Consider the following 69,980-nt stretch of genomic DNA (forward strand, 5'->3'; position numbering starts at 1 on the left):
TTAGCAGGGGGTTGTTGAGGGTTAAAGGGAACGTCCCACACTTTATTGGTTAGAGCAACATCAGTGTGCAGCCTCACATTACAACTCGCACACTGACGCTGCCTGTGGGCGGAGAGCACAGAGGTCTTGCAGTGCATCTGCAGTTCAGTTGAGGTTTTCGTTCGACTTGCAGCTTGAACCGGGGCCTGTGCTGTGCCACACTGTGCTGTGCCGCGCTCTGACAGGAAAACACTCTGATCTGCACGAGAGAAAGACAGGAAGCAGAGAAAGCACTGATGCTTTAACTAGATTGGAGAGTTTAAATTTTCAAAATCTGTTTTCTTTTTTCTACTGTGTTTATGAACTTTGGGTATAACCGGCAGGTGTGAAGAATATGTTGGCGACAGTCAGGTCTCCAGAGCATGTAGCTGGGTTTGACTCTCTCACTTCAGTTTATATTCTTAAGGTAGTTGGATGCAATCACAGTTTGTGAAACTGACTACAGAGATTTTGCAAATACTATTACTAGACCGTAATAATGAATAGTTCCACTTTTTGAAGAAGCGATTGCTTCCATAAGTGAAATTTCACTTTATCATGCATGGTTTCTTCAGTAGAAGTATAACTTAGTAATGTTTAGTTTCTCTTCTACCATTCATGGAGAACATTTTGAATGTCTGTTTCACTGCTTGGTACATGTATAATAATATGTCTAGTAAGATGATATGACAGTATACAACCCTGTTTTTTAAAAATCACATTCCCTGCAAACAGGGAATTATCATCACTGATGTGAAATGAGCACTTAGTGTGTTTTTGCTTTTCTTTCTCTATAAATGATTAGACTACATCTGGACTGTTACTTGAAGAACATTTGAAGAGAGGACTTTTACAGAAATACTGTGGTTATGATACTTTTACCTTTTGACGTGAACACACTAAATTGGCCTTGGCTTTTATCCAGGGCTAAATTAAATTTATTATATAGCCCATTATACACAGTCAAATGTCCAAAAAACGGTTTATCATTTATTTGTTATTATATAATAATCTATTAGTTAATTATTATTTCTTTTATTCCGTTAAGTGGATTTATATTTTACTATTTTGTTTTATTTTGAGCACTAATGTCCATGATAGCTGTGATGTTACACACGTTATTAAAGGATGGGAATCCCAAATAAAAGTGTCTCTGTGTTAAAGATGATCTGATGATCTGATGATCTGACATATGTCGTCGCCCTTCTTCCATTTTGAACTGTAATTTGACACCAGTAAACAAAGTGTTCGTGACTCCATCCAAACCAATCCCAGCGCAGTTAAAATCCAGCGATAACCAATCAGACTACAGAACCGTTTGAAATTCACGCCGAGCTAGCCAATCAGCGGGCTTCGCGCCTTCCTGGGCACTGGTGGGTTTTGCCCAGAGAGGGAGGGAGAACGAGCTCTACGTCAAACGTTAGTAAAGTCTGTTTTTAATATTAGGAGAATTTTATTAATTGCTAGGCTTGCGAAGGATTATTTTATCAGTTTTACTCATTGGAATAATTCGCGTAATATTAAGGTAAGTACTACTGTGTAATGCATGTGCATATGGTTTAAAATAGCAAATGGTTTTACGTTTCTCTTTGTTTGGAACTATGGGCTTAACGTTAGCTGAAGCTAACTCAAGCTGGCGGCTATGTCGGCTCCGACTACTTCTTGGAATCTTAAGTCGTTTCCCTTGGTCCGTGTATCGGCGCACGGAGAACATGTAGTTGATACGTTTTAGCAGCACTGAGGCTTTAACTCCGCCGTTAATGTCATGCTATACGCCAACATCTTGTTTAATGATATTCAGCCGTGCGACCTTCTGAAATTAGACGGTGCCGGGCTTAGTCTAAGACACTCTTTATTAGATTGTAACACTAACATTAGTCCACTCGGCTTCTCGATTCTGCGCACTTTAGCTTTTAAACTATTTTACTGCTCCCCCTGATCACTTTATCGTTCACTTCAGTTTAGTTCAACTTATTCACGAGTGTTTCTGGGTTCATTCGTTGGTGGATGCGCTGGGTTCTTCCTCTACACCAAAGTTATTTGAATGCATGACGTTTTCCCTCCCTTGCTCTCTGCCTCTTGTAGCTCTATCATGGCTAACGTTAACGTTATCTCGGAGCTAACGCTAACAGCGCTAACGTTGGGCGCTTTTGGTAAAAGATGCAGCCCCTACACTTTGTACTTGAGCTTTGATATGAAGACTGCTTGCATCCAAGAAGACGAGCCTCAAGCCTCACTTTGTCTGTCGAGCAGTAAAATATCTAAACTTTTTAGGCATAAAGGGGAAGCAGGTGCTCGATATGCTTTAATGGAGATGGGAAAGTTAGCCAGACATGCATTTGCCAAACCACCTAGCCAGCGTTGCTCTATATTTATTGTATAAACAAACATCGCAGTTAAAGAGCAGATGTAATAAAGCACACTTTCCACCTCTGTGTCACTTACAGACGTTTATTTTTGTAGAATCAGCTTTTTGTTGCCCCTTGTGGCCGTCAGGGTAAAAACAGCAAAAGACCGAAACAGCGGTTCTTACCAACCGGTAAGTAAGTTACCAGTGTGCCTCCAGACTCATGACACAGGATCGAGCCCGCTACATCTTACTTCACCACAGTTGAATTTATACTTTGTTAGTAGAAACTTGAAACACAAGGAGTAACTGGATGGTTTCGAAAATTTAACACCACCTCATCTGTTTTCCATGGGAGCTTCCAGGTCTAGTTCTCAGTGTATGAGGCAGTGTCCAATGTAAATAACGTATATGTAAAGTTAAAGAATATGTAAACTGGAGCTCTTGTGACTTTTAGAGATGTCATGAAGCTGTGCTGATTGTCCTGCCACTAAGGATGTTTATTAGTACGACACTAATATATGAATGCATGTTTTGATGGGAAATAAAGTTTAACCTCCACGTTACATTGGAAGGGGGTTGCATACCATGTGGAGCTTAACCACTGTTTTTTTAGCACAGATGGGTGTGCCTGTCTCACTTGTGTTTAAATCTCCACCCACGTTAGCTCCGGATCCTTTCATCAGCTCTGCCTGAGATCTGGTGGAAATCACGCTTCCACATCCCACATGGAACTCAGCAGGCAAGCCAGGAGAGCAGAGCAGGGCAGGGACTTACTTGTGGTGTGTTTAAATGAGATGGTTTTCACTCAGATGCTTTGGATTTTTGTGTTGTGCTAGATTTTGCCTTTGCTGTTAATCAGTGAAGTTATTTTGTGCTCGGCTTACAAGAAATTGATGAGGTAATCACTGGGTTTGATTGTACACTGGTGGGTTTAGTTGATAAAGTCCCAATGTCAAGTTCAATGTTATTGTCAAAGCTCTTCTAATTAAGCAATACCTTATTGCTGCAATACTTCCTCTGTGTTTAGATTTTGACAGTGGCGAGGTGACATGGCAAGTGATCTAAAATAACGGGAACATACATTTTCTTGCATTTATTTTAGGATTTTTTTTATTTATTTATTTTCCAGAGTGAACTGTGAGTCTGCACTTATTTGACTTGACGTTGAACTTAATGACAGCAGTAAAACTGACCCTGATTACGAGTCCTGTTATTTTATGGCTGTCTTCAAACTGGCTGACAGACGCAACGGCCACAGCCACTGTAAATTTTACTGTGGTGTGCAAGTAGCTGGTCTGGATTTTTCTCCCTGTGACTTCAATGTTGCAGCTCTTTCACACTGGCAGTCTTTAGTAAATCTAGCAGGGACAGGCCTGTCAGCAGTAGTGTGGTGGTTTTCTAGACATTGGGCCTCCCTGGCCACTAATGTAACATAATGCTGACTTGCTTTACCCAATTCATTGTGTCCAGTGGTGCACAGTACTGTTGGATTATTTTGCCATTCTCGCGTGCTATGCTATTTGTCTTATTAAAGTGTGTTGATGTGTGTGTTGTAAGCCAAAATATTAATCCATGGTCATTGTTCATTTATTGTTCAAGCTACCTTGACCAGCCACATGGCAGTGGACAGACATACAACTGTATGTCAGCTACTTAAATGTCAAAGGAGTGTATCACAATGACCCTGTTGAGATTTTGAGATGCTACTCATTATTCAATCAAAGGGAAGTTGGAGCTCATGCTGTTTTCCAGTAAAGGCACAAGGGGCGGGTTGAATTACAGGCATTATCATCAGCCCCCTGGTGTCATGGGTGTGAACTGCATTGATTTTGTTTTTTTGTAAATTATTCCATAAACATTTAAAATGTATGTGAATTGTCTATGTAATAGTTTACAATTGATTGAAACTTGGTTTGGAAGGTTTTTAGAAATACTATTAGTTTCCTCCCACTTGTCTTATGGCATCTTTTCCCTTGTCACTACACTTTCTTGCTCTCATTGTCTCTCAGGTCAATGACAATGCCTCCTGTGAAGTATCAAAGAGGGGACATGGTGATGGGCCGCTGGCCTGGCAGCAGCCTGTACTATGAGGTGAAAGTGCTGGCATTTGATAGCAAAAGTCAGCTCTACACTGTAATCTACAAAGATGGTACTGAGCTGGAGCTCAAAGAGCAAGACATCAAGGTAGGCCCATCTGCTCACAGTGTAATTTAAAGCGGTTTCATGTGCAGTACCCCTGTATCATTTTTCAGTGTTCGTGTCAAATCAGTACTGCCCACAAACATTGGGGATGTTAATCAAACTTAATTTAAAAGAGGTTTAGATTGAACTAAAGCCTAAACAAGTGGATGTTAGGGAAATGTGTCAATTGTTTTGATCACTTAATAATGCTGAAGCATTGTGACCTTTCTCGATCCAGCTTTTCCTTATCATGTGAGCTTTTTAATTTCTACATATTTTTAATATCTCATCTAGTCATCTCTGGGACTAGTTCAGCTGTACAACAAGCTGTTTTTAACTGTTAGCACAGAGTTTGTTTTGCCTTATCATGCCAATGTTTTATGTTTTTCTTCAGAGTACTGCTGGTTTCCAGCCCCGTTCCCGCTCTCGTTCTCGATCACCCGGCCGTCGCCGCAGCCGCTCACGCTCTCCAGCGAGGACCACACGGCGCTCGTCCTCTCGCACGGCTGCAGCTGTTGCTGCTGCAGCAATAACAGACAGTGCGGTGTCCTCTCGCAGGGATACAAGGCTGAAGGATGTGGAAGTTATGCTCAGCCCCGTGGTAAGTTTTATTATGTTCTGCCATAGAACTGATGATGCTAGAAAAGCAGATTAGTGAGAAAAGAATGTCATCAGAAAGTATGTATGCATTTGCATGTTAGCAGAAATTACGACCAATATCAAATGGCACCATTTTTTTAAAGGGTGTAAAATTTTCTGTCAAGCTGCAGATCATTGTCAAATGTCCTAATTCATCAGTAGTTTGTCTTTCTGACCAAATGTGATCATAACACTGACTTGTTCCCTGTGTCTGGCCCTCACATTGCCTTTTCCTTTTTGTCTCCATCAATCTCCCTCCATTGTTTAACGGGCAGCAGCAGACAAAGGAAGCTGAGAACAATAGCAACAATAGGCATGAAAAGAAAGAGGAGAAACAAAAAGAGGAGAATAACACAGCTAACAAAGTAAACGAGGTGAGTTTTATTTTGAAATTTAAAGAACCTGCTCATGTGTAGGGGAAAGTTTAGAGAGCTTGACAGTTCTCACATTTTGGAGAAAAATGTATTTACGCAAATGAATGGTTCAACTGTGAACTGCTAGCTGACAGTGTCCGTGTATTCTTAGCACAAACATTAGTGTGTTTGGAGAGAGAAAAAAAAAAGTGGAAAATGTTTAAATGAGCACTTAGACATTTCTGCCATTCACTGTATTTATCTATAAGTATGTACCTGGAATTATCTTGGGTTTAAAAAAATGTTTTAGCAAAGAAAAAAACAAATCTGTGTGGGGCCTGTTAACAAAAACCAAAAACAACTACTGTTCCAGGCGCCACTAGCTTTCTAATAGTGAATGGGCTTTGAGGTAGGTTGGAGCTAATGGAATGTCATGATGTATGCATGTTGAGAGAGAGAGAGAGAGAGAGGCTCCCTCACAAGATTTTGCTTCATTTGGCCAGTCACATGTCAGAACAACATGTGCTGCCTCTTTACTCTCACTGCTTTCAAAGCAGGTTTGCAGGCTTCTTTGTGTAGACTAAGTGTTACAGATATGCACTTGTGTGTTGGGTCAGATCAGCCAATTTCTGAAGTTCAAGTCTGAGGTTCAAGTTGCCTCAAGTCATATGATTGTATACTTATGTAATAATTTATCTTGACTGACTCATATTAAAAAACTGCTCCTCTTACAGACATTCATCGATTCTTATCATAAGAAAAAAGATGAAGAGTTTGTAGAAAGAAAGAAAAACTCAGCTGCTGCTTACATTCATGTCATTTTGGACTAAACAATAAATTGTCACTTCTTTGGTCTGGATCACTAATATAGATAAATTGTTACAAATAAAACGCCCAGTTCTGATGTCTTTGTGACATTTACACGATAAACTGAACCAGAAAGTGATATAGAGTGTTTGACATTACTAAGACTTAGAGATGTGCACAAACTTTGTTGACATTGTTACCCTGCACCTTGTGCAGCATTTGAGTTTGAGATTGTACATATGCACATTTTTAATTTACACAGTTAAATAATTAAAAAATCCAAACAAGCCTAAATGTTTCTGTTTGTTTGTTTGTTTTGGGGTTGTTCCTTTTTTTTCTTCAGACAACCGAGGCGGAGCCTGAAAAGAATCAGGGCCGTTACAATCTGCGGCGCAGGAAGGACGATGGAGATGCCAAACCAGCTGAAACTAGACCGGAGCAGCTGGAGGAGAAGGAAGCCAAGAGAGTTGGAGCCCTTGCTTCCACCCTCTCCACCCCTCTTGACTTTGGAGGGAAGATAGGTAGGTTAAAGGCTAGTAGCCTGATTACCCTGCTGTAGTCCAGCGCTCTCACAAATGTAGTTGCTCACACTTGGTGACAGATAATTTATGCGTTTTCTTTTTTGATTATTGGAAGAAATATACAGACAGGCTTTTAGCATAATCACATCTGTGTGGATTTCTTGCTAGTCTGTGCTATTAGAAACTGCTCAGGTTACAATTTCCTTAAAAAATAAAACGCTGCTTGTCAAAATATGACACAAGGCTGTAATGTGGCTCACCACATGAATTTCCCTGATGTATTTTCTCCCATCCAGGAGCTTACTTCTGGTTGCTCTTTCTGCCAGCCTGGGTTTTCTTCTTGGTTCTCCAAGTCAACCGGGAGGACCCCAGCTTGACCAACTTCCCTCCTCCTCTACCCCCCCTTGAAGCCTTCTGGGATGCCCAGGCTCTTGGCTTTGTCATCCTGTGGATCTTATTCCAGGCCCTGCTCTACGTTACACCCGTTGGAAAGGTGAGAAGAGCAGGACACACAAAAAGCTTCTTGCATTATCAGCACAGTATTCCACTGAAGCCAGTACAAACAGTCAGATAAGGTGGTGGCTGTTCTTTCTGTACAGGAAAGACATATGAGCCGGCACATTTTCTATGTAGCTCTAGCAGGAGGCAGAAGGTGGATTAATGCAACAGCTAATAACATGCTCAACAAGAAGAAGAAGACCTGATTGAAAATATACTGTTAGTCGCCTTTTAATCCCTCGTTTTCTGCTTGTTGTTTCCCCTGTAGTTGAGTGAGGGCATGCCACTGAGGTCTGGGGAGAGGCTGAAGTACAGAACCAATGGTGAGTCTGTATGAAGCGCACAGTTCAGTTCCCACTGAGGAGAAACCGAGCCAGGGGTTGCCTGTAACTTTAAAAATTGCCTCAGTTAAATTATTTCATTTTAATTTGGGACGGTTAGTGAAATAGGACACAGTGATTCCATGTTTCCACTACTGTTCCCTTAAGCCTGACAGCTAGTTTAGAAGTAGTACATGTACATGTTGAGATGTATTCTGTTCTTTCTCTGTATTTGTCTCTAAACACTTGTCTCCCTCCAGGTTTCTTTGCCATTGTAGTGAGCGCCATAACAGTGGCAGCAGCAGTGCACCAGGGTGTTGACCTCACCTACATCCACAGCCACTTCCTGCAGCTGGCCACGGCCTCCTTACTCATCTCCATCTTGCTCAGCGTCTACCTATACATCCGCTCTCGCTACGCTGCCCCAGAGCAGCTGGCACTGGGAGGAAACTCTGGTAAGGGAAGACATGCAGAGTTAATGACTGAGCATTGAGAAAACATTCTGATGTGTCTCTTGTTATTTCATCTAATTTGACGGTAGTTTGTTTTACATTGAAAAATGTGCTCCTTTCTTCCTTTTTCCCCTCCATGTTTCTTCAGGCAATGTGGTTTATGACTTTTTCAAAGGACATGAGCTCAATCCCCGCATCAAAAACTTTGATCTGAAATTCTTCTGTGAGATGCGCCCTGGACTGATTGGCTGGGTGAGTTGTTGTTGTTGGCCAGAGTAAAAAGATATTACTATGGTCAAAACTGCATGTACAGCTAGATACCCAGCTGTAAGTGTCGTTTCAGCCTCTGATTTGTGGCATTTACTCTGCGAAAGTGCATCAAAGTAAAATTAAAAACACTGTTGTTACTTGTTGATGTCGACTTTAGTGATGAGGTTGCAGACAATTTGATGATAATGATGTTTTTGACTCAAAAATGTTTTATCTGTCTGGTTTTGTTTAGTGTCTGATCAACTTTGCGATGGCCCTGGCTGAGATGAAGCAACACGGTCTGGATGCTCCATCAAATTCCATGATCCTTGTCAACCTCTTCCAGCTGCTGTACGTGGTGGACGGTCTCTGGAATGAGGTAATGCTCGGCGCAGCACAAGACAAATGAGAAATAACATATAAACCACATCACTGACTGTGGGTTTCGTCTTCAGGAGGCCATTCTAACCACCATGGACTTAATGCATGATGGTTTTGGCTTCATGTTGGCCTTTGGTGATCTGGTGTGGGTTCCCTTTACCTACACCATGCAGGCATATTACCTGGTCAGTCACCCCAACCCGCTGAGCCTCCCAGCACTCGCAGCCATCGTCATCCTCAAACGTGAGTAGAAGAACGTCAAACTGAATTGAATAACAAACAGTGTCCAGGCTCTGTCTCTGTCTCGATTGAAAGGAACCATTCCAGTTGTTGATGCCGACACGTTCTCTTGGTCCTTGTCTTTCAGTCGTTGGATTCTACATCTTCAGAAAATCCAACTCCGAGAAGAACGCCTTCAGGAGAAACCCGGCAGACCCCAGACTGTCTCGTAAGTCCTGCTGCAGCTTTAGGGCCCAATATGAATCAGTAATGTGAGGGGAGGGCTTGACTAATATCTTCAGTGAGGATTGGATTAATGTTTATTCATTCTGTCCACTGTACGTGCACCGAAATCCTCTGACTTAGCTCACATAAACTAAAGTTCTGGTTCTCGTCACTAAAAAACTGTACACACACCAGAATGTGTCGCTGTGTTAAGTGTGATCAACAAGACGTGTTGACAATATATTCAGGATAAACGGAAGCTGCAGTTAACCTCTGCTGACTTTTGACTTTCTGATCTCTCCAGACCTGAAGACGATCCCCACAGCTACAGGGAAGAGTCTTCTGGTCTCTGGCTGGTGGGGTGTGGTCCGCCACCCTAACTACCTGGGAGACCTCCTCATGGCTCTGGCCTGGTCCCTACCCTGCGGTGAGTTCACTTCACATTTACACCACAAGCAGCCAAACGCTAAGAGCAGTGAATCGAGCAGCAGGAAAACAGTGGTGGAGTACAGACAAGCACAGTGTGCTTCCTGCAAGGACACACACAGTTGTCTTTTATCTCTTTACTGAACTCAGTCTTTGCTTGAAGAAGTTGTAAAAGCTGCAGTCAGAGCAGTGACCTAAATTATCCTGGAAGGTGTCCTGATATATTTGGAAATTGGGTGGGGTTAGTGATCTAGCTGTCTGATCGTGATTTCTTTAGTAGCAGGCAGCAACAGAAAGCAACAAGAAATCATTTCTGGACATGCATGTCCTGCTTATAACAAGCGCGCTGAAGGCTTCACAGATTTACTCCACCCTGTGACCTTGTTTTCACTATGGACAGAAACAGTACAGTGATTAGAGTCATTAGTGTGTCTGTTGTTGGAGATCTGACCACATTTTACAATAAATTCATAGCCTGATGCAGATTGTTCCAGTGTGTCATCTGTACTCTGTAACCTTTGCTGTGTTGTTACTTGAGCACTGTTCAAAACAGAATAGTCAACATGAAGCACAGGGCTTTTGTTTTGACGGGATCCATGACAAAACATGTTCAACGGAATAAAACGGCTGCTAACAACCCAGAGTAAAACATTTTTCCATGTGCGTGCAGGCTTCAGCCACCTCCTGCCGTGGTACTACATGATCTACTTCATCATCCTGCTCGTGCACCGGGACTCCCGCGACATGAGCGATTGCAGGAGGAAGTACGGCTCGGCGTGGGACGAGTACTGCCGAACTGTTCGCTACCGGATCATTCCCCGTGTCTACTGAGGAAGCAGCCACCGGACACTCCTGAGCTCAGGCCTTTTTTCACGTTGTTGTTTTTTTTCCACCCAGCATCACGGCCACAAAGGCTCTCAAATCCCAAATATGAATGAACTGACTGATTTGAGTTTTTAGAAGTTTTGTTTTAAGAATTTTGAAATGTTGATTCCGGACTGAAGAACCTGCAGTACATTGAATTTTTGGATGAAAAAGACTCATTAGTATTATAAACTGTTCGAAGATTTGCCTTTTTTTAAAAATAGAAAATATTTTAAAAGCTAAAAAAAAATGTGGGGAGATAAGCGCCTCTGCTAGGAATGTCTTATTAGGATGTATATTTTTGTACATACACAATTGTTTTTATACTTATAACACACCACTTGCATCATTTTGGGTAAGTTTTACTCTTTGCTCCTGTTTCAGAATGTTACAATATCAGCTTAGCTGCAGTGAATTATTGTAAGTCCGCTTCCTGCGTTCATTATACAGCTCGTGTATATCGTGAAGGACGGAATCTTTCTTTCTTTTTAAATCAGCTGTACAGTTAAACTAGTACTCATGTTCCTACTCAGGACCCAGATGTTTGATAGAAAGTTGAATTGGAAACATTTACAAATATTTTTTAAATAATTTTGTTGTGTATAATTTTATATAGATATCTAGTTTTGATGAGTGTAAAATGATTTTTTTTTTCTTTTCAGAGGTTAAAACAAACGTGCACTAAAGCATAAAGGAATTTTAGTTGTACCAGTTTCAAAGTGTGTTTGATGGGCTTTGCTACCTCACGTTCACTCACTGTCCCTCGTCTGTCCTCTGGGAGGCAGTGTGTGTGTAACTGTGACACGTCACTGCTCGTTCCTCAGTTCAACAGTAATGTCAACACCCGTTACAAACTACACAACACAGATGTTTCTTTCTTGTAGAATTTTAGCCTCAACTCTTTTATTTTCTTTTTTTCTCCTGGATAATTTCCTGGATTTGATCATTTGTCTTTCTAGTCACTGGAGCATATTGTTAATTTCCCATAAACTGCCATGAATTTGGTTTTGTACCTACATAAGCTTTAATTTGCCAGGCTGTGTAACGATTACCATTAATGAAGTTTAGACCGTGACTGCAGCTGTGGACTGTGTTAGCATTTTTTTTTAACCTGTGCATTTGCAAAACCAAAAAAGTATTTTAATGCCTGTGCAGCTGTAGAGAATTACATAAGTAGCAATACCTGAACTAGATCCAAGTAGCATTTTTCTGATGTGCTGTGACCCTGTAAATATCTTGTTTTTTTCTTTTTGAAAAAATAATTTTACTGAGAAAAAGAAATGAGCGTAGGAATAGAAATATTTCTCAGTAAATAGGCTATTTAATGTTGCTTTTTATCTGGGTTATGTCATTTTTTTAAGTTATATTCATTTTGATGGTCGTAGTGATGTTTACACCTAGATCTGACATGTTTCTGGGCAATTCTTCAAACATGGAATCAAAGCGATGTAGAATAGTTTGCTACAATCATTTCCCGACCACAGAAAGAAATGTCTGATACTTGAGCCGCCATCTTTGTTTGTCCCGGGGACACACGGTGATGTTGTTTCCTTATGTCACGGTGGTAAACTGAGTCAAAAGCTATTGGATGTATTCTGATATGTGACAAATAATGAAAAATACTTTTTCTTTTTTTTTATGTCAATCAGGTTGCAGGTGAGGATGATTCCAATCTGACAATGACTGGGAAAGCTTGTGTACAAATAATGCAGCATAAAATAAAGATTTATAGTACTTCCTCTTTCTGCTTTCTGTGTACTTTCATTTATGGCCTTGTTGAATGAAGGTTCTTTTTTTAGATAATGTCATATTCAGTAGAGGCCACACTGAAGATACACTGACTGGTGCCAGTCAACAGCATGAAAAAGCTACTGAAATACCAGAATGAAAATGAAAAGCATGGAGGCTCACAGGTGCACTGGAGGGCATTTGAAAAAACAAAGTAACATAAGATAATCAGTGGAGCAAATAAAGATTATTTATTGCTTTATTATATTTATATTTAATTTATATTTGTATACACACTGGCAGCAGGTTTCCACAGGGATTACAACAGCTGAATTAAATGAATGAGTGCCAATTAAAACAGCCCCCACCCTTTGAATATTAGAGGAATAAATAATAGATGTCCCTCCATGGTTCTTTTGTAGATTATTGACGCTAAAGAAAAATGCAGAATTTCACTTTAGAACTCTCCCAATTCAGTTAATTATTTATTGAATTATTTTACCCTTTTTCATTAACCTTTAAATACAATTTACTCTACACGTTTCTCTGTGTTTCTCTTTTAAATTAAATTTAAAGTTATCTGATAAATCAAATCTTCCAGAACCAGTTTTATTTATGCATTTATTTGAAAATAAATGCATTGTTGTTTTTGTTTAGTTTTTTTTTAGTTAGTTTGCTTTTTTGTTTTAGTTAATCTATTTATTTAGTCATTTCATCTTTTTTTTAAGTACACTACTTGATTTATTATTTTATTTTCAGTCGGTCTGTTTAAGATGGAGGACACCAACTACTTCCGGATCAAGACTCGTTCAAAATAAGGCAATTGGGTCATGCACCCCAGGTCTACCTTAAAAAAAGAAGTTGCTAACCTCAATGGGATTTTATCTCACTACATAACATTTAAATTAAAATGTTACAACGTATTTGTGTTGTGTGTTTTGCCACTAATAAATACCACTTCATTTTACAGACCATTTATGTTTTGTGTGACGCGCCTTTGTTTGAAATGATAACCCGGAAGTACTTTTGCGCATCCGGTAATCTTAGTTCTGATTGGCTCTGGCGTCGTTGCTGATGTGTTGCTCCGAAGATAGCAAACCTGGTCGGCTGATTCAAACATTTAGTTTGGTGCAGTAGGAGCATTTTCTTTCTTCAAACTATGCCTTACTATCAGACTTGGGAGGAGTTCGCCCGTGCCGCAGAAAAACTATACCTGACAGATCCAATGAAGGTGAAAACGCTTAATTGTACAAGTTGGTTAGCGTGCTAGCTGAGTAGCATGCTGCCGGGCAGCTCGGGTTCTCGTGACGGTCTCAGCTGATTTAGTTCGATTCTTTCTCTGTTGGGAAATTCTCATTTTGACACGCTGCTGTTCTCTGTGCAGGTCAGGGTGGTTCTCAAGTACAGACACTGCGACGGCAACCTTTGTATCAAAGTGACCGACAATGCCGTGGTAAGTGATCAGAGGAAACACCGTTTGAATCACACGGTGCTAAGCTAATTCTTTCTCTCTCTCTGTGGACGTAACTTCTTCATCCGCAAATGTTGACAAGTGTGGGTCGAGGAACAATTAAACTGTACCTGATGTATTCAGTAGGAGTCAGTAGGTTGATTCCTGCACTGTGAATGTCTGAAGATAAGATATTCTTTATTGATCCCACATTGGGGAAATTAAATTGATACAGCAGGTCAGTGCAAAAAGAATGAAAGGGTGTTTAAAGTGTGCAAAAATACAAAAACTTCAACTTGAACTTCAACAATTTATCTTTTTGATGGTTCTTGGATACAACATATACACTATAAAGACCCAAGACGTTTTTATAGATGCTTCTTTCCACAGCAGACATGTTATTATCCATCAGGAGAAAACACAGATGTGACATTAAAAGTACTGGTTTTGCTCCATTTGTTGATGGCAGTGTGATAAGATTTCAATTAAATCACCCAAATAGCTTTTTTCCTCATTCACAAATGTTGATGTTAGTTAATTGGTGTAATGCTAGTTTTCACTTCACTTCACTTTCGCATTTCACCCGTCCCCACAGTGTTTACAGTACAAGACAGACCAGGCCCAGGATGTGAAGAAGATCGAGAAGCTCCACGGAAAACTGATGAGGCTCATGGTGTCCAAGGAGACGCACAGTGGAGCCATGGAGACGGATTAGGATGCTGTAGAACCACTGGCCTTCTGGAGCACTTGGACTGAGTTCAGTAGACACAGTGGTTTGTGAGAGTGCAGTACCATCAGAGTACGATGCGGAGTCTGAGAACTGGGCGGTGGTAAAGAGGGAATGTGATGAGATTGATCTGGCCACTTACGCTGATTTAATACAGTCAGAGATGTGATACATATAAACTGTGTGTGTACGATTCTATCAGGATTTTCTCTTGATAGTTTCTTAATAATTAAAAATCTTATCATGCAGTTTTTCAGGCATTTCGATCACATTACTGATGGTATTAAGATAAAGTAAAGTGGACTACTGGGAAATTTTAGGAAATGTAAAAACGGGAGATTGAGCGGGGTTTGGAACAGTTTGGGACACAATGTACAAAACGTACAAACCCTGTGCTGCTGTATGGGGACCATCAGCACCTTGGTTTCTTTAGAGGTTTGCCTTTATGTCAGTTGTAAAGTGGGTGAAGAGGACGGACACTGAAGCCATTGCATGTCCTATTTGTATCTCTGTTGGATTTGATTTCAGCCCAGTTGTTGGTCTCATTTAATTTTTTTTTTTCCTCATGGACTTGTTCCACGTGAATGAAGCAGGACCTCCTTATCGGTGGGAAGAAGCTCCCGCACCTTCAAATGCCATTTCATATACAGAGAATATTTGCAATGCATTTTCAATAAATGTTTATTTACCCCATCACAGCTGCTTCCTGTCCTGTATTGATCCTGTGAAGTCTGTTGTGTTTTGTTGACATCCAGCAATGACTACATGGTTACACTTAACAGGATGTGATGTGTGAGAGAGAGAGAGAGAGGCTGGAATTACAGCACAAAGTTGAGCTTCGTTTCTACTAAAGAAAAAAGTGTTTGGTTCAGTTTGTTTTTAAAATGTTGTGTTTTAAACACTGTAATCATTGTTTGTATATATTTGTCTATTTTTTTTTCCCGATGAATGTGGTTGTAATAATTAGGCTGATCTTTTTTTATTCAGCAGACAGTGAACAATCAGTAGTTTTACGTATAAAGAGAGTGAGCTAGGACATTGGGGAGGAAACACCGATTAGTAATCGAACGGGTCCAGGAGCGCTGCCCAAAATCCAGCGTCCAGCATCGCTCAGCGGTGACGTCGACGCTACGTCATCAGGTCAAACTTCATAACCCTGCTGTGTTGCGTTTATGACCTGCGAAAACCAAGTTCGCAGTTGAATTGATAAACTATCATTATTGTGGGCGAGTGAAGTAGCGTCGGCGAAAAGTAGAAACTAGACACCGGAGTCCAGGAAAAAGGTTCAGGGAGCTGCGTTTATTGAGTTTCTCTGTGCCAGGTGAGAGGAGACGGAGCGCTAGCTTAAAGTGGATGGAAGCTGTAATTAGCTCCACGCAGTTATATAACTTCTCAAGACGCAACTCTAAACAAGTCGAGCTGACAAACTAAATGCAACGGGAATTAAATCATTTTAATCTTATATTAAAGCCAGCGTCGTGTTGTTGTTGCACACTGTATGTAAGAAATCTCTTTATCGTGTGTTTGTGTGTGTGTGTGTGTGTGTGTGACTCACTAAAATTATTATCACTTATCAAATAATTGTGTCCAACAGTCACAGTCCATCACTGAAAGTGAACGTTTTTTAACTCAGTGACATCTGGACTGAAGATCTCCTCAACACTGTTCTGATGCTGAAACAACGATGTATAATCTAATAGTGAAGTGTAGTAGCACTCATGTCAATGTACTCTCTAAACTAGGATCATACTGGAAACAAGCAGAAGCTTAATGTCTTGTAATAATTTACTGCTTTTGGAAGTTTGGTCATTCTTTATTCTCATGTTTTGGTCAGATTCAATAAAGCGAGTGCTGATGCTTTCATAACCTAGTGGTAGATTTGAGATACATTTAATAACAAACCTGGGGAGTTCAAAATTGCAAAGTTTGAACAAAGATATTTGTAATTTGAAGTATTCCTTTCAAATGTCTGTTGACAGATTTATATTTAGTGACATATTTTCTTGGGGTTCTGTCTGTTGTGCATCTTTTCCATCTCTATTCCCCACAGCACTGATACTAGGCACCATGTTCATAGAGGTGTTGGTTGGGCTGCTTATTGGAGGACTGATCTTCTTCCTGATCCAGAAGAGAAAGACCCAGCATCTGGAGACAGAGGATGGCTGGTGGGGGGTCGGAGCACCTCCTGATGGCGAGGAGGACGTCACCATTCGCCCATTTAAAGTCTCCACCAGTGATGAAGAGTTGGAGGTTAGAGTCCGTCACAGTTTATCACACACTGTATTTATTTCAGCATGCACTCATGAGACAGACAGGAAGACTCTGAGACATGTTCTCCTCTTTTCAGGACCTGTACAGGAGGATAGACCAGACACGTCCCACTCCCTCGTTGGAAGACAGCCAGTTTAATTATGGCTTCAACTCCCACTACTTGGAGAAGGTGGTCTCCTACTGGAGAAATGAATTTAACTGGAGGAAACAAGTCGACAAACTCAACCACTATCCCCATTTTAAAACCAAAATCGAAGGTGAGGCTTCACTGCTGACTCATTCACGGCGTCAATATCCTCCTGTCTTGAACCTTTTCTTATTTAGTGCACTTCCATCTAAGGCATTGATGTCCATTACCTGCATGTGAAGCCCAAGAAGTTGAATGAGGGAACTACTGCTATCCCTCTGATAATGGTTCATGGCTGGCCCGGCTCCTTCTATGAGTTCTATGGAGTGATCCCACTGCTAACAGAACCATCAGACCCTGGGGACCTTGTATTTGAGGTGGTGTGTCCCTCTATACCAGGCTACGGCTTCTCTGAGGCACCACACAAGAAAGGTAAGTCCGGTAATCATTTTTCAGACATGCCGAGGAAAAGAAAAGCTACTTTTATACTCTTCATCGTTTGAGCTATAAAAGACAACTGACTGAAGTATCATTTCTCTTATAGCAGGGTATAAGCCCATGTAGAGATCACGTGCAGGTACAAGGCTATATGAAAATAGCATTGCTGAAGAGAGTAACTGTTGCACTCTGACTCTAAACCAGACCTGACCAGGCCTCAGGTCACTCACATCCTGTAGCTGTGAAAATATTACACTTTGTTTCTGTAGAATCTTCAGTTTTGATGCTGCATTTTCCCGTGTATGTGTGTGTGTGTGTGCACCGGCAGGCTTTGATTCAGTTTGTGCGGCACGCATTTTCCACAAACTGATGAAACGTTTAGGCTTCCAGCAGTTCTACGCTCAAGGAGGAGACTGGGGCTGGATGGTCACCACTAACATGGCTCAGCTGGATCCTAAGTAATACACACAATCTTTCTCAGTACCTGAAAAGAATAAGTCCTATCAATAAAGTATCTTTACAGTGTCTCATGTTTTCCACTTGGTTTATTTTGATTCCATGCTCCAGGTCAGTCAGAGGCTTACATGTGAACATTGCTACTCCCTTCAAATTCAGTCTGCCCATAGCTTTATCCATCATGCTGGGGCGTCAGTTCCCTAAACTGTTCGGCTTCACAGACATGGATGTTCAGCATCTCTTCCCGTGCACGGAGAAACTAGTGGTGGAGTCCATAAAGGAGTCTGGCTACATGCACATCCAGTGCACCAAGCCTGACACTGCTGGTAAGGACTCAAGGCCTCTTTAATAGGCGAGAGGTGATGAGTTTTCTGTTGCAGCGCTGGCCCGTGCCATAACAGTAGCTGCCCTGGAGCAATGCACTTCACTTAATTTGTAACTCTGAATGCTCGCTCAGGTCGAGGACTAAATGATTCTCCAGTGGGTCTGGCTGCCTACATTCTGGAGAAGTTCTCCACATGGACCAACCGCGACTTTAGGAACCTGGAAGACGGAGGACTTACAAGGTAAAGAGAATGGAGAACACGAGAGAGTCAGGGCTGATGTTTGCTGTCACTGGCCGCTAGGTTGCTTTGTAAAAGGGGACTCTTTGGTTTTGTTTGAGCCAGATTTTCACAGTACTAATGCTGAAAGGTTCCTTTCTGTGGCTGCCGCTCAAAGCAGAGTCATCACTGTCACTACTATGACACTAAATGTTGTTTGTGATTTAGGAAATTCTCTCTGGACGACCTGTTGACCAATGTGATGATCTATTGGACGTCTGGATGCATCACTTCCTCTATGAGGTTCTACAAGGAAAACTTTGGCAAAGGCTTAAACCAGCTCCACTTCAAGTGAGTGACAGTAGCTCTCTCAGGTTTACAGAGGAGCGTAGCCAAATACCCCACACATGTCCCACTTATGTGAACATGGGGGACCAGTGCTTTTGAAACTGTACACTATGCTAGAGAGTGATTTCCTGTGAGCTACATGTTGAGGTGATGAGATGATGGAGGAGAAACAGGAAGACTTTTAAGGACCATTACAGCATGCAGCTGAGGGAATAGGCAGGGGTAAACAGTTAAGAGTTGGAGGAACAAAGTAGTTGCATTAAGCACCAGAAAACATGATTAGTTGGCCTACCAACCAGTAGCTTTGCCCAAAAGCTTTTGCATTGTAATGGTCATTTTTCCATTTGATCACTCAGACACATTGCTCATAAGATGTTTTCTAACCTAGTTTGTTTTGATAACTAAGTAAACTTTTCTTTAAAGAGGAAACATCTTGAGTCTTGTTCTCCACAATACCCTGTCTTCCCAGGTTACCTGCTTACGTGCCCACTGGCTTTGCCTGCTTCCCCAATGAGCTGATATACACACCCAAACTGTGGGCCAAACAGAAGTACTGGCAACTTGAGACCTTCACTCACATGGCCCGTGGCGGCCATTTTGCTGCCATGGAAGAGCCCCAGCTGATGGCTGAGGACATCCAGAAGTTTGTCAAGACGGTGGAGAAGAAGAAGTAGATGGAGAAGAAGAAGAAGTAGGAGCAGAAGTGAGATGAGGAGGTGAAGAAAGTAAAATGTGAAAGTGATGATGAGTTGATAAACAAATGAAGACAAACACAGTGGTGAGCAGTGTGTAGCTACTATAATACTGAAGTAGCCTGATCTTTGCAGTGTTTCTGACTTCCTCAGGAGAAGCCTTGTAGTCCTGAGAACTGTTCACTGAGCAGCTGCAGAGGTCAGAGGTCACATGTTGTTATAGTGTTGACAGCATAGACAAGGTGCCAGGCATTCCATCTAACTGATAACACAAATCTTCTTTACTTTACAAAGCTACAGCCGTGATACCACATCATACTCCATGATACTGCCTAATACTGCATGATGCTACATGATACTACAGGATATTACATCATACTTCATAATACTGCATGATACCACATCATACTCCATGATACTGCCTAATACTGCATGATGCTACATGATACTATATGATATTACATCATACTTCATAATACTGCATGATACTGCATTATACTACATGATACTACCTAGTACCGCATGATGCTACATGATACTACAGGATATTACATGATACTGCACAATATAATACTACATGATGACTCTATACTTTGAGGTGAAGTTTAATGTAGTAGTTTAGCTGTGATGAGCTACCAGCAGGTAACATTGACTTCAAAGAGCAGAAGCTCTGGTCAGTTCATGTTGATGTAGAAGCTTCTGTTAAAGCTGTGAAGTGAAAATATTCAGTTCTTTGGTGTGTACAGTATTACTACTCAAACTGTAGGGGCGTGATGACCTAACACGAGAGTGAAGAGAGTCTATTCTTAGTCAGTATGCTGCTCACAGTATTGAACTTAAAGTAGCTGTTGGAATAATTTGACATGATGATTTACTTTATTGATAAAATGTATTTGAGCATTTGTTTAGTATTTAGTTTTACTTACTCTGTTCAGTCCCTCTGTTCGTACAGGCCTTTAAGAGATTTCTCCAAGATATGTGTTTATGTAAGTGACTGGGCCAAAATCCACAGTCCTCAACCTGTGCCAATATTCAAAGGCTTCAGCCTTTCCAAATGAGAGATATTAAACGTGTCTTCCAGATTTGCAGCTCTTTATTGCAAGGATTGTGACATTAATTTGACTTTGGGTTGATAGCTTTAGGAGGTGATGCCTTCATGTCAAGTATAAACAGGAGGAATGGAAAGTAAAAGCGCTTTTACTGTTCACATGGAACAGACGAATCAAACTTTTTTTTTTTTATTTTAAGACTGCCATGAAAAATTGTAAAATGAAACAACATCAATTATAAACACTTACAGAGCGGATTATATACAATGACTTCTGTTCTTAATAAAATATGAATTGCATTGTTTCATTTCTTTTAAGTTAACCACTGGAAATGACAGTGACACTTGTGTGTGACTGCAGCCTTGGTCCAAATTATCTTTACTAGCTTTGTTGTAATCACTTCTTTAAATACTGTTATGGTAAATTCAAACAGGCTTGTCTAACTTATGTGATGAACCTTGATGCTAATGTGACACTTCAGTCATCAGTATAATGAAGTGTAGCACTGGCATTGCAGAACTTTAGAGAAAATGTATTTCATATGAGCACCTCAGTTGAAAGTTCGAGCCTGACAGCTGGAAGCATGAGCAAAGACTGAATTTACGGACCTCAGAGATTCAAGATTTTTATTTGCCATTTATGCATAAGGAGTCAGTCCAGGCATATAGGAATTCTTGTGCAGGGTTCTCTTGGAGGCAAGTAAAGAGTGAAGAGCCAAAACACTAAACCTAGTCGAACAATAAAAAGAAAGTATTTCGACTCTGTGTAACGACGAATAGGGTTAAAATGATAAACATGAAAAGAAACGTATTGTATATATATATGTATTTCACATGGTGAGGGGTTATTGCACATTATTCACATCTAGTCTTTCTGAGGGAAAGTTACCTTCATGCCTTTAAACTTGATTTGTAGAACAGAGGGAAGCTGAGCGTTGTTGTTGGGATGGGAAATCAACTACTGATATAAATATCAATTCCACAGATGTTGTTTGCTTGCTAATTCTCTCTGGAATTGCCCCTTGAAGAAACACTGCATGTGACCAAAATGATTCTTGTGCCGTGTAGTCTGTCACAAAGTCATGTTCACAGCGTGATGTGCTTTTCTATAAAGACCACAGAATGAGTCCAAGAGTGTGAAGTGTTTTCTACCAAATCTGAATGCATTTCCGCCTCTCTTTGGCAGTGTTCAGTGTCGCACTGCCCCGAGCCTTCAATCCCACCCCTGGCCAGCTGTTAGCAGAGCTTTGAGTTTCCCAAGCCCCCCAGTGCCCTGGCTCGGGACACCCTCCCAGAGTTGCACTCCCCCAGGCCTGACTGCCTGCCTGCATGCTCTTCTTGGCAGTCGAACAGCCAGGGGAGGATGAGGACAACCGGGCAGCTGAGATAAGGACCACATGAAGTTCCCCACATTACCTCACCCGATAAGGAAACGAGCAGAGGAGAGAGAGAGAGAGTCGACTGGGAGGGATTCTCTGGATGGACAGTAATGCGTAGAAAAGCAGCCGGTGACTGGGGGGTTTCCACCACTAGTTTTGGGGTCTGGGTGGAACTGGGGAGCCACAGAGGCCTGGTAACCTTTAGAAAGGCTTGATGTTGCTTGAATAGAACTGAGCTTTCAGAAAATTATCACAGAGCAGAAAGTTGTGTAGCTGTGAGCCTGGCTGAGTAATGTCAGCTGTCCATGAGCCAGTATCTTGATCTCCATAAGACTAGATGGAAAGATTACTTCACACTGTGTGTTCTGGAGTGGATTCACCAAAGAACTTAGCTGATAACACCTTGAGAAAGCAAACTTTCATCCAGCCGATGAAAGTAGACTGAACAAAGGGGATTTGCGGCTCTCAAGTCTTTAGGGGAGTCTCCACCACCTCGGCAGCACCCATGGCTGTCAATCCTCTGGAAGGTCTCATGTCTGTTGCAGTGAACCACCAGCTGGTCTCCAGCTCCACGGTGGAGCCCCACAGCCAGCAGCCCTGCGCAGCCATCAACTCAGCATCAATCCACGGACACAAGCAGAGCACACACAGCAGCCGGGAACCCAGGAAGTGGGTGAGTGTTGTTAAGTGCACAACCTTAATTCAAACTTGAGCTTACAGTTCCAGCATGTAACAGAAAAGGACCCAGAGACCAGTTGCTTTGTTCAAAGACAGTCTCATATGTGTTAAGCTCTCTGGGGCATCATGCCTGTGTATCAGGGAACATCTTGCAGAGGATGAGTGGAGTTATTGCCCACAGAGAGATGTGACGCTATGAGTTTGTGTGAGGCCGAAACGATGGAGGATCCAGCTGTCCTTCATGCTTCGTGGTATAGATTTAATGTTTTCTCGTAATCGGATGGTCCAAGACTCCTGCAGCTACTACTTTTGATGTGTGTTAGTGGGAGGTGAAAAGCTGAAGATGCTATCAGGAAGATTTGTAAAATCAAAGCGGAAAAACGTGGATGTATAACTATACTATACAATAGCTGACTGGAGCAGCTTGGGGGAACAACTCCACAGTAGCGAGGGCAGCTGGCCCCTCTTCCACCCTGCAGATCAGCCCCTGACACAGTGGTGTCAGAACACACTAATACATTTAAATTTTCATTAATATCTTGTGTTATTCTCATGTCCACATGTCCTCCGCTGCAGGTAAAGTCTGCGTGCGGGTCCAGACTAACGTCTGGCTCCGATTTTGGGTCTGTGGTCCAGTCCAGGGCGCTAAGGAGTCAACACTCACCAGAAAATGCAGCACGCGAGAGGAGCCGCGTACGCAACCTGCGTCAGGCCTTCCACAGTCTGCAGGTACCGCACACGTTTCTGTGTCCCACACTGTCATTAACTCGTCACACTAGAAAAATAAAAGCATCCCCTCTGCTGGTATTTGTTATTTAACAATATAAATGACACTCAGTGTAGAGAGTAGAAGTAGAGCTCACCTAGCCTTCCTCCACAGGCTGCTCTCCCCTCAGTCCCACCTAACACCAAGTTATCCAAGCTGGATGTTCTGGTTCTGGCCACCAACTACATAGCGTACCTGACAGAGACCCTGGACCAGGGGGGTCCGCTGGCTGCTCACACGGTGGCCGGATCCAGGCCAGGTGGATACCTGCATCCTGTTAAGGTAGGACACCGACCATCACCACACACTATCACTACACAAATGTGTTTGCTACCTGACCCACTTCTCTGTTTAGTAAAACATTTCACAATACACAGATTAAAACAAGTCAGGTACCTCTGGATGAAACAGATTTGAAAAGCTCTCTCTCTCTTAAAAGAGCTCTCACATGGAAAGAAGGACACAACTTTTTTGTTAGCTAGTTAGCACTACTGTGACCTTTTTAGCCGTTTTAGCTAATTAAAAATTTGGAAGCTAGTTATTTTTGTACCTAGTTATAAGGAACACTTTCACCAATATCACCTACCTTTTAGGTAGTTATAAGTGCACAATATTAGCTTGAGATACCTTTTTAACTAATTAGAAACATAATTCACTTCTAGGCCTTTAAATAATTAGCAGCTCTGGGCTTCATTGAGCTAGCTGCTTGTAGCTAATAAGCTAAGGCTAGATAACTACACATGAAATGCCTTCTACGGATAAAACGTTAAAAGTAAACACGGTCAGATAAATAAAATGTTGATTAATGACATGGCTCATCATATTAACCACCATGTATTATGTAACAACTGTGAATTTCTATAACAAAATGTTCAATGCAGTGTTCAATATATTATTCTCTGTATGATTGAACGAGAAAAGCTTTGAATGTGAAATAACGTTCACGTTGTTTTATCTGGATGGGTTTTTGTGTTTGTGGTGCCCACCGATGAGCACGGCGAGCTGTCCCAGTGTGTTGTGTCTCCACAGAAGTGGCCCATGCGTTCCCTGCTCTACTGCGGCGGTGTGGGAGAGCGACTGTCAGGCGCCTCGGCCAATCAGACGCTCCCAGTCATTCAGGAAGGAACACGCCCTCTGACCCCGACCTCAGGAGCAGACAGAGAGTGATAAGAGGACATGTGACGGAACTCTCACCCACTTTCATATCTTTAATCTGAACCAGCTGATGGCCGATTGTCGGTTTCAAACCCTCTGGAGTTGGCAGAGTGAGAACCAAACGTTAGGTTTTCCAAATGAGATTGTTCACATACATTCCTGCAGTCTGGCTACGTTTCCTGTTCCAAGTGTTTTGTCTCTTCCTGTGACCTGTCATTTGTACAGGCACTAAAAAAGCTTGTAAAAGAAAAATCGTTTTTTCCCTGTGGACCTGATAAATGAGGAAGACACAGATTTACCTCTGTTGAAAATATTCCATCATTATCCAAGCATTAGACAGCAGGTTGTCAGGAACAGATTTAATACAGGGAAATGAAAAGGCTGCTTCACTTGACTAATTGTGCCACAAATCACTACATGGAGGAACATCGTGTAACCTATTAACGTGATTTAAGGGTTGTACAGCAGTTAGATATTTTCAGATGTTACTTACACTGCAGGGAGGAATTCAGTCACCTATGTGCTTTCTCTGTGAATGTGTGTGTGTGTGTGTGTGTGTGTGAGGACAGACGGACGAGCAGTGAGGGAGGGATTGTTGTCGGGAACACAGCAGCTGTCGGCTTCTTCATATCTCCTCAGTAATGACCACTTAGTTCTCATTAGAACACTTGAGCAGAATGTAATCTTTCACTTTGAGTAAACACCATGTAAAAGTGAAGCTTGTGTGTGCTGCTGTTTGATTACAGCCACTTAAACATTTAGAGGCAGCGATAATCCCATCAGTTAATTCACACTTCACTGTTTTTTTAGCAGCCTTCCTATAGCTCTACATTCATAAAAATACTGTGGAGGGTGTAGTTTTGGTCAACCAGCTCTCTTCTCCTCTCCTCCAAATGATGTCACTTGGAGGATATTCTCATATAAATATACTCCCCCAAACATGGAGCAAAGGAAGCAAGTAAAAAAAAAAAAGTTAAGTTGTGAGTGTTCACTGATTTTAAAGTGGATCGTTTTGCAGCTGGTTTGAACCACTGTGTCTCTTTATTTGTGACAATGAGAAAAACGAATGCATAACAAAAGTGAGATAATCACTTTAACGAGCAGGGCACAGAGCTGGATGGAGCATACAGTAGCACTGTTATGGACTAAACTGTGTGGACTGATAAAGAATGAACAGCCTTATGTAGAAACTGAAGTCTGCACGTTTACTATATTCTGTTTTTCAATTGTCACGAAACCCTGAATGTATAAATGCGTTCTTTTTTCTCTCCTGAGGTAGTTTATTCATCAGCTTGCATACATTTTTTCCCCCTGTGATAAGGAGCTGTTTACTTTGGCTACATCCACCTGACACCACTTTGTGAAAAACGTGGATTCAGATTGTTCACCTTTGCCTGTAATGCGCTGAAACACGTGAAACCAACTGAAAACCAACACATCTTGTTACTCCATGTGTTTTTGTGAGCAGGTAAAAGGACAGACTGAATGACTTGGATTTGCCAAATTGTCCATCTGAGCATGAACTGACTCTCTCCTGATGTCCTTTCAATGGAAGTGATGGGGACAAAAGTCCACAGTCCTTGTTGCAAACATGTATTTAGATGTAACTACAGCTAATATTAATTAATCAGATCAGATGGTTCTCATCCACACTAAATATGTTGAGTTACAGTGGAAAGCATAACGAATTTTGTACTCCACACTCCACCCAGTGTGAACAGTTTGGAAGTTCAAACTTTATTTTATCTTCAGTTGCTTTTAATGGTTAGACTAAAAAAAGTGAAATACTAGTGTACTGGATGTTTGTGGGGTGGACAGGACAAGCTTACAGCAGATTAGAGACCAGATGAACTGGCGTTGTCTCCACTTTGAACAAAATGGGCTCAGCTCCACGAGCAGCAGCCTAGTGTTCAAGGCTACCTCCATAAATCAGTCCAGCGGAGGAGTGGGGAGGGGGACAATGGGGGTAAATGTGTAGTGATGACTAATTTGGAGCTGCTGTAGTCTGACTACCAGAGGTTACAGAAGGACATGAGAAGCCAGACTCTTACTTAAGGCAAAATGAAAACCAGCAGCAGAACACAGAGCGCGTCCTACTGAAGAACCTTCATTATCAAGAACGTTGACAACACATGCTTCCAGCTCAGCTGATCACTTTAATCTCTTTGACTTGAACTCATACTAATCCAAGTCATGTTCTGTCATGTCATTAATGCTGTGTTCTCCACCACTTCATCTCCGTTACAAACTGGTAACACTATATGTCTAACGTGTTAGAGTACTGCTACAGTAGAGTGTTGTGTGTGTGTTGTACCACTAAAGTTAAGTGAGGAGACGTGATCTATTAAAGATAATAGAACACAGTTATTGATGAACTTCAGTGCAGATAACCCTGAATGAAATCAGTCTTTGCTGATGATCCTCTGTGGTGCTGACTGTACATTTAGACACGCTGTCATGAATTCTGGACCAATCAGATGCCTCCCTGACAAAACAAAACACAACAGTGCTTGAAGTGCACTAGGTGCTGGGTTCCCCCCCTCGGTGGTTTATTGAAATCCTACTGACATCTCAACTCCTTCCAATTCTTAACCTTCAACCGTCTCAGGTCTTTAAAAAATGCAGCTCCTCTGACTCCCACATGGTCCACTGTTGATACACAGCGTAGTCCAGCTGCTTACACTTAATTTCACTTTATGTGGAGACATCATCAGCTTCAACTGACATGTTGACCCCCTTTAAGTGCTTCGGTTTAGGTTTCAATTAAAACCTTTTTCAGCAGTTTTACTGAAACCTCAACTTTGACTTCTCTTAATCTTTAAACTGAAACTTCAGCAACGAACATGGGCATGAGGAGGGAAACATTCTTCATCATCATCTGGAGAAGAAAGAATCTGCTGGAAGACACTCTCTGACGTCTGGACCACAAGTAATAACTAAAAAGTATGTTTCACTAAATAGACACACCATCTGACTGCCTCTAGTTATTGCACTGCAGCCCACCAGTCTCCTGCCCAACCAGCACAGCAGAGCTCTGGGAGGACATCATACACTATAATGAACACACTATATCCACTTTTTGGGAGAGTACATTTTAGCATGCTAACCTGATTGGAGCACCAGTGAGCAGGTGCACTCAAGGGAGCATCTCCGTGTGCAGGTCCTTCAAAGTGTGGGAGACAGCTATTTATGTCACTGGAACTATTTCAACAAAGTGTGCAGCCAACGTGTCTGCAGGCCTCCACCCCCCCACATGCTGGGAGATAATCAACATATTTTCACTCTCTCCTGCTCATTACAGCCATCGCACACTTGATTACAGTCTGGATTTATGAAGGTGCGAGGCCACACCACCCTGCTTTGGCTGGGGAGGAGTGGAGAAGACTACGGAGAGGGAAGAGTGGAGTTTAAAGGGAAGAGGACAGGAGGGCAGGATGCTCACTCTACTGCTGAATGTGTTAGAAATCAATCATACAGTATCTGATCTGTCTGAGATTAGGTTATACTTACCTGCTGTGAGAGTAACTACTAGATCTGATCTGAGTTAGTATCTAGAACTTTATAACTAACTGTATTCTGTACTGTGAACACACAGAGAGGGGAACTAATTAAGTCCATTACCTCAAGTACAGTGTTGAGGTACTTGTACTTCATTTCATCGTCTATACTCTATTACTATTAAATCAAACCAAAGAAATTCTTACAAAGGTTTTCAGGTAGTGGCAACTTTAGATGTGTTTCCATGTTTTTTTTTTTTTTTTTAGCCCCAGGAACCAAAGTCCAGAAACCTTCCTCTGGGACAAAAGTTGCTTTGAGGGTGTTGCAATTACAGTTTGACAGTGCAGATTTTTCCATGGTCACTGAAACCCTGTAGTATTGCTGATTTGTACTGTCTGGCAGCTGTCCAACCACAATTTCCCCAAGAGGATCAATAAAGTATGTCATTATTATTCAAAGGTGTCCCTCTCCATTAACACATTTATTCACCTCTGTGCACGTTGCTGCTCTATTGTTTGGAAAAGTCAATAAACCAAACAGTTCATGTATTTGAATGGATCGATTTTATTAACACTAGTAAGTAAATTAAAGTTACAAAGCAAATTTTCCTAACAACAGTGAAACATGTTGGCACATTTGAACGCAGCCCATTTCGATTTTTCACTGAATTAAAGGTGCACGCAACAGTTTCCTGTTTCCTCCCTCAACAGGACCGTTCCTCTCCGCTCTAACCTGTAACAGAGGATTCTCTTCTGTCTTTCAAAGACAAGAAAACAGACGTGTCTCATGTCAGAAACAGGCGCCTTCCACCTGTATGATTCATTCATGGCACTGCTGGACACATGTTAGAGTTAGAACGTCACAGAATGAAGGCACGGACAGAGCAGAGACGTCACGTTGACGTCTGTACTCATAAGGTTGGTTTTTGGAATGCATAACTGGAAGAATTCTTGTGGATGGGAGAACAAATATAATAAATATTGTTGAGAACAATATTTATTGTTGCTGGAAATTACTAAGTGCCGTGCTTTTCTTACACTACTGTCACCTTAACTACTGTGTGGTTCAGACTGAACTGCCACTGTAACAAGGCCACTAATGAATAAAATGAGCAGGCAGAGAACGTCACGCTGACATAAACCTCATTCTGAACTCATGAACACTATCCGAGTGGCTTTACTTCAGTCAGATTCTCTCAGTAGCAGCACTACTGAGTACTGACCTCATTGTGCTTAATTAGTTATGTTAGTGTTCATTAGTTATCACAGTGCTCTGCCCAGTCGGAGTCTATAGTCCATCTCTACCCACGGGTCAGCACTCGACTTGGGCTCCGTTTGGTGATAATGAGGGTTTATCTGTATTAATAACGTTACAGGCACACACTTCAAGTAATTTCAGGTAAGGAGGACAGTATGCAATCACAAGTAAGTACAAGTCATCACGTCATTTAAATTACCAAACTTTCAATGTTTTTTTTTTTTTTAAAGATGTGAATTTACCAGCTAGAGTTTGGAATGTAACAGTAAAAATGGTTCGGACTGGTTTCCTGTGTGAAACACTGGCTAAGGCAGATGGTGAGGTTTTCAAATAATGCTGTCCACAAGTCAGTGGACGTCTAAAGGTGCAGTCACACCAAAATTCACTTTGCTTCATGTGTATGAAACACAGACGCCCCACCTCCTTTGCTTCTCAGTTACACTTGGTCATTTGGCTTTTTTTCCAAAGCGACTTACAAATGAAGTACAAGGAAAGCAAAATATCTAAGTCAAGGAGAAACTTAAAGGAAAGTGCTCTTTCTACTTGAGGTAAAGTTCAATCTGATTCTGATTGTTTTCTAACATGTAGCTGCGTAAAATAGCAGCTAAAAAGTGGTACTGCGACCTCCGTGTTAATCACGTGATGCACACTGGCCCACAAAAACATTTTTTATAATAAATAAAACTGTCCAACTGTTTTAAAGATGTCTCTGTTGTCATGATGAATGGGGATTTTTGGGGGTCTATCTTCCATGGAGCAACTAACAAGTGACTTTGATCCAGTTCCTGTCGTCGTCTGCTATTGTGAGGTGGACTTGGTGTGACTGCACCCTCAGGGTGGACTGTTACATTCCCAGTTCTACCTGACATTCACTAAAAAAAAAAAAAAAAAACATTTTATAGTTCTTGCATATAGAATTCCACATTTCAATTCCTGAAATGTGCACAGGCTTTAGGTGAAATTACAAAAATATACAAATATGATTTCAAATACTCTTCTGTTGGTAAAAAAAAAAAAAAGAAAAGAAAAGAAAAACATGACAGAACTCTGTATTCTATATGCTTTGGCTAAATCGAGGTATTTGAGCTTCAGGATGATAACATGAACATGTTTGTGTGATGGACTGCTACAGAACGTGGTTTTAAAAGACTATCTGGTGGTCTCGAGTCCCTAATCCTTTTCAAACGGTGAGAGACATATTCAAGCAGATTTTCTACTCTGCTGCTGAACTTGATTGTCTGGTATGTACGTGGAACATCGTGTGACTGAAGGTGCAGACACGTGAGAGTGTAAGGCTACTGAAACGAATCATTTCAGAAAGGTTATTATTGAAATGAGATGTGGGTGCACTGTTGTTAAACATGCTTCATGTGGACTCTCCTTAAACTGCAGAAAACCTTCTGGCAACACGTCGGGCTGTTAAGCTTAAACACACCAGGTCACATCACAAAACAGCGACACAGACGGTACCGAACGCAAACACTGAACACACAAAAACCCTCTCGCCCTGCACAGCGACGATCGATGACTTGTGGAGATGGTCAAGAATTCAGATTCCAAAAACAGTGATGTCGATGATGAGCGTGTTCAGAATATTCAAACGACACACTAGGACACAAACCAAGTCGCACACTGACAACAACCTGAATATAAAAGAAGACGACGAGGTGTTTGAAAATACAAAACTACCAGAGATGGTGTGGTCACAAAGCGTGTCGTTAACATTATCAAATAAAACAGGTCAAGTTCAAATGTAAAAAGTGGGAAACCACCTACCATTTGTGCTGTAAAATATGAAAAACAAAATAGAAGCAAACACACTAAACAGAGTTATGAAGTGCTGCTAACACAAGTCATGGTGATACCAGCTGCTCAGTGAGGCTCTTCACAACTACATGGGTATGTTTAGTGTCAGTTATTAGAGCTTGAACTCACTGTGGCTCTGAAGGAGGACATGTTTTCACTGGCGTGCCAGCGTATGTGTTGTAAACTTTTCATGGTCGTGTGTCATAAGTGTGATTAGACTGATTAAATTAGTATCTCTAATTTAATGTTTATTTTACATCAGGAGTCTCTGGAAGAACCAGGGGGGGGGATCTGCCCCCAGACCTCCTAATGTCAACTTCAGCTTGTTGTCCTGGCAACAAACCAGAGGTTTGTTCTGTGGTTAAATCAGTGTAACAAATACGACAAGTTGGATTAACTAACACAGCATGTTGTGTGGATGCAACATCACCTGAAGCCCTAACTACAATACAGACAGTATAACTCAACAATCCACTGTCAGCAGCAGCAGTCTGATCACATTCCCAGCTACTGAATGTATGTATGTGTGTGATGTGCAGGCTATTATACATACATGTACCTGTGTGGGAGAGAGAATGAGGAGATGATGCAATTCATACATAGTGTGTCATTTGAAATTCATTAATATTGATGGTGGTAACAGGGTCACACACAGGCACCAGTTTACTGGTAGTATTCTTCTGACTGACTTAACCTTCACCTGTTGCCAGGTTCTCATTGTGCTGTGCTTAATCTGAATGTAGTGCAGAAATGATGCACATCAGTAGACATGCACCTGTGGTGCTGGCAGTCTCACTTCAAATTTGTCAGCTGTGCTTTGTCGACATGTTTCAGCTTTGCAGAGTTAAACTTTTTAATTCTCTGCAGCTCTGCTGCAGTAAAGAAACAAAAACATTTTCTCTCTCTCCCCATTAGGACAGAGCCAACAGAAGATGTTCATGGTTTCAGTATTTGATATAATCTCCCCACAGAGTTGCTATAAAACTCACTTTTACACTACTGGTGCAAAATTCTAAACAATCATTTAACCTGAACATAGTAGGTTCTTCTCCAAAGGCTCTAGAAGAAATGAAGTTTGGTCTCTGTACCGAAGTAGTGCACTATTATTCACTGTCCACAGTGTCTGAATTAAGAGCATAAAACTGATCTACTACATCGTATGCTGTCTGCAAAAAATCCAACAATGGACAAATTGTATTGTACACAGCACGTACACTAATTTAACAAAGTGGATAAGGGGACTGTCCTTAGTGGAAACACCTAAAGCATGCACTCAACGGGTTAATTCCTACTCACACTGTTTGCAGGAACATGGTAGCTGATTTACAGTCCTGGTCTGGCCACACTATTAAAAATCTGCAGCAGCAGCAGCTAGAGGGTGTCTCTGCACTATCACAGCACCACAGACACGTCATATCTTCCACTGAAGCTCAGGCTCTCTGAACATTCTTTTCTCTTTATATTAAATTCTCTGATAAACACTGATTTCATTATTCTTATTCTCTACGAAAATAACACATTTTACACTTTGTAGCTTTAAACTATCCAAGTCTTTTGTCAAACAACAGATCCAGTCACAGCGGAACAGCGCACTGTGCAGGAGAGCTGCCCACCTTTAACTTAGAGCAGTGCACGTACAGCTGCCGAGCACGAATGCCCGACAGAGATCAACTGACTAGTTTTTTGGCCTTTCAATACACAGTTCACATAATGACAACATTTGAGGAAAAAGGAAGTATCAAAACCAAGCAGATACTGAAGATGCTTACTGTTTGGACTGTTGGTCTAGATCTGTGTGTTGCTGCATGTGTGTCCAAGAATATGGACGGTGCAACAGCTGATTCAATGGGTGTATGTCTGGATGTCTTATGTGTGTTGTAAGTACGTTGAAATAAAACTGATCACAAGGCTGTCTCCTGAACTGTGTGTGCTGTCAGCTGGCACGAGGGCAGCTTAATCCTCGTTTCCAAGTCGTCTTTCTCCGTTTGTGCTCTGTCGCTCTCCGTCTCTTGCTCCTCCGTCACCGTGTCATCTTTGCAGTACGCTGCCCCGTTGCTGTCTTTCTTGGCCATCTGATAAGGCTGCACGTTGGTGTCTTTGGACTAGTCAGCAGAGATAAAAAGGCTAATGAATGACCGAGGCTACGTTGAACAGAGCAGGAAGACGCACAGCAGTGTGGATGTGAGGTTACCTTCTGAGCCAGAGGTGTGACACAGCAGAGCTTTTCTCTGTAGCGCTCTGGGAGAAAGAAGAGCAGTGTGCCAAGGACTGGATACACTGTGCCCGGTGTCAGCTCCTTCTCCTTCATAGGTCCTAAAGTGGCACAACGTCTTTTTTACACTTACATAAGTGCAGACAGGTGCTACATTTAATAACACTTTCTGCATGTGTTAATGTGTTCTTTGTATAACATTGCTGAGTTACTTAAGAAAACGTAGTACATTGTGCTGAGTCTCACGTGTTATGTCTAACTTTTATCACAAGGGGGTAGTATAGTCATTGATGCTCCAAGTGCATTAGTTCTTGTTTTCTGTTGTGTGTGAGAAACCAGATGGCTGTGTGGGAAACTAGGTTGAGAGTCCATCATGCAAAGTAGATGAATATAAGTATTTAACTCGTTGAACTACAAATCATAGTTTTGAGAAGTGCACACTAGAGTGAACACTTTAAAAAGTTATCTCCTAATATCCTCCAAAGCCGTTTGATTTCTATGAGAGTAAATCAGCTGAAAAGAGTTGTTTTGCACAATTATGACATTCTTATGGGACTTTATTACCACAAATATACTGGACCTGCTAGTTTCAAGTGTGACAAGTTAGAAAGGGGTTTTTAAATCTGCAGTGCATTCCTTTGTAGTAGTTCTCAGGATTCATGTGACTGAAAATAAAATAAAAGTGAATATGTATTGATGTCAAGTTTGGAAACTTAAAGCAAGACGTCTACATGTGTGTACCTGTTAGCAGGCTGACTATCAGTCCCACCACTACCACAGTGGCCGAGTTGTGAGCGCTGTACCACATGTAGGACAATGAGTAAAGTGCCTCCACGCCTGTGGGCCTGAAGAGTGGATGAAGGGCAAAGATTGAAGAAACAAAAACAAGACACGAAAACCACCCTTTAAAAATACATCTTTGATTTATGGTATGAAAATGTTTTTTTTTAAATCATAGTGTTTCATCAGCAGTGCATATTAATGAAGCTACTTCCTGACATCAACTGATTACCTTGGCTTGGCTGTGTTGGCGCTGACCAGTGTGGTCATGACAGTGGTGGTCATGTTGTCAAACAGGGGCAGAACAGTCGTGTTGAGTGGAGGTACTGGAGTACCACTAGACATGCGCATCACAAAACTGCCAATGCCAATCCAGAAGGCCATAGCAAGGCCAGCTGCTAATCCGACCACTGCACCCTGGGGAGAGATCAGGGGGTTGTCATTACTACCCTCATCTCCCCTATTCCTTCATCAACATCATCAACAGATGAGTACAACTGAACATATTCCCTATGTTAAAGCAGGACTCACAATTGAGTTTGCCCAGGGAAAAAACATTCCCAGACAGAAGAGGCCTAGCAGAGGACCCCCCACCATTCCAAAGATACTGAAGGCTGCCTGAGGACATAGAGGACAGAGGTCAAGGATTATGAACAGAAGAGTAAGAACTTTACATTTTCTACTAATCAGTACTATTGTGTAACAGCTCTGATAGGTGTAGACTGTTACCTGCAGCACAGATCCCATTATGGAGGCGAGGTAGGCCATAGCCAGACACACTAGGCCATAGGCCAAAGCTGAGGTGCACATGAAGAAGAAATATTTAGTTGGGAGATGTGCTCTTAAAAACATCCTTAGAAGATGAAGAGATTGTTAAGACATTATCACTAACTTCAATACTGTAGTGCCACATTAAATGATCTGAATATGTTTGTAAAGGACAGATCTCAGTTTATTTTTATCCATTTATTTGATTGCATTTGAAATTAAATGCAGACACACTAGCATGCTTTGTGAAACCTGGATTGGTTCTATTCAAAACACAGAGAGAGAAAAACTGGCGACACCATCAGAAGATCAACATGAAAACATTACATATTTTCATAGAGTTTCAGTGTGGTCGTTGAAATAAATAAATATGAGCCTTTGTTTTACCGAGTGCCTTGGACAGCAGTGTGGCTTTAGCTTCTGTCATGTTTGGAAAATGTGGTTTAATCAGATCCTCCATAGTTACTGTTGCTAGGGAATTGAAGGCTGATGAGATTGTGCTGGGGGAGAAAAAAAACAAAACACAAAATTAATTAATATCTGGAATATTTCTAAATATATTATACGAGCATCTGCACAGCACAGACCTTCACAACACTACAGGAACCCTGTAGTTATCAGACAGGACACTTTCTTTAAGAGACAGAATTTCAATTGTGTTCAGCTGATGAACTCACTTAAACTCTCACAAATTAATGGAGCAGGGGAAAAAAGTGAAGTGAATTTAATCGATATCAGAAATAAGACCAGTCATGCATGTTACTGTCAGGGTTTATTATTTAATGATTGGCTGAATTGAGGCCAAAAGCTTACAAATTAAACTAAACAACCCAACAACACGGTGTGGCAACCAGGCAAAAGTTCAACAACCTGGCTTGTAACCAAATCACCTGATGACTCAGACAACAAAGGAGCTTTAAACTAGTGGATGATCCTCAACTTCAAATGTGTTTTCCTGGGACATTTACCTGAGAGCTCCACTGAAGAGACAGGCCACAAACAGCCCTGGGAGCCCAGGCAGTTCCCTAAATACATCCATCACAAAGTAGAGCACCATCTGCATGCACACACAAACAATAAAATATCATTTAAAAATAAATTAAATAAATATATATAGTATATATCAACATCAAAATCAACCTATAGACTCCAAATCTGAAGAATAAGCAGGTACAGCTAATAGATAGATGGAGAAACAACATGCATTCACTAAAGTTTGTAAAGTTAGTTTCACCTGGTCCTTAGTTTTGACATAGCCCTTGTCCAGCGGGCTGTCCTCTCCATAGAGAGCAAACATGACCAGACCCATCAAACAACCTAAACACAGAACAATCTGCTGGCAGGGGAAAACAACATAGCAGGACCTGAAAGAACACAAGAGGTGAGAACTAATTTAGCTTTAGACTTTCCTGGACAGCATAGCATAGCATGTTGTGAGAGGTTGATGATACTGACATGACAGCTTCCTTCTCTGTGCGGGAGCTGAGGTACCTCTGGACCTGGGCCTGGTTGACCCCGTACAGAGCCAGCATCAGGAAGACTCCTCCCACACCCAGAGTCCAGAAAGTGTGACGCTCCAGAGGGTCAGGGTTGAGACTAAAGGGCCACAAAGTTAATACAAATGAACTTCTGAAATACTTCTTTATAGGTTTGATACCTGTAGTAGTTTAATAAAGTAGTAGTAGCAGCAAGATTCTCTGCTCATAATTTTAATAAAGTGCACACTGTTCACTGAGTAATACTTCTTTATAGGTTTGATACCTACAGTAGTTTAATAAAGTAGTAGTAGCAGCAAGATTCTCTGCTCATAACTTTAATAAAGTGCACACTGTTCACTGAGTAATTCTTCTTTCACTAAATACAAACATCACGACTACTCACTCTAGTCCAGCAATGCGGCTGCCATTGATAGCTTTTCTCCAGACCTCTCCTATGCCTCCTGCCTTACTGGTACCAACCACGATGACTGCTAGCTGGCCTGCAAACATGACCACTGTCTGGAACACATCAGTCCAAATCACTGCCTTGAGGCCCCCCTGCAGGACATGAGCACACAGCTTTATACTCGAGTCTTTCTGGCACAGAGGTGGATTCATATTAAGGTCCATAATGATTAATATTACTAATTATCTGTAAAGGTGTATATGGAGGACAGATTAAAAAAAAAAAAAAAAAAAAAGTTACTTCATGTAACTGACATGTTAATTACTATTATTACATTATATTGTTTTGTTTTAAAAAGGTTCATTTCATGTAGTGACTCACCAGAACAGTATATAGAGTGCACACCAGTCCCATGGCCAGCACTGCCCCCCATAGATCAAAACCTGTCACTACAAATAAACCAAGTGGAAAGATTACTGCCAAGCACCAAACAGGTTCCCCGGTTATCCAGGTGAAATGCTGTAACTGCAACATGTGCTGTGTTAAACTATAAACTATAGTGGGGTGGATCCTGGGGTAAAAGATTGCTATAAACAAATATGCTTCTCTTACCTGCATTGAGTGCTAAAGCTGGAGCATACAGGACAACCCCCATATAAATAACCTGCAGACGAAGCAAAAAAAACAAAACATGTAGCACCGCAGGGAGACTCACAAGAACAGTCCTGACTGAATTAATGTTGTATAATCTGGGGAGAAAAAAAATGAGCCTGTCTATTGATTTGCTTTGAGAATAACAGCTGTGGCATAAATGAACACAATTCTATCATTAGAGAAAATGTAGTTACTGGTAACCCTGTAAAAGACAAATAATAGACATTTGCCACAGGTCATTGTACATTTTCAAGGCTTAAGTTTCAGACTGTAATATAATTGGAAGAAAGACCTTACAAAATATAAAATAATGTCAATTCAAAATATGATGGATGACTAGGAATCTTCACAGACATTGACATATGACTACATTAGGACACATACTGCATCTGCCACCCAATCCATCCAGTACTCCACAGACAAAAGATATTTCTAATCAATCAAGTAATGAGGCTTTGAGCTAACACGTTCTGGACTGTAACAGTAGTTTTTAATTGGCAATTATAGAACTCTTACTGCCATTTGGAAGATGATTCTTTTTCTTAATCAATGTTTTACTATCCAACTAGAACTGCAACTGGCAACAACGTCATCTTACATCACTTACTGTGTAAAATTAGTCATTTACTAAAGGCAGAAAATTAGCACTAGCAACTAATGTATAAAGAACTAGAAGCAGGCTAAGTTACCATTTGAAAGATGAAGGTCACAGTCCCACATACGCGAACCGTCCTGTTGAATCGCAGCTCCAGATACTGTTGTGACGGAACAAAAATGCAGATTACATATCAAGTATGTAATGTCATGTACAGTCAATGCTGAGAACATTTAATCTAAGGATGAGAATGGTCATTTTAGGTTTCTGATTATCTAACCCACATCATTAAGATAAGTATGAAGCCAGTGTGGATACAGCATCATCTAAAGATTTACACTCTTGAGACAAGAACATTTGTTTGTTACATGTTTACACAATAAGGTTAAGACAGAAGCATAGATAAGATAACTAAGCTCTAAGATCACAGACACCACACACTAGTCAGTGGCAGAGTGTAAAATGGTAAAGAGGAAAGAGGATGTTATAAATCCACCATAGTGCGCATTTATGTCAAACATCGTTGTTGTGTGTTGGTTTCCTCTTGGTGTGTACCTCATAGGCACTGGAGAGTCTCAGCCTATAGAAGACTGGTATGAAAACATGAGCAGGGATGAGCAGGCCCAAGAAGTAGGAGCAGCCCAGGAACCAGTACTGGGTCCCAAAGGTGTACACCTCGGATGGAGCACCCAGGATGGCCACAGCTGACTGGAAAGTGGCCAACAGTGACAGAGAGACAGGCAGGCAGCTCATGGACCGGTCAGCCATCAGGAACTCCTGAGGTCAATAAAATGTCAGCGTTTCACACACACAACCTCAATATAACAGCCTGAAATTGGTTCGCGTCTTTAACACCAAATTCTACCTGTGTTGTGCGCTGGCGTCCACCAGAGAAAGCATAAAAGAGTCCAATGCCAGCAGAGGCCACCAGCAGCAAGGCAAAGATGACATAGTCCACTGTTTGGAAGTGCATCTGGTCTACCTCCACCATATTGATGCTGGATACGGTGGCTGGGTTGGGGGAGTAAAGGCTGTTGAAAGCACAGCCTCTCGGGGCTGATCACAATGTCAAGGAAAGTAAATCACCCATAGGGAGACTCTTCAGCTGCAGGAAGAAAAAAATAAAAAATAAGTGAGAGTGAGAACACTAATCCCACTAAGACCTGGGGGAACTGGCAGGACAGTGCAGCAAAAGTATCTTTGAAATAAACCCCGACAGCAGCAGGAGCAGTGGGACAACAACATCTATAAAGTTTCTTTTCTGAATCTAGACCAGTGTGTGTAATACACCTCATGCAGGTTTTATTATCATTGCACCAGTAATAAATACCATTCAGCACAGTGTTAAATGCATCACTGGCAACATCATCACAACAGGGTGGGACAACAGCTTAATCTACTAGCTACATATTATTAGTATGATTTGTAAATTAAATTACTGCGATATGAGCTACATTGAACTGCTCTGAGAGTGAACAGAGTAGAGAAGAAAACAGTATGGATAAACTAGTCTTGTTATTGGTGTTACATTGTTTAGAACTAAATCGGCATCACTACAAGATTCCTGTGTCGGATCCTTAACAGACAGGCAGAACATGGATGTCTGATCTGTCTCGATAAGATGCTGCCTCTCAGCCCTCCAGCCACTTTCTTCTTGTGGCCACTTGTGCTAATGCAATTAAAAATCCTTAATGGCCCATAAAGCATTCTTCTCTCATGACTATAGGTTGGATTTTAAACAATATGAAAACATTCCCTCAGCCTAGAAAAAGTATCCTTGTGATGTCAACACAATGTCAACGTCAATAAAGACAACGCAAATGTTTGTACAGGACCCAACACAGAAACACTACTGTACATGTACATTGAAATGTATCAGAGTAATAAAACAACTACAGTCATACATGCTACATTGTGGCAGCAAAAAGTACAAAGGAGAAACAGCAATGGACTTACTGTACCTATCGAATCAAGCTGCTGCTACTGCTGCTGCTGGCACACACAGCCACTCACAGTGCTCACTGGAGGGGAGTATCTTGGTTAAAACGCCCATTCACGGTCACTGTGGAGATAGGGGAGAAATTCAGCAAAATTAATCCCCCCCCCCCCCCCCCCCCCACACCAAACAATACTATTACAAACAATCCTATACCTGCTCAGCTTTCTTAGTACAGATCATTTAAACCAAACAAACCCAATCCGTTGTTATGTTTTCACAGGAGATACACGACCCTGTTCTTTTAGTTGCTTCACTTTAGGGGATTTATTTTTTTTCCCATGCTGTGAGAACAACTCATATTCCACTACAACATAAAACCATGTTGTCTTTCACAACTTGCTCCTTTCATGGTGGTCAGGTGAGAGTGAGGCTAAAAGGTTGGACTGACAAAAGGAACAAGGAGAGGAGAGCATGTGCAGCAACAGATAATCAACAAAATGTACCAGCAAGGTATGTAAAAGAAGTGAAAGAAATAATGAATAGAAGGGGGTAAAGTCACAGAGCCTCAGTTCAGTTACCCTTACAGTACAAACATTGCTGTATGTGTGTAGGAGAAAGGAAAGTTGACAGCAAGTTTGTATAACTGTTGCTTGTTATTTATCACATCTGAATTATAATCACAATAGCATGAGGATTAATTTACAACGGCTTTTTGAGGCTAGTGGAAATATTGAGATTTATTTAGAAAGTATCTGTTGACATAATCTCAAGTTTTGATTCAAGGGTCTGAGACTTGACAATGTGCCATTTTGAGTGCAAACTTTGTACAAAACATATAACAATGAACTGCATGCCTAGTTAAGAGGATGAACAGTTTTTCAGGCAGACAGAAATGTTTTGAGACAGGGAAGGCAGAGGAATGTTTAATGCCATTCCTATCCATGTACTCCGCTATCACCACACGAAGCAAGCTGATGATGCAGCTGCCCTTTAAAATCTACAAATCTTAAGAAGTTCAGAACGTGAACTAGTCTGATTAGATTGTGAAGTCACTTTGAATACAAAGAGAAAGTGCCACTAATAAATACAATATAATTGAATTTCATTATAGCAAATCCAGTCTTACCACTGACATGTTCTTATCAGCACGCAAAAATAAACTGTACCAAACCGTTGTGTCTTCTGCAAATCTCTTGTCAAATGTTTTTGCACGTCAGAAGGTTGCTGGCTCATAAAGAGTGATGTCATCTCTCACACAAATAGTACTGTCACACATGTTGAGCTGTTTATCAGAGAGGCACCGCACCAGTTATATTCACATGCTTCCAGCTGTAAATGGCAGCAAGGGGGCAAATGTTTCAGATGACAAATTCTAGACTCTGCCAAGGAGTCCAACTTCATCCAGTTGGTGGCTGTTGACATTTTTGCAACTTTGTTTCCGTAGTAACCAAAGAGCAACTCTGCAAAAGATCAGCAAGTTTGGAGACTGTGACTGTGTGGGGTTACGTTTGTATTCATCAAACAGAACTGGTGCTCTGCACTGACTCGCTGCCCATGTGATACTATGTGCTGGTTTGATCAAGCACTGGTGAAGACACATGACCACATTAAATCCCACTCTTATTACAGCTAATCTACCTGAGTATGACTGGTTGGCAACAAAGCAAAATACAGCTGGTTCTATTCAATGCTCACAAAGAGGGAGAAGTCTTTATTGTGACTCTCCTCATTCATTATATAATACATGTCTATACCAGTCTTTTGCAGATAATATGCAGAACAAGACATGCTGAAAGTCTAAAGTAAAAGTAAAGTAAACATTGCATTGAGCAAGAGCTTGTACAATAAGCAACACCTGGTTCTACTGTTTTATAGAAACCATTGCTCCTCAGCCACAGGTTTGGAGCTTGTAGCCCCTCCTGCTGCTATAGATAACAAAACTCTTCAGTGTGTGTGCATGCACTCAAGTAAGCAGGTTACTCAGGTAATATGGTTGACACACACTCAAGAAATCTGCTTTGGGCTGATTTTGGAAGCCTGGTCCACAGATTTGAACTGTATGGAGACAGAAAGACCCCTTTTTTTTTTATTTTTTATTTTATTTATACTGTCTGAATTAAATTTACATGATACGAAGAAAGACTCTATTGCCTGTGTGTACAGTCTGAATTTGCTTTTTTGGCCAGTACAGTATGTTTGCACATAAGAGGAATCTGATGCAGTTTTCTACTAAGGATGCACATGGTCTTATAACTATATATATCATATATATGATGCCCTGGCTTAAACATATCCTCCCTACATTGTAAGAAAAAATGTAACCAACACATATTTTAAATATTAGATAAAACTAAGTAGCATCAAAAAAACATAACAAAAGGAGGAGAGGAACAGAAACAGAAACAGTGATTGTGGTCAAAGCTGAGCTAGTGGCATGGGTGCTTTAACCCCCACACCTCCCAGCCTCGTGTGCAAATGGAAGAAAATGGAAACCTACTGATTGATCGTGACAGAGCAGCAGGTAGAGCATGGGAAAGTCTGCAGCTGCACAGACAGACTGCTGAATGAGACGTGTGCTAAAGCACATGAAAGTAGTTCAAAACAAACCATGTATGTTCATTCTCTATCAGCACAAACAGCTCATTCAGATTCTGGTTGTGAGCATTCAAACAGAGGATTAAGTGAAAGTAAAAGGCAAACCAAAGAAATCATACCAGATTTGTCCTGATGTCTTTGGCAGGAATAGCAAAATGGGTCCATTAAGAATCAGTCAATGTGCCCTTTATAAATGCAGCAGCAGTTTCTTCTAATTTCACAGATGTACAAGCTCAGTTTGATAAAACCACCACCACCTCCACCACCACCTGCCCTCTGACCTGAGGGACAGTGATGAACCCATTACACACCACATTAACATGAAGAACACAACAAAAAAAGAATTGAACAACAGTAAAAACTAGTTTCTTTGACACAACAGTACTTACACAAGCCATTCCTCCACGTTTAGGCAAACGTAACACCTGATCATTTTAGTTTAGAGAATTCTGTTAAATATAACAAAAGTTCAAAATGTCTGTTTTAGGAAACAATTATTTCAAAAAGGTACAGACAAGTGGCTTATGGCTGCTATACAAATTTTAGCTTTGTTTCCTTTTTCACTGCATGCCTCTGCTGGAGGCAAAGATTTGTAGGTCAAAGTTCACATCTGATCGGACTAAAACATTTGGCCAGCCATTAAAAACACTATTACCTTGTTTTAGTGTATTTTATAGCTATTATTGACAAAACACAATGAAATGATTAGTTTCACCATAAATATTGATACGATTTCTAATGGTTAGTAGCATCATTTCACAGTTTAATCTGTTGTTGGTTACAAAAAAAAAAAAAAAAAAAATCAAGTTCAGCATCAAAGTTGACAGACACTTGTCTTCTTAAGTCCAATTTGTCGTTATGTAGATATTTAGTGAATGTTTAAGATTGCTATTTTCACTGTTACTTTAGCTTCTTGTGTAGTTTCAGTCGAGCCCTCCAGTGATTTTGACTATTTTCCCTCCTGAAGGCAAAATGTGTGAAGATGGGATTAATGAATGTCACTGAGCAGAGGCTCCATATGTGTCAAAGTCCTACAGCCCTTTAGCTCAGCAGAAAGCCCATGGTTTAGGTTTGATAATTAATTCCTCTATTAGTGTCAGTATTGTGTTTGTTTGGAAATTGGTTCTTGAATCACCAAATGACTGGTTGTTGTTATTGAAATCATTGATATCATCAAGCTGATATGGAATTCAGATTCAATAAAAAACAATTACTGCTCGTTGACCTTTTACACTGAACCATCCAGACTTCCATAAAGTGGATGACATGACACTAGTAGGTTGTAAATATTTAAATACCAATTAAGAGTTACAGGTTACTGTAACAGGAAATGTGATAACTCTAAATGTGTCCAAACATGCGTTTTGTATATGTATATGTAATTAACCATTAAGATTTTCAAAGGCAGTGAAACAACTATGTATACCATCATATTTTAACACATTGTTATCTTCTATAGCAGGAAACACAATTCCCACTATAGAAGATACATCTGTATGCACTCGCATACTTACACACAGACACTATTTTACGGTCACTGGCTTTGGAATTTGCTCATCCATGGGCCCCAACTCTTCTTCTATCACAGGCTAATAATTTGAGTAATCACTAAACCTTCGGCTGAAACACGGCCTGTTCTGAGAAACAACTACCAGGACCAAAGACTGCGACATGAGGTTGAACAATTTGACACTTTTGTTTTAAAACCTGAGCAATAGAGATAAAGACTAACTGATAGTGTGAGATGTAAAATCACTACTGATTAATGTGATGTTATCAGTTGTAAACGACAGTGCTGTCAGTTGAGAAATGCACAAGCAGCTGCACTGAACACTGTTAGTGTTATGTGACAAAAGGTAATACTCAAGAGGCACATGTTTTTTGTAGCTTGTGTCTAATCATTGGCCTGTTTAAGAAGTGATATTTCTTCAGTGTGTAACTTGTAAGACGCATGTCAGGTTATCTCTTGCCAGAGGAGCACCAGTAAGAATGCATCTTAACTAATGGACACTAGAATTATTTTTGAGGTTAAATAATGAAGCCCATTTAAGTTATTTATTCAATTAGTCAGGACGTTTATTATCTTTTGTGAAGGCATGGTATATTGGTCTCACTCCCACAACAGCAACATGAGGAAGCATCACTTGAGTCACTGAAGCAGTTTAGAGCTGTAAGATGACAAATCCAACCAACTGAGGTACTGCAGAGTACAAAGTAGTCAGTGGGGTCAAACTTTTACAAGACTTCCCAAAAACAATGTCTGATCTCATTTATTGATCCGTTCATGTCCATGAAGTGACAAACAACAGCCTTATGACACTGATGCACAGATCCTGTTTACAGTACTGACATAAAGACACCATGGTTACTGATTTCCAACATTTTTCTTCTTTACAGTGGAAAACCCAGCTGTATGATGAGTATATATAAAAAACTGTGTGGTCTATGCTCATCCACAACATTTAAACCACCAGGTGCCGTTAATGTTAATGTCTGTGAGTGAGTGTTTCTAACTGCAAGAGAACAGTGAAGGTTACCGGTCTGATGCTGTGTCCTTCAATAAGTTATTTGCATTTTAACCACATGTCTATTTACCGTGTGACCCACACACACACACACACACACACACACACACACACACACACACACACACACACACACACACACACACACACACGGTGTTACCTGTTCCCGTGTTAGCGCCGCGGCCACTCGTGTGAGTCCGCTTCCTGTGCCGAGCTATCCGAGCCGGCTCGCGTTCACCGACGTGACTAACGTTTCAGCTCCGTCCAGATATTTTAGCACCACCGGCTGTTCTGTTACCGACACATGCTGCCGCAGTGTCCCGGTATGAACCGGGTGCTGGTGAGAGCACCGCACCGCACCACACCGCACCGCACCGCACCGGTCACAAGTTCAGCTAGCAACACCGCGTGCGTTAATGTGAAGCTAATCTCACGCTGTTACCGGACAAACCCCGCACTGAAACACAAACCTCTAAGTCCTCTGCAGAAAAATGTCGTCTTAGTGTGGTAACAGCGTGAGGAGGGCTTACCTTTAACCTTTGTTCACTGCCAAAATCGCGAAGCCACGCCACATCACGCTGCCATGTGTCTGTGACCATGTCCACATGCACTCTCCTTGAATCGACATGCTGCCTTCACGTGCTCCACGAAAACTACCAATTGACACACGCCGCCGCCGGCAAAACGTAAAAGTAAATAGCTATTGGCGATTTAACACAGGTTGAGTGCAGTCGTTGCTTTGTTCGAACCAGTGTTTACATCCCAAACAGACACCAATACACAGCCGTTTTCTTCTGTCATTGTCATCACATCCAGTAAGCTACGTCATACTGTATTTTTCCGAACCTCATTCATTCGTTAAATTTATTTATGTACGATCGTTCCATTAACCCTGAAGGCAGCACAGCGTGTGCTCTGAAATTCATTTGATTAGTTTATTGATTTGCGATTTTCCGTTTGAAAGAAAATGAAACGCTAAGTAAATAAATAGAGTTTGGACTTAACACCACACACGACAGTTGTGTAACTACCAGGACGGCTTCACAAACGCCAGTGTTTTGTGTGGGCTGTCAAACGGGACAGCAGTTTTAGCGTTTATCGTGACGCGGAGGGGAAGAGAACATCGTCACCATGGTAATTAATCACCATGGCAATAGCATCCGACTGATTATTAAGACGCCGTATGGTTTGCCAACTCCGCACAACTCATACACACGCTCGCTCCTTTTCTTACCTCTTCTGTGTCCATTACAGGTGTGAGTACATCGCTAGGGGTGAAACACTCTCCATCGCATCTGCCTAATGACACATCTCTAGTTCATACTACCTCCCCGACACCATCCCCCATTTATTCCCAGTGCGCATTCGTGTAAGGCAGCATCAGAGGTTGCCACATCTCTTTTTTCCCCCTCCTCCTGCAGCTGGTGACTCATGTCTCCTTGAATTAATAGTGACACTGGTGTAACACCACATGAGGGAGGATGAGGCTGCAAAAACATCTAATGTAACTAATGTAATTCAGTAGCTTTTACTATCTTTATATTAGTTAAATTAAATCATCCTCCCTTCACTTCAGTAGGCAGCTGTGATGCTGTCTTCACACACATTCTGTGTCAAACAGAACATTAATGAAAAGTTATTCAACATTTTATTGTAATAACAGAGAATCAGACTAGTCAAGACTGTACACTTTCTCTTTACTGAAATCAACTGAATATAGCAAGTCATTTGCTTTGGGATGGCTCCTGCATATAGTAATTATTCAATTACTACTCTTAAATAAGTAGCAAGTACTGATTTATTCCTCTGACAATCTGAGGAATCTTATTTGTTCTGACTGAGCAGCCTTTGTGTCTGCTTCCACCATTCCAGGGTCGAGGCACATGGCATTTTTAATCATGAGCACATGACAGACAACACGGTGAAGGCAAAAGACAACATTTTTCTGGTCTTTCTCCTGTAACAGGAGTATGGGTGCGCAGGGTGAAACCCATGGGCTTCTCTGCCCAAATTTGCTCCTTGGTTGAGAGCACCCCCGAAGGTGCTGCTGAATGTCCGTTTTGTGTGTTTCTCCTCAGTTCAGTTGTCTGATAATGGAATTAATGTCTGTGCCACGGAACCCAGGGTTTCCCAGGTCCTTCAGGAGCCCTGCCTTGTCCCTGGCGGCGTGACGAGCCACTGACAGCTTGAAAGGCAACAGGAAATTGTTGGCGGCTCGGAACCCTTTACCGACTGAGTAGATCTCGTAGATCAGGTCCTCCAAACAGATGATGCCATGTTTACCTGAGGAACGGAGGAACATTTAATGGATGGCAGGATGCATGTCATACCCTTCTCTCTGTTTCCTGACAGTTTGCATATTGCTTCCAACATCTCTTCAACATCTTTCGCTTTTATTTTTCTGCAGATGGAGACTTACCCATGTGCTGCTCAATGAAGGTGTTGTCTGTGAGAGGAACTCTCTTTCTGCCCACCCTGGTCTGTCCGCGTTTCAGAACGAGCTCACGCACAGACTTTAAATTGGGAAATCTGTTGGGAAGATTAAAGAGTTTAAGCGTGCTCTCACACCTACAGGCTTTAGTTTGGATAAATCAAACTCAAGTTTGTTTTCCCTCTTGATGCAGTTTGTTTTGTCTGGTGTAAACACAGTAATTGCCCTCGATTGCGTACTAAAACAACTGCATCGAGACCTCCCATAAGAGGTGGTCTCGATTCACCTCCATCATCTAGCGAACTCTGGTGCAATCCTCCTGGTGAGAAGCGTACCGAACCAAAATGGGGCCAAATGCTATGAATCGCATGATTTGAGAGTTTTGGGTAAAGTGTAGATTTTTGTTTTTCCACAAAAACATGCTGTCTGATTAATTGAGGACAAACGTGGAGACATGAGGAGCTGAAGTGCCTCATAGACACCAGGTCTGATGGCTCTGCAAGTGATGTAACGTAATAAACAATAATCAACGGGATGACCAACCTGCGTTAACATCCATTGTGAAATCATCTCTCTGCTGTCACACAAACGTACAGTAGTCTATAACACTTTACTTTCTTTACTGTATTTACTTTTTTTGTTCCTGCGGCAGAAACATCTGACCAATAAGCTGAGAGAATGTTCCTACACGATTTAACGTGACTCATTTTAGGTCACTTGGATTTTTCTGTGTTGAAACGAAGCCGAACCATGAGGAAAACGCTTACAAACTTATCAACTGATTCAGACCAAACCAAACTGCATCAACACAAATATATGTTTTACTGAAGCACAACAGCCATGATTCCTCACCCCCAGGCAACATAGGGCTCCACCATTTTCATCATGGCCATAGAGGTCTTGTTGATTTTGACAAAGGCTCCGCTGAAGATCTGCCTTAGCCTCAGCATCTGGATCACCTTCATCACCTTGGGGCTAACGCCCTTTATCCTAAAAAAAAAAAAAAAAACAAGATCAGCAACATTGAGCCAACTGCTGTCTGAACTTTTTGTGAAATACAATAAAAGCTAAAATGGGTGACGTGTAAAATTAATGGAACTTTAAGCTGACAAAAATAGAACAGTACTCACTCTCTGATGCGGACAGCAAAGGCCAGTCTGTTCTTAGCAGGAGGCAGAGGGGCGGGCGGCCTCTTCTCTGACCTTGCGATGCGGGTTTCATCACGATGACTCTTGTGGCTGTCTTTCAAGAAGTCTTCTAAACGTTTGAACTTTAACAACTTGCCCCTGCATACCTGGAATTATACAGGAATGCACATGTAAGTATCCAGGACTGTCTTGTTAATTTAGTTGACCCTTTATGACATCATAATAATGATTAGCATCAGGAGTGGGTGCTGTGATGGTCTAAATATCAAATTCTGACTGATTTAAAGTAACCACAATCATTAATTTCAGCTAAATCTTCGTTGTCCTACTGTCTGTACATTTCACAAGACATTTCTTTATGGACTTGAGCTGCAGCTGCAGCAGTGTTTGAATGTGACAAATGAGCAGCACTGTGATGAAACCAGAACTCTGGAGAAACAGGAGGTTGGTGCAATTCACTGCTTAACTTCTTTATTTAAGGGCAAGTAAAATGTTCATGCAAAACAATGTCACAACCTATTGTGACTGAAGTTATTAGTTACATAAACTATTTCTATTTTGGTCTAGAAACACTGATGCCTGGTAGAAGCTCCCTGTGCGTTCATTCTAAGGGAGGGACATGCCATCTGTGACGGGATTTGTAATCTCAATGCGTACTTACCTTTCTTTTCTCAAGTAATGCAAGTTTAGCTTGTGTTGCTTTAATGGCCTGGTAGGCTTTCCTCTTCTTCAGAAGATACTCGGGGACTAACTTGATCACCTTCTTTGACCTGACAACGGGATCGTACACAAACAGAGAAAGAGGACAAACACGTGAACTCATCAGTACACAGCGTCTATTTATCTTGCTCCTGCCAGAAGCTGCCAACTCTGTCAACACACAGGCACAGCTCGTGTTCAGCTGAAGCTTTCTAGTTTAACAACTTTGTCGCCAACCAAGCTAACAACATGTAGTTAGTAGTACAAAACAAAATCCGGCCATATATTCCTGTCACACACCAAACTGCTACAAACTGTGAAAAACTCGCTAGCTATGATGTGGCTAAGGTAGCATTACAGTCAACATTAGCCTACAAGGCAAATCGACATCCTAAAACCTGTCTTTTCTACATTCAATCCAACTAATAGCGCTCCCGATATGTTTTTCAAGAAGTTTACTTCTGGGAAAAGTCTCATAAAATTAAGATGGGTATAAAGAAATAACAGATGAACTTAGATATATTTTGCAGTCACACTCACTCTGACTCTGCCATGGTCTTAAGCGTCGCTTTAAATGACGTAGTAAACGTCACTCGTGCGTTTCTTCTTCTTTGGTTAGGACTGGACGGCGTGTTGTCGCCCTCTGTCGGTCGTTACCCGTCGCTTCAGTCTAAAAACACATTTATCAATGCAGTGAAGTTTTGAAAGTTATTTTTAGGTTAATCATCATATTCACAGATAGAGTGGAGTTATAAATACTAAATCACTTTTTAAAATCTTTGTAAATGAATTACTAAAAGTGCTGAAAGCTTTTAAATAACTCAGATCTCTGTGTATTTATGTATATTATTATTTATTTATGAATTGACAGACTTGTGGATCTGGACGTGTCAATTGTCAATTAGCTTAATTATCTATTGCAGTTATATATCAGATATGACATAAACACGTTCATGTTTCAGTAACTATATTTCAGTAATCTCATATTTACTGACGTAAAATGAGCAGCTCTAAATAAAGAGTACTTTTACCTTTTGGTACTTCAAGTATTTTCTGAACTTACACTTTTAAAATGCATGTATTTCTGCATGAATGTATTTCTACACTGTGGTATTGCTACTTTCACTATAGTCTATGATTGGAGTACCTCCTCCACTGCTGATTGCCATGTCTGACCTGTCAGTTATTTGGTGGGAAACAGCTTCATCTAGTGGCTGCAGGTCGTCATCACTAAAGGACAGATTCAGCACGTACTGTACCAAACATGAGGAGAAGCAGAGAAGAGATTTTATGCTGGAATCAGTCATAGTTGCTGATTTAGTGTCAGCAGATACTTTTGACACACACACTAAATAATAGGGTGGTAATGATGATCTGTACTCCTTTGGCCCTCAAGCAGTTCTTGGAAAACTTGTATTAGGTGCATTAAGGGTCATTCTCCTGCTGTATCTGTGTTTCTGTGAGGAAAGTGTTTTTTTACGTTACATGTACGTAAGATTTGAATGTAGTGTTTCAGATCCTCAGCAACGTCCAGAGCTCCTCTACTGGCCTTGGTTTCTCGATTGCATTTGAGGCGATGGTTTTAGTAACAGATCAATGCTCTCTCCACAGGAAGCTGCCTCTTTGAGCAGATTTCAATCAGTGCCTTCAAAGCAGCCCTGCAGGGCCGAGCCCTCCGACCACATCATCTGTTTCTGGACTCTGTATGCTTGGATGAAATTCTCGAGTCTTTCCCCACAGAGCACACTGGTGGCCTAATGGTTAGTGCATATGCCACATAACTGCATTGTCCCTGCTCTGGGTCCAGCTGAGGAGCTTTGTTGCACGTGATATCCATGTCTTTATGCACAGTCGAACATGCAACAAGTGTATAAATCATTACAGATAAAAATCCATGAACTCACAGCACTTTAACAATCTGTTCCTAACTCTAACCAAATGATAATTACAACTAAATGACAAATGTGTTAAATAGCAGTCACCGGGGCATCGTCACGTTCATTCATCATTCATCAAGTACGTCAACAGAGACCGAGGGGAATATTTCTCCAGCAGTCAGGAGGAATTCTGGTTCCCGTGAACGGGACTGAATCATATCACATTACCCTCTAAGGACAAGGGAGCTGCCCTGGGTAAACTGTCAATTTGTTTCCATGGCAACGCACATCCGTTGTGCCATTCAGGATCCTGTCAGCCTGCACACAGCACCCACCCACACACACACACACACACACACACACACACACACACACACACACACACACACACACACACACACAGCCCGGGATAAATTTGTTTTGGAATTAATAAAAGCAATTTATTCCACACAGGTCAGTGAAAGTCTCATTATGCAGCACAATAGTCACTTTAATCAGACATCAAAGAAAAGCCGGGCTGCTGCTGCTGCTACCACTGAGTGTGCATCCAGCTGTGTTTGTGCCTTATCCAAATATCCAGGTTAAGGTCTGTGAATAGACTGAGGAGGAGAGGGGGAACGAGAGAGAGAGGAAAAGAAGAAGTGCAGTTTTGACAAGGCTAATTGATTTTCAAGCCTTTGATGTCAACAGCAGTGCAAAGCAGGAAAATAGCTCAGTGATATAGAATTTCAATTATTTTCTCCACTTTGCTCCTCACGCTTTGTTTTACCCAAACCAGCCCCGACTCCCTCCGTCATCCTGCCAGAGACACACTATTTATATGTTGGATACTTAAAACACAGTAAAGTCCACCGTGTCATTTCACTGAGCTCGAATGGATGAACCCTCAGGGGTGTTTGCTGCAGTTTCCCCTGAGTTCAGAGCGGTTATTAATGGCACCCAGGTGCTCACAGTTCAAAAAAAAAAAAAAAAGCAAAGCTGTCATCATGTGCACAAAACAATGCATAAAGCTGATGCTCTCCATTTGTTTAGCAGTGAGATGAGTCAGGCGGCAGAAGGAGGCCAGCTAAGCATTCAGCTCTGACACGTCTATATGTGGCTGCCAGAGAGCACGCTGCGACAGACCTGCAGGCAGCAGGTCTACCAGCTTAGAGAGGATGCAAAAAGGTCTTCCCAAGTTTGGAAACGCACGTGCACTAGGTAGAGCTAATCACACACACACACACACACGTGCACACACTCACACACACACACACACACACACACACACACACACACACACACACACACACACACACACACACAGCAGATGGCACAAGCTGCCTGATTGTCACTCGTGCCTTCTCGAAGCCTCGATATCTGAGGCGTCAGCACGGTGCTTTGCACTGAATAATCTCGTAGCGATGATTCAACGCTGTAATGAGGTGTTTGATGGACACATTTGTTGCATAAGATACAGAAGAACTCTCAGTGCGACCTGATTTTCACGTATTTCGACGCAGGGATTTGCACTAAGAGCAGTGTAAGCAAGAAGCACGTCTCTAACTTAAGATGGAGATCAGAGGGAAATAATAATATGATCTTTACTGAACTCCGCTGGAAAATTCTTGTTGCTAATCTCTTTAACACACACACACACAAACACACACACACACACACACACACTAAAGTTGAATTAGTTGATTTAAAAAGACAAATCTTTAAAAACAAGGATGCAAACTGACCTTAAAACATTTAAAAAGCCAAATAAAGGGGAACAGGAATAAGTAGTAAGTGAACTAACAAAGACTTAGTGCTTTTTAGATTACTTTAAAGAACTAAATAAGCTGCACGGCTTATTTGATGAGTTGTTTATTACTGGATCTGTGTGTTTTGGTCATTATCCTGTTGGAGGACTATGACCTGTGACCGAGTCCAAGCTTTCTGACACTGGGCTGCACATTTTCTTCTTTGTAATAATGATATTAACAATAATAATGATAATAAAATACTTGTATGCTTCATTTGTACAGTGTCAACAATGATTTCATACAGACACAGATGTCTTCACCTGAAAGTCAACTTTCACAATAAGAGTCCTGGTTTCACAATAAAATAACTCACACCTATATCCTAGAAGGAAAGGTTGGAATATTCAAAATATGAGCACCAGTTATCAAAATGATATATGACAGTGTGAAGTCCGCCAGGTTTTCAAACTAAAAGCTTTGAAATGTCAAAATTCCTGTTAGTAGATTTTTCCTTTTTCTCTCTCCTTTTTCTTCTTCTTCCATCTTTTAGTTTAGTTTAGTTTGTTTTTCACTGTTTTATTTCTCTTTTATTTCAATGTTTTTCTCATTTCACCTCTTATTCAACTTCTTTTCAGCACTTCTTTTCCTTCATTCATGTTTTCACCTTCCCTGCACCTTTATTTCCTTCTTTTGTTTGTTACATGTTTTTGATTCAACCTTTTTCAGATTTCTTTTTTGTAGCTTTTTCTAGTTTTCGTCTCACTTTCACTCTTACTTATTATATTTATTATATTTCAGATGTTTTTCTGTACTCCTCATTTGTGTGTGTTTATTGTTTTAAGCGTGTTTCCTGCTCCTGACGTTGTCCATTGACTCAAGCCTTTCCACCAATGAGCACATGGTGCATCATCCCCTACTGACAGTCAAAGCTTTTGGGAGACACCACAAATGACGGGCTCCTCCATAAAAGCGCCATCTGATGGTTATTAGCTTTGATCTGATGTTAACGGGCCATTGTTAGCAAACGCTTTGATTGGAAACTTGCCATACAAAATGAATGGCCATCTGCTGTGGGTAAAGTGGCTGTAAACAGCGTCAGATGGCTGCGTGGAGACAGACGAAGGCATTTGTCAGGCAGTCATCATTAAGTCTGTTTGCTCTTCCTCACTCTCCTCCTTGTGCTTCTTTCTTTTGATTGCATCCCTCCGTGTGTCACTCCTCCCTCTGTTCCTCCGTTTTCTCTTCTGTAACTTTGTGCTTTTCTCTCTTTGGCTCAATCCAGGGATTTAGTGATGGATTAAAGCAAAAGTTCACATGTTAGTATTGTTCCGTCTGTTGCAGCTTGCATCATACTAAGCATTGCTTAGCAGTAGTGTAGTGTTATTCAAAGTTTTCTTCTTGTCAACAAACTGTTTTAAAATGCGCTTAGTTCATTTCTTGATACTTTCCAACTTCCCTACTATGTCTTTGACACTCATCTCCAAGCCCACTGGTTCTGAATAAGACCGTGTTGTCTTGGTAAGTGGACATACTGCATCATAGCTTCAGTGGATCATACTTATTCCAATCATCATCATCAATTGAATGCATTTGATCCTATATGATTAGGACATGTAAGAATGCTCATATGATTTAAAGCACGTACTTAGTACTTCAACTCGAGTTAAGACTCTGAAGCACCAGAACCTGCACAAATGTCTGCACTTTGATGCTTTGATGGACACCTGCATGTGCATGCACACTGCTGCACTCTCTATTCTCACCTCTGTCTCTCTTCCTATCTGCTCTGTCTCCCTCTGCAGCTCTGTGAAGGCTGGCTAATGACACTCTTCCAGATGGCTTGCCTACTTTGTGTGTATGTGTGTGTGTGTGTGTGTGTGTGTGTGTGTGTGTGTGTGTGTGTGTGTGTGTGTGTGTGCTGGCCAGGTTTGAAAAGGATCTTTCATCTTCCTCTGACAAAAGAATCAGTCCACTCAGCACAGCTGTCTATCTGCTGCCTCTTTTCCCTGGCACATGTCTCCATTAATCCCCACGTTGTGCTGCACAGCTCAGCTTTGGCCTGTGCTCTCCTCCACCACTCCATTTTTTTTCTTGCTTTCTTAACCTAGCAGCCTTGTGCAAGTTCTGTCCTCTTCTCTCTGTCTCGATGCCTCGTTTCTCCGTTCTCTCTGATCCTCTCTTTCTCCGCCCACTCCCTCTCGCATCCTCCCTCGCCTTTTAATCTCCACCCTCCTGCTCCATCGTTTTCACCCACTTTCTTCCTTTCCCTTCTGCTTCTGTCTTTCTCTCTCTCCCTCTCCCTCTCTCTGTTGTGTCTCTCTGATTTTGCCTCTCCACATGCTCCTAGACGTCAGCCTTCTCATTGCTGTGTAGAAGAGCGACATGTTTGGCAGCTCCTCTCCTCTCTCCTCTCATAAGGAATTACTGTCCTGACCCATTTCCACATACAGCTGCTGCCACATCCACATAGCAGAGGAGTGATTGGTGTAATCGTGCAGGGAAATATGTGCAAACTACCTGATACTATCTGAAAACATGTTTGTCTGCTGTAAAGTGAATTCTGTGTTGGTTTGACGTGTGACTCTGACTAACCACTGGTGGTTGGCAAACGTCTGACCTTTTCTGTGTAGCTGATTCATGAATTTTGTTGGATGAAGCAATAGCTGACAGGGCTTCCCAGATGCTCTGCTACTTCTCTCATGTTTGACTTTCTGCACCTTTCTGCATGCAGGACCCATCATCTGTCCTCCTGTTGCATGCGGGCACGACCCATACCTGCTGATCTGAGTCTAGTGGGGGAGAAACTCTGGGTATGGTGTAGACACCTGACGTGTTCATGGTTGCATGCAACAACCTATGAAGCCTGACCAGTGCGGCTTTAACTGTTAAGGTCCCACATGTCTGGGCTCTCTAGGACGACTTTGTGGACCATTTGTGATCCTTTGTTTTCAGAAGACATTACAGTGTTCTGACAGCCCAGCTCAGCTTCCCTGTTGCTGTGAGGATATCTGGGGCCACTTGTCACATGCATCAAATCATGAGTCTTTTGCAGACTCCCCAAATTCATGGTAGAGGACCAGAGGATGACTTCAACTGCTGTACAACGTTAAAATAAACTGATAAAGAAATACACTTTGGGGTTAGGGTTAATTTTCCATCAATTAAAACTCTACTAACTTGATTTTTTTGTTAGTTAGTTGAAGAATACAACATGTCATCTTCCTCTTGATAATAACCCATAGATTCTTCATAGTATCAGGTGAGTCAAGCACAGTAATGTCATGGCCAGCAAACCACAAACCAGTTAATGGTAGTTCTGGGAAAGTCCTAAGTGCTGCAGCAGACAGAAACACACGGCACAGCAGTGTAACATGGATCAGTGCCATACTCTGCGGATGCCACATTTCTCTGGACTCTGTGACATTGCAGAACTCACGGCTCCAGGAGTTTCGCACTTGGTTTTCACTGTCTGCTGAGGTGGAGTCTGTTTTTCCCACAGGGCCCCACTGGCAAGTGTTACACAGCTGCTTTTATGTCAGGTTTGAGAGAGCGCTTCATATCCTACATAGTTTCGTGTACCTGTTCCAGGACTCAGTCGGTGCAGAGAAGTTGACAGTTCACTTTCTCTGACATTAAAAAGGAATTAGAAGTATAATTTGTGAATTTACAAAATCCGTTTTTAAAGCTCAGCGGAGGCAAAGCCACAGACAGCTGGGCTAATTCTGTCTGACTGGCAGTAGGTACTTGCATAACAGTGTAACGAATGCTTCTGAAGGGAAAATTGAACTCGATCTGTTTGAGAGGGGAAAATTAAGTGGACAGGCATCTGGAGACTCAAGTGTTGTTTTGAAGGTGTGATGACAGCCAATTCAGGTAAGTGGCACCCAGCAAGAAGAAAAAGTGTTCAGCTACTTTCCAATGAGCCCTCTGATTTGGATTGGCTTTCAAGTCAAGTGGGAGAAATTAAACACACTTCAGCTACTTCACTTGTTTCAAATGATAATTGGGTAATAATGATTCTATTGATGAAATGCCGCTCGTTTTTGTCCTGCTGCAGTTCGTGGACAATTGGTTTGCGGTTCTGCTTTCCAAATGAGGTTTGAAGAGACTGTCTCTACACACCATAGGCTTTGAAAGGGAATTAAGGGTTTGTAGTTTTAGTTCTACTTGAACAACCTACAATTATTCAGGGGATCTGGAACTTGCCTTATAGTCTTATAGAGAGACTGATTGACTGCTGACTCATATTGTACAAGGAGAAATCATCATCTGTTTTGTATATTTGGTTAGCTTGTTTGTCTTTTATGTGTTTGGTTTCTGGCATTTAGCAGGCTATTAAATGTTATTAGAGCTAATAACTTTATATAGATGTTGTAGAATATAATTTAAGTATTGCTATAAAATACTAATTTACAATATTATAAACTCAGTGTTGTCACTATAATGGAAAAGCCAGACAATTTTCACAGTACACTGGGGGAAAGGGAAAACATGACCACATTTACTACTATATCTCTGCTGTAATGTGGTTATATGAGTTTTTATGGTGGATACACTGTGCAAGTGTATAAAACAGTGGAATAAAATCTGTTGCACAGATATTTCAGCACGTTGTGTAGTTTGAGTTATGGTTTGACATAACACGTGAACACTGGCAACAGAGGTTTAGTCGTAGAATCAAAAGGTAACTGTGATAAACCACTGCAGCTGAAACCATGATCCAGGTTGACGACCCCTGGATCACCTTTTTAGTCAATACTAATCAAACCCTACTAAAACGCTGCCTTCTCCACGTGACGCTTTACATCATTCAGAAGTTCACTTTTCTGTTTTCTTTCTCGTGGGCTCTGCCTAGCTGCATAAGCTTCACTATACTACACTGTACCCTACACTATCTCTGCATTGTAGCCTGAATTTAACTTCAGCAGCAACTATGGGTGGTCCACTCAGTGGCACTGCAGTGATCGCACAGACCATGCCCTCCAATAACATCCCTCTTTTTTGAGTTGCAGGGTTTCAGTAAAAGTAATTGCTGCAACAACACCAGTAACAGCTCCAACATAATCTGCTCAGTTTCAGTTGCCATAGTTTTTAGTGCATTATACCAAAATTAACTTAACACAAGGGCGAAGAAGCTTAATATCTTTCTCTTGATATTATATCTCCACACTTCCCACTCTGCAGGGCATATGCAGTTTCCATTGTGTTTGATGCTGGTGATCCTATGGGGGGCACAGACTTTGGAGGGCTGCCCTGACTTCTGTGAATGCTCCAGGAAGTCGGGTCCGGAAAAGTCAGAGGTCAATTGTCATAAGAAAGGTCTTCGTGCTTTTCCGTCCAACCTGCCCCCTGATGCTTGGGTCCTTCACCTGGGTGGGTATCTTGCAGTTAATAAAATTACCTCTAGGCATGTTGTAACATTCTAGATGTGATAATATGCTGCATGTGACATTTATATAATATTATTGCATCATTAACCAACTTCCAAACTGGTGTGTAAAGGTGAGAATGGTATTGTAAACCTGAAGGCTGGTGCTCTGAGATCAGTTCCAAAGATCGAAAGTATCAACCTGGAACGAAATGCCATCAAGTCCTTCCACCCCCAGGCTTTCTCCGGTGCAAAGCAGCTGATGCTTCTCAATCTTTATGGCAATCACATAACAAACCTTCCACCAAGGGGATTTCAGGTAAATGGTTTGGAGAGGAATAGGTTACATGTCCAGCAATCACACTGCAAAACTCTCTGATCACATTTTTTGTTGTCTTTAGGATCTCCTGAACCTTCGCTTCCTCATGTTGGGGCAGAACCAGATTGGCGTTCTCAAACCTGAGATGTTTGCTGGCATGAGGAACTTGTCAGATCTAGATCTCCCTCTCAACGCGCTGACAACACTGCCACCTAACGTCTTCAAGCCCCTTATCACGCTTAGAGTTCTGGACCTTTCCCTCAATCGTATCCAGAAGATCTCTCCTAAAGCTTTCACCGGACTCAGACAGCTCATGTTTCTCAACTTGGACAATAACAGGTCACAGCCACATATGTCATTTTAGCTGAATCTACATAGTAAGTTTACCATTCACATTGGAACAAATACTGGTACCTGAAATTCGGTACCACTAACCAACTGTACTGTTTTTCAGTGTTTTACTCTCTCATACACTACACTCCTCAGATTTTTCTGATGTTATCATGCCCATCTTTCACAGAACAGCACTCTGTATTCTGTATTCTATATATAATAGCAGGTGACGGTCACATATTACATTTAGTTATAAGCGCTGTACATGCATCCCTGGTCAGACACTTTTACAGAGACTGCATAGATCACATGCATTATCATATCATGTAGTTTATCTGGTTGGGCTGAAACTGTTGGATACTTATGTTGGCATTGTGTTATTTATGGGTGCTGATAAAAGCAAGGGAAAACAGTGGCTTTTAAAAATTCATGACCACTCAAATATTCACAATTCATTGTCCATCCCTAGTCGCTACTGCCCTGACTGGGTGTTATGTTTGAACACGATGCAGTGTTGATGTCACACGGTTCCTTTCTCACTGACATAATTTGAATGGTACCCTTAAAAATACACAGTAGCTTCAGTGCCAGGAGTGTAGCCAAGCAAATATACATTATACTATGCTTGTAAATACTAAATAGAGGAACTTGAATTACTACAATATGGACTGATTCTCACCGTCTTTCCAAATCCAGTCTGAGGACCATCCCTGCAGGAGCATTCAAGCCACTGAGATCTCTGGAGATGCTGGTTCTAGACAACAACTTTCTCTCCACTCTGAGCATGTCAGCTTTGGATGGCCTGGGCAACTTGCAGGTAACAGGCTTTACACACAAGAAGATGAGGAAGTCAGATAATTTTAGCATTATTATTAGCCTCATTTGGAATAAGTTTGATCTGTTCCACCTGATATTGAATTCTGTAAAACCACCTACTTTTCATTTTAATGTACATTTTATTGTTAAACTACTAGTACTGCTTTTGCACAGAAGGAAAAGTGAGGACAATGATGTCATCCTGTCAGCACATATGGTGATAACCACACAGATTTGGTTGTGCCAAACCTATACAAAATATCACAAAAGTAAATGTGCTGAATATTCAACCAGGAACTCTACCTGAGGAACAATGAACTGGAGCACCTGCCACCTGATGTGCTCAGGAACATGCCCAAGCTTTCTCAGCTGGCTCTCAGCGGAAATCGCCTGAAGACAGTGGATGGAAACATGTTCGCCCATATGCCTGGTAAGACTAACACCAGCTGGCCGCCTTTTCACTGCCCCATTTTCACAGGAACAAAGGAGTGACTCATGATTGTAAAGGTAGAAATGACTGCATTGTTCACTGATGCCCCTGATAGCACTTGTGTCACTGTAAAAACACAACTATAAGCTACCGGGAGACCAGTTCTAGCTGCAGAGAGGAGACGGGCTTATATTAATTAAGAGTAGGGGTATGGAGGGAAAGGTGTCATTTATGAAGCATAATGAAAACAGCAATACAAAAATATTGTGTGAAGAAATGCTTCTATTCTACTATTTTGGTGCCCGATGCCAGAAAAAGACAATTTCAAGAGATGCCTCCCTCCGTATATATTGCTGTTAGAAGGAATGCTCATGTGGGTCATCTGTAGGTGACGTTATCTGGAAGTTTGAATTGCCAGAAGCTTGTAGCCAGCGTTCCACCAGTATGATTGATGTGTGTTGATAATCTTCTTTTCTGGCCCCTCTCAGAACTGACGAAGCTGTACCTCCATGAAAACCCGTGGCATTGTGATTGTAACATCAGCTCCTTTGTGAGGTGGATGGGGCAGACGAAGGCCGCTCTGTCACCTCGGGACACCCTGAGGTGCGCAAGTCCTCCAGAGGTCAGAAACAAGAGCCTCAGCCGACTCAAAGCCTCCACACTGCTCTGCCGTGCCTAACACAAGAAAACCTAGATAAAAGGCCGCAGCCTGGGTGCAGAATGATGGAGATTTGATATTATATATATATTTTTTTTATTCAGCAGTCTAGTCAAGTGTTTCTAGATGCAAGTGTTTCTTTTGGGATTTACACAGTACAGTATACAGTATATCTCCTCCACTTTAGCAGCAGCATATTGATGTTTTCAGCTACAAATCTTGCATAAAATATCAGAAACTTTGGTTTGACCACCATATATATATTTTTTTTAAGTTCAAAACCAAAAGTTATAGAAGCAATTTCAGCCCACGCTGGAGCATGAAAAGTCTTGAAGTGCAGCATAAGCATGAAAATGACTAAATCTGCAGTTCTAAGTTTTTCACTGAGCAGAACGCCTGTGTATCATCAATGTATTTTCCACCCTGCAAAGAACAAGCGCCCTCCTTTATCTGCAAATTCAACACTGTGATTAATATTATAATCGTGTACTGCTTGTCATGTGGAGCCTTCACAGAGTTGGAAAGTGATGGATTACGTGGAATGGGATTACATTAATCAGATTCTCGGAAATGGTTTCTGTAATCCTCTATATTTAATGGAAAAAAGCATTTGGATGGTGAGTTGATAGAGTCCTGGGATTCTGCACAGCTAAGAACTAAAAATGAAGACAGTTGTAGATAATGTGAATTTGTTGAAATTGTAATGTCTAAAATAAAGTGAAATTAGGTCCAGGCTGAGAGACTGGCATGTCCAAAAATACTTGGACAGCAGTTGACAGTGGACATTTTATTATTAACCCCGACTCTGTACATATGTGAAGTATAAAGGCTCTTCACATAATGCAAACACAAAACCACTTACTCACCTGCTCGTTTGGCTGCCACCATTGTTCCTTGTACATGTTGAACCCAGAGGTGGGTCTAGACCGGGGCACACAACAAGAAAGGAGCAGCAAGGGAGAAGTGAGTAAAAAGGTGAAACACTCAAATATCCACCCCTGCTTTTAGGAGATCATAGTTGTTCACAATTAATAATGAACATTCACTGTAAGCGATGCCATCTGGGCAGTTTTATTTCTGGTGCCATGAAATAGTAACAATAAGTATGATTCATTTTCACACTCAAACTCAGTGGCTTGTCTTTGTGCTGTAGGTTCTACATTGATTTATAATCAAGTGCCAAGTATAGTACATACCAATCCTGTCTTTAGTGTACAAATCTATTAAGACTTTAGTTGCCTTATGACAAATCATCATCACATTAAAACACTCCTGTCTACATATCACACTATGCTGTAGGATTAAGATTACGCTACATAGGAACAATGGAACATTGGAACTTGATTCAGACCAAAAGCACAAATGTGTCTAAATACATTTTTCCACAGAATGCATTAAGGTTTCATGATCCTGGCTCCAATTCCTGTCCCGTGCTTTTATTTTGGTTACCTTCCTGTTCCCCACTGTGTTTCATGTTTCCAACTGATCACATTGATAGTTTTCACCTGTGTTCTCCCTGTTCAAATTTAAGCCCCGCTCAATTCACTGTTCCTCTGCCAGATTAACAGTCTTCACTGTTTTCCTGCTACGCTACCCAGCCTAGCATCTTGCCCAGTGTTTTTGCCTCTGCTTTGCCCTTATCCTGTGTTTTCTTGCTGTTTCCTGGACTAACCCTTTTTGATCACCTTAGACAGCCCTGTATCTCTGGATCTTGAACTTGGACTCGAACACTCGGATCAGCCCCTGGATATTGAACCTTGTTAATTGACCTTTTAGTTTTGGTTGTTACTTTGTGTCATCATTCTTGTTTTTCCTTTAGGACTCCACTGTTGTTACTTTGTCTTTTGTGCTTTTGCCATGCGGAGTACGACCCATCAGTGCTCGACATTTTGTATTACCAAGACTACAACTCTGAGTCCCCTGGTTCCTCGTCGGTTTCCTGCATTCACCTTCATCACCCTTATTCTTGTGACAATAAATTCCTTTCATTCTATCTCCCTGTGTCTGGCATTATAATTGGGTCTCTAAAACCAGAATTGTGACATAAGGGACTTAGACAGAGAAAACAATCTGCAGTCCTGCAATTTCTGCTGCTACTGCACATTTTCTCCCTGCTCTTCTGTCAGTGCAACTGCAACGCACTTCACATGATTTGCTATTGCTGTTCATCGCACCTGAAACTGTCAGACATTTCATGTTCAGTAACTCATCACTGAACCTCCAGCAGAGAGAAAGAGACAGCGATGGTTAGAACAGCTGGAGACTGTAGGAGAAAGAATGGGATGTGATGGAGTGATAAGGCGACTGGTGGGGGGGGGGTGAGAGAGACTAGGCACGGCAGAGAATTATATCCTGAACTAGACTTTCTGTAATTGCCAAAGTGATATCAATTGATCTTGTCACACAATGACTTTGACATAAAAAGGTCATGATCTCGGATTCTGGTGAGGGAGATGATTGCTGTAATTTCCACCTGCATTAAACTTGCTATTATGGGACAGTACAATGTGATAGCAAGGCTTGGTTCCAAGCTGCAGCAATTTTTTTTTCTTGCTGAGGAATATAATACAACGTTAAATAGGTTTATTTAGTTTTTTCTACTCTGTTTTAACTGGCTATTGGTCAGTCTAAACATTGACACCATATCCCAACATTTCAACTCATCACAAACACTTTAACAGAATTCCTGATGAATTGAGTTTAGGCTGCAGTGTGTATAATCTGGACATATGTGTGTCTGTCTGTCACTGTCAGACATGTGACGTGGGGGTCTGGTAATTCTTCTGGTAATGTAATCACTGTTATCTTAGATTATTGTAAAAAAAAATATATCTAAAAAAAAAAAAAAAAAAAAAAAAAAAAAAAAAAAATATATATATATATATATATATATATATATATATATATATATATATATATATATATATATATATAAAACTAGTAGTAGAAGTATAGTATAGAAATGTACAAAATATAAAAGGATGAAAGGTAACTACGCCAGCGGGTAGGCCAGGGACTAAAAGACTAAAACTTTTTTTGAACTTGATGGTGTCAAACCAGGTGAAATTAATATAAATATCACAATGTATTACCTAAAAACAACTGACTAACAACTAACCGTGCACTCAACTCCTCCCAAACCACAACCAGAGCACTAGTCTAGCCGGCAATACTCACACATTTGCGGGCAAAGAAATATGTCCTGCCCTGCCAACTCTTCCGAGGTGTTGTACTCTGTTATGGTGGATGTCACGGCACCCTTCCTTAGGCTTCCTCGCTCAAGATGTCCTCTTTGCCATCACTCGTTCCTCATTTCTTCGTTTCTGCACTGCCGGTCTCACAGGTGGGCTCAATTGGCTCAAGTAAGGAAGGTGGGTTAATGTAATGTAATTTATGCAGGTAAACAAGTCAAATTGATAAAGAAAAACACACACATACAAAAAGAATAACACAATAAAACACTTAATTAAAAGAGAAATAAACAGTTCATGATTAAAATACACATTAAAAACCTTCCTATAACCAGAAAGATCAAGATAAAAAATGTGTTCACCCTGTGACACTTGTCTTAATAGGATGTCACACAGTAAATACACAGTAAATTAAGTAGTCTGACATTTGTGTGATATGGGTTTTTAAAGGTTTCTTAAATTTAATAATTCATATTAAAAAAACATATTAAAAATTTCATAATTAGGTATAATGTCCCACCCCACAATGCAAACATGCTGTTTTGTATGAATTTCATGGAAATATGGTCTGGAGAGATAAAGACTTAATGCTAAATAGCAAATAAATGATTTTCCACTGATTTTCATTCATTTTTAAGATGGAAGTTTTGAGAATTAAAGATGGATAGATATGTTTGCATCAGAGTTATTTCAGTATAATCTATTGTCCCTTGAGAAACATGGACATATTCATTCAGTGCCAGATATACACTCACGTTTACAATCTCCGTGTTTTTGGTGATTATTTTACTCTATGTTTATTACTGAGGTCTCCAGTCATACCGGAGTCTCTGGAAAGAATGGGGAGTGCAAAAAACAAATAATAATCCAAGTGGACATTTTGGGTCAAATTTGAAGAATTTCCTTCAAGCAAAGGCAAAAATAGGATGGACACAGTTATTTTAACATTTGACCTTTGACTTCTAAAACCCAATCAGTTCATGCTTGAGTTCAAATGCTAAATTTGAAGAAATTCTCTTAGGTTTCTGTTACATCATTGTTGCTTTAGTGTTTTACTTTAACATATCTAGACAGAAAGAGATAAAGGGAAAGAGTTTCCCCCTGTACATGCGTTTTGTCTACAAAGTAGACTCACTGTGAAATAAAACTGGTTTTAGATAATTCAAAAGTGTAAGGTTGAAAGGTTGAAACACATCATAAATAAATGTATTCATGATTTGTCTGACTCCCTTCTACATGTGCCAAAATATGTTGAGCTTTGTGTATCTGTCCACAAAAATATCTCCTGGAACTGGGACACTCAGTGTTACCTCAGTGGGACAGTATCCTTTGTCTTGACCCAGAAAAAAGCAGTTTACGAGGCTCTTCTTTATGTGTTTGGCATCAAATTGAGCATTTGATGACCGGTTAGACCAGTTTTAAAACTTTTATGGGTCGCAATGGCTGACTGAGCATGTTCACTACATCCCAGGGGTGGATTTTAAAATCACAGAATACATGTGACTGTATACGATCGTCCTTTGTGTCCTTTGTGATGACAAACCTATGCTGCTGGCCTCATTATGCAATCCATTTATTAAACCTAAGTGGCTGCACTGTGGCTTGCATGTCTTGCCAAAGGATAAGTTAAGCAGTGTTGATTGAGGAATCATTCAAAAAAGGGGGTCATGTATCGAAGGTGCAGAAAATGAACTGTCCTGTGACTGTCTGCTCCAATTAACAAGGTCAGAATCAGTATCTCAGGACCATCTTTCTTGGTCCAGTAGACATTAGAAATCAAAAAAATAGTCACTGCCCAAGAGTGGTAATGCATGGTGTTCATAACCATGGAGATTATTTATATAATCTCTTGGGTGCTAAATGTTATATATAGAAGAAACTACTGTGTATTCTATGTTCAACGGCAGGTGTCCAGTGGGTTTTTAGAGCCTAAACAGTACAACTCATGAACTGAAAGACAAAAGTTCTAGGTGACCAGGGAGAACTGCAGAATCAGGCAAAAAGTATTGAGAGTTTGTTACTATGAGTAACCCCTTTCACATACTCTGAGCCATGTCAGTCAGAAAACAATTCCATCTAAAGTTTGTTCACTTTATGTGGTATCAGCTGAAAGGTACTGCTGTTGAACTCAACTTTTCATTTGTTAAAAGAGGCCTATGTGATTTCATCTTTCAATTGTTCCCTTATTACTAGACAAATACTCTTCTGCATGTAGTGTATTAGACCCACTGGAGTGACAGTCTGATATTAAAGCTAAATTCTATATTTGTTCAAACACATATTGTTTTTTAATGGCTGTTTTAAAGGGCAATTTTCTCCAGGCAAGCAAGGTTGTACTACATAATGTATAGGTTACATCACCGTGTGTAGCTGTAGAGAAACTGACAACTGACTGTGCAATGATGTGTGAGATGTATCACACTGAGCTCCATGTCAGAATGAAGAAACGAGCACACATCGGTGAACGTCTGGTCAGGGATGCCAACACCATGTGGTTTAGCACAGTCCTGCTGCATTGGCACTGCTACAGTTAGTCACTGTAGTCTGTGTTTGCGTTTGGGTCACAGGCTACATGCCTTTGGGCTATGGCAGGAAGGAACCACATTGCTGCTCCTGCCACAGGCTGTTATGTGATCTCACGTGGCACATCTGTCTGGGTGCAAAAATAAATGTCTAAATGGAAGTACAACTGATTCGTTCAGCTTTAAGCACATCAGGGATTTTAGTCAGTCAAGAATGAGGACTGTTGAACATTTCTAAACTTCCTAAGACAGACTAGTGGCAGTTACGTCAATTGGTAAAGCAGCTGTCTATAAACCCAGGGTTACTGCTTCGATTCCTGGTTTGTCCTGGCTATATGTTGTGGTGACACCGAAAACCCCCATTTGCTCCGTCATCTACTGCAGCTGAGCAAACACCAAGGGGCTCATTAAAGCATGTTATTAACATCAAATGTTTCTACATCACTGACATTTTATTTTTTCTACCTAATGTACAAATGTACTTTCCAAGCGAAAGTTCTCATTGGGACATGATGTGTGCAGCAAGTCTTGGTTCTCCTTATTGGTTTGTACAGTAATCTTCAAGTTGTTTGTTTGGCTGGCTATTTCATGCCATCAAATCCCAATATAGATCAAGATCAAGATCAAGATTAAAGCTGGAGCCATATAACTCCAACTTGCAGTGGGTTTATATAGGTGAACTATGATGCAACAAATCCAACAATACTTGGATATGCAGACCAGATACTTCTCTCTTGGCTCTTGGCTGCCCCCAAGGCTTAAAGGGGGAAAGGTGGCAGGATCAGCATTCTGTCTAAAGGGCAAATCTTTTTCAGCTGGATATTTTAGTAGATTTAATACCATTTAACCGTCAAAGTAAATCTGTGAATCTACTGCAAAGATGCCCCTTTTAAACTGAATGTTCAGAAGATAATTAATTTCTTATCTGGATTCGTAGTATGCCCAATAGTGAAAATGTAGAGTGTGTCAGCGGTATGATGGTGGAGAAGATCCACTCTGACATAAAGTCTGGCTTTTCACACAAGTAGAACATCTTGACAGTAACATTATATTTCGACCCAACCAGTCGAGGCAGATGGCCACCCACCCTGAGCCTGGTTCTGCTGGAGGTTCCTTGTTCTAAAGGGAGTTCCTCTCCACTGTTGCCTAGCGCTGCTCATTTGGGATTATTGGGTTTTATTTATAATTCTTTTGCAATTATACTTTGTAAGGTCTTACACCTTACGCTATAAAGTGCCTTTAGATGACTTCTGTTGTGATTGTTGTGTGACATTTAATGTACATTCAAATGTATACGTCCAGGCGGATGATAATGCCATCCTTAGTTAGTTGAGCTAAAAACAATAAGTGAGACATTTATCAAAATAAAAGACTGGACGGGGACAGAATACGGTTGAGTTGTATGACCTGCAGCAGACACGGGAAGAAACAGCGTGTTGCAGTGAGGGCTGGTTGTGCAATAGGAGTGTTGGAGAAGATTATTCCTGCCCATGTGCAGCATTTCCTTGTCCTTCCAAAAGTTATTAATCTCTGATACACTGTGCCCCACACTCCCGTACTACAGACTACTGATTTTGAGCAGACTCAACTCCAAACACTGTTATGCTATCTCAAAACCATCATGTCTCCCCAATGTTGCCATGGTAACCCTTGATTATGTTAGCGATTTCTGCAAAAAGCTGGCTTTCACAAGCTCAACGTCCCTGCTAATACACACGAACAAGGACATCCTCGCGTCACTGAGACAGAAAGACACACCAGCTTATTTAACAGGACACGTTTCTTGTCATAATAAGCTGGTGTTACTGAGCTAAGTTATTGGCTTGTCGTAATGTGCAAAGGAACCACAGGCTTCTCTGTTGAAGCGCTGCTAGGGGGTATTTTCCTATTTCGTATGAAAGGAGGCATTGGGAATAACCCATGGCAGAAAAACACTGTTATCACCACCACACCAGCAGCAGTAAGGTGTTGTTCGCACAGCCCACATCACACAAACCAGTGACTTTCACCTTTGCACACACAGCAGTTCACAGCTTTGACAGCGCAGCATTAAACCCACTGAATGCTGACAGGGGGCTGTTGGGGATGTGGGGAAAACTCATAAGAGGCAATAAACAAAGTAACCCAATACAAATGGAAGCTGCAGATGTCCAAAATTCAATTTGTGGGCCTTATTTGAAGGTATGTGGGCACTAACAGGGGATTTGGTGGCACATACATATGGTGTGATACACCCTTGCAAGTGGTTTATCAATAATGCTGAGGTCAGAGAGCTCAGAAATAATGCGAGTGTCAGTCAAACGTTAAAGCACAATGTGTGGTTGTTGAGATAAGGTTTGCTATTGTGATTATTGTGGATACTTCCACATTTGAATAATCAAAATCACCAAAGTTATTTGGTGACATAACCCAACTAATCATCCTTCTCCATAGCTGCACATAATAGCTGTCCGAGTTGTATTTCTACTCCAACTTTTCATCACCCACACATAATGCTCCAGGAAAATAAATCTTTAACCATAATAGTTTATGAACACGTTGTTTAAGTCGCGCATCAATCGTGTTTTGAGAGCAAAACATTCCTAAAATGCACAAAAATCACAAAACAAATGACGGTTCATTCACCAGTAACGTTTTGAAGGTGATGTATATCCTCTGCCTGTATTATATGCCGTATTAAACATCACTCCTCTAAAGCCATGATGCTGGTTACCTGTGCAATCAACCCCCCTTCAGCTATCCTTACTATGTAATAAGGCTCCTTACTGTACATACTTGCTAGTAATTTACTTGAAGTGTTGCGAAAGTGTTCAGTGACAAGTCATTGGAGTGTGTTTGTAAGTGACCATTGGCCAATGGCGGCAGAGAATTCCATCTTCTGATGCCAGTCTTCAAGGCGAATATTGGCTGATACTGCCACTCCACTGTGTGACATCTAATCAATTTATTTCAAGTACTACAATGCTATTTTGATACAGTTTTCTATTCTTCTTGTTCAATGCTTCATGTGATTTTGTTCATATGTTCATAAATACTTAATGTTAGCATTAGTGTTATTGCTCTGGAAACCGTTTCCCTTGAGGCTGGAGTTTAATGACCGGAACAACAAAAACACGAATTAAAGATCTTTAATGAGTAAGGGTGCTTTCCTGCCGTGAGGCACCTTTGCTCAAACTGCAGTGGCCCTGCACTGTGTCGTTTTCTTCCTTGAGGTCTCTGAAACCATATGTTACACTTCTTCAAATGTAAAATGTCTGAGAAAAAGTTCACTGACACATTTTAAATATCGTCTTAATTTGCTTGTTTTTCTTTTGACTAGCTGTGTACAGCACTTTGGTCAGCCAAGGCTGTTTTTTAAAGGGCTTTATAAATAAAGTTGAGTTGAGTTGAGTTGAGACACTCACACAATACAAATATATTTGATATAAATGTAATTAGGAATGTGGATTATTTCCAAATTCAGTTGGATGCCACAATTACAATCTGCATCAGGGGCACAGGAAGGTGGTCAATTTCCTTAATGGTGATAAAACATGTTCTCTGGTTGTCATTACATACATTTTCTTTAAAACATATTGATGTAAATAATCCATTCAGTAACATATTGTCCTGCAACTGCAACCACGATTACATGCTC

At 41.1% G+C, this 69,980-nt stretch overlaps 6 protein-coding genes across 14 annotated transcripts; 4 read left to right on the forward strand and 2 right to left on the reverse strand.

The window, feature by feature from the left end:
* Nucleotides 1-1,384: 1,384 nt before the first annotated feature.
* Nucleotides 1,385-12,244, forward strand: lbr (lamin B receptor). Of its 5 annotated transcripts, XM_026341385.1 has the most exons (16): nt 1,386-1,543; nt 2,482-2,557; nt 3,033-3,147; nt 4,378-4,552; nt 4,944-5,150; nt 5,464-5,562; nt 6,692-6,869; nt 7,166-7,362; nt 7,636-7,690; nt 7,948-8,142; nt 8,288-8,391; nt 8,642-8,767; nt 8,844-9,012; nt 9,137-9,217; nt 9,518-9,640; nt 10,310-12,244. In XM_026341385.1, exons 4-16 carry the CDS (start codon nt 4,382-4,384, stop codon nt 10,468-10,470), a joined length of 1,866 nt encoding a protein of 621 aa, XP_026197170.1. In that variant the 5' UTR covers nt 1,386-1,543; nt 2,482-2,557; nt 3,033-3,147; nt 4,378-4,381; the 3' UTR covers nt 10,471-12,244. The 5 variants fall into 5 exon arrangements, with proteins under 5 accessions (XP_026197172.1, XP_026197170.1, XP_026197169.1 ...); XM_026341384.1 differs by having other exon boundaries at nt 2,482-3,147; XM_026341386.1 differs by lacking the exon at nt 2,482-2,557.
* A 1,035-nt stretch (nt 12,245-13,279) lies between these two features.
* Nucleotides 13,280-15,101, forward strand: srp9 (signal recognition particle 9). Its single transcript, XM_026340733.1, has 3 exons — nt 13,280-13,462; nt 13,616-13,684; nt 14,277-15,101. Exons 1-3 carry the CDS (start codon nt 13,391-13,393, stop codon nt 14,394-14,396), a joined length of 261 nt encoding a protein of 86 aa, XP_026196518.1. The 5' UTR covers nt 13,280-13,390; the 3' UTR covers nt 14,397-15,101.
* Nucleotides 15,102-15,535: 434 nt separating this feature from the next.
* ephx1 (epoxide hydrolase 1, microsomal (xenobiotic)) lies at nt 15,536-20,630 on the forward strand. 2 transcript variants are annotated; one of them, XM_026341971.2, is made up of 9 exons: nt 15,536-15,729; nt 16,459-16,658; nt 16,756-16,936; nt 17,020-17,238; nt 17,573-17,702; nt 17,812-18,026; nt 18,158-18,266; nt 18,471-18,593; nt 19,060-20,630. In XM_026341971.2, exons 2-9 carry the CDS (start codon nt 16,476-16,478, stop codon nt 19,262-19,264), a joined length of 1,365 nt encoding a protein of 454 aa, XP_026197756.1. In that variant the 5' UTR covers nt 15,536-15,729; nt 16,459-16,475; the 3' UTR covers nt 19,265-20,630. The 2 variants fall into 2 exon arrangements, with proteins under 2 accessions (XP_026197756.1, XP_026197757.1); XM_026341972.2 differs by having other exon boundaries at nt 16,471-16,658.
* An 879-nt stretch (nt 20,631-21,509) lies between these two features.
* Nucleotides 21,510-26,268, forward strand: LOC113148999 (transcription factor 23-like). Its single transcript, XM_026340802.1, has 4 exons — nt 21,510-22,382; nt 22,964-23,116; nt 23,268-23,435; nt 24,183-26,268. Exons 1-4 carry the CDS (start codon nt 22,215-22,217, stop codon nt 24,318-24,320), a joined length of 627 nt encoding a protein of 208 aa, XP_026196587.1. The 5' UTR covers nt 21,510-22,214; the 3' UTR covers nt 24,321-26,268.
* A 2,477-nt stretch (nt 26,269-28,745) lies between these two features.
* Nucleotides 28,746-45,586, reverse strand: slc5a6a (solute carrier family 5 member 6a). Of its 4 annotated transcripts, none has more exons than XM_026341260.1 (18): nt 45,352-45,586; nt 39,724-39,824; nt 38,628-38,867; nt 38,318-38,539; nt 37,857-37,922; nt 37,126-37,177; nt 36,895-36,962; nt 36,511-36,665; nt 36,085-36,225; nt 35,864-35,993; nt 35,598-35,686; nt 35,017-35,129; nt 34,591-34,658; nt 34,393-34,479; nt 34,094-34,278; nt 33,823-33,926; nt 33,061-33,182; nt 28,746-32,971 (listed from the first exon to the last, which is right to left on the reverse strand). In XM_026341260.1, exons 3-18 carry the CDS (start codon nt 38,751-38,753, stop codon nt 32,771-32,773), a joined length of 1,929 nt encoding a protein of 642 aa, XP_026197045.1. In that variant the 5' UTR covers nt 38,754-38,867; nt 39,724-39,824; nt 45,352-45,586; the 3' UTR covers nt 28,746-32,770. The 4 variants fall into 4 exon arrangements, with proteins under 4 accessions (XP_026197045.1, XP_026197042.1, XP_026197044.1 ...); XM_026341257.1 differs by lacking the exon at nt 45,352-45,586 and adding an exon at nt 44,982-45,304 and having other exon boundaries at nt 32,771-32,971; XM_026341259.1 differs by lacking the exon at nt 45,352-45,586 and adding an exon at nt 42,686-42,708 and having other exon boundaries at nt 32,771-32,971.
* A 915-nt stretch (nt 45,587-46,501) lies between these two features.
* rpl7l1 (ribosomal protein L7-like 1) lies at nt 46,502-49,696 on the reverse strand. The gene is made up of 6 exons (XM_026340599.1): nt 49,640-49,696; nt 49,062-49,170; nt 48,383-48,546; nt 48,105-48,242; nt 47,241-47,350; nt 46,502-47,104 (listed from the first exon to the last, which is right to left on the reverse strand). Exons 1-6 carry the CDS (start codon nt 49,651-49,653, stop codon nt 46,896-46,898), a joined length of 744 nt encoding a protein of 247 aa, XP_026196384.1. The 5' UTR covers nt 49,654-49,696; the 3' UTR covers nt 46,502-46,895.
* Between the last annotated feature and the right edge of the window lie 20,284 nt (nt 49,697-69,980).

Source organism: Anabas testudineus, chromosome 24 (genome assembly GCF_900324465.2).
Source record: "Anabas testudineus chromosome 24, fAnaTes1.2, whole genome shotgun sequence".
Taxonomy (NCBI): domain Eukaryota; kingdom Metazoa; phylum Chordata; class Actinopteri; order Anabantiformes; family Anabantidae; genus Anabas; species Anabas testudineus.

Coding starts and splice junctions, on each gene's coding strand:
- lbr (XM_026341384.1), top strand. CDS start 4,382: ATGACAATGCCTCCTGTGAAGTATCAAAGAGGGGACATGGTGATGGGC. Junction 4,553..4,943: donor TCAAAGAGCAAGACATCAAG/GTAGGCCCATCT, acceptor GTTTTTCTTCAG/AGTACTGCTGGTTTCCAGCC. Junction 9,013..9,136: donor AGCCATCGTCATCCTCAAAC/GTGAGTAGAAGA, acceptor CTTGTCTTTCAG/TCGTTGGATTCTACATCTTC.
- srp9 (XM_026340733.1), top strand. CDS start 13,391: ATGCCTTACTATCAGACTTGGGAGGAGTTCGCCCGTGCCGCAGAAAAA. Junction 13,463..13,615: donor ACCTGACAGATCCAATGAAG/GTGAAAACGCTT, acceptor TTCTCTGTGCAG/GTCAGGGTGGTTCTCAAGTA. Junction 13,685..14,276: donor AAGTGACCGACAATGCCGTG/GTAAGTGATCAG, acceptor CCGTCCCCACAG/TGTTTACAGTACAAGACAGA.
- ephx1 (XM_026341971.2), top strand. CDS start 16,476: ATGTTCATAGAGGTGTTGGTTGGGCTGCTTATTGGAGGACTGATCTTC. Junction 16,659..16,755: donor CCAGTGATGAAGAGTTGGAG/GTTAGAGTCCGT, acceptor TCCTCTTTTCAG/GACCTGTACAGGAGGATAGA. Junction 17,703..17,811: donor ATGGCTCAGCTGGATCCTAA/GTAATACACACA, acceptor TCCATGCTCCAG/GTCAGTCAGAGGCTTACATG.
- LOC113148999 (XM_026340802.1), top strand. CDS start 22,215: ATGGCTGTCAATCCTCTGGAAGGTCTCATGTCTGTTGCAGTGAACCAC. Junction 22,383..22,963: donor GCCGGGAACCCAGGAAGTGG/GTGAGTGTTGTT, acceptor CCTCCGCTGCAG/GTAAAGTCTGCGTGCGGGTC. Junction 23,436..24,182: donor GATACCTGCATCCTGTTAAG/GTAGGACACCGA, acceptor GTGTCTCCACAG/AAGTGGCCCATGCGTTCCCT.
- slc5a6a (XM_026341260.1), bottom strand. CDS start 38,753: ATGGTGGAGGTAGACCAGATGCACTTCCAAACAGTGGACTATGTCATC. Junction 38,540..38,627: donor GACGCCAGCGCACAACACAG/GTAGAATTTGGT, acceptor TATTGACCTCAG/GAGTTCCTGATGGCTGACCG. Junction 32,972..33,060: donor TCACACCTCTGGCTCAGAAG/GTAACCTCACAT, acceptor TCTGCTGACTAG/TCCAAAGACACCAACGTGCA.
- rpl7l1 (XM_026340599.1), bottom strand. Junction 48,547..49,061: donor CATTACTTGAGAAAAGAAAG/GTAAGTACGCAT, acceptor GTATAATTCCAG/GTATGCAGGGGCAAGTTGTT. Junction 48,243..48,382: donor TTTGCTGTCCGCATCAGAGA/GTGAGTACTGTT, acceptor TTTTTTTTTTAG/GATAAAGGGCGTTAGCCCCA.